The sequence below is a fragment of the Pholcus phalangioides genome, unplaced genomic scaffold (assembly GCF_987345545.1).
Source record: "Pholcus phalangioides strain wild (caught in Gottingen) unplaced genomic scaffold, Ppha-v1.0 ptg000011l_1, whole genome shotgun sequence".
NCBI lineage: Eukaryota > Metazoa > Arthropoda > Arachnida > Araneae > Pholcidae > Pholcus > Pholcus phalangioides.
This window is the reverse complement of record NW_028301604.1, coordinates 55924746-55996834: the sequence shown is the minus strand read 5'-3', so window position 1 is coordinate 55996834 and position 72089 is coordinate 55924746. Positions and strand designations below refer to the sequence as shown.

General features: G+C 35.2%; 1 protein-coding gene across 2 annotated transcripts; it reads left to right on the top strand.

Annotated features, from left to right (window-relative positions):
• The first annotated feature begins 20725 nt into the window (after positions 1-20725).
• LOC149080599 (cubilin-like) lies at positions 20726-70787 on the top strand. Of its 2 annotated transcripts, none has more exons than XM_089239744.1 (19): positions 20726-21274; positions 26077-26266; positions 40869-41120; positions 44220-44345; positions 46699-46944; positions 48761-48904; positions 50352-50612; positions 50881-51252; positions 56029-56385; positions 60065-60268; positions 60556-60798; positions 61598-61762; positions 62408-62662; positions 63601-63966; positions 64759-64908; positions 65424-65693; positions 66724-66870; positions 67019-67303; positions 69554-70787. In XM_089239744.1, exons 1-19 carry the CDS (start codon positions 21155-21157, stop codon positions 69835-69837), a joined length of 4437 nt encoding a protein of 1478 aa, XP_089095870.1. In that variant the 5' UTR covers positions 20726-21154; the 3' UTR covers positions 69838-70787. The 2 variants fall into 2 exon arrangements, with proteins under 2 accessions (XP_089095870.1, XP_089095869.1); XM_089239743.1 differs by having other exon boundaries at positions 65412-65693.
• Positions 70788-72089: the final 1302 nt, after the last annotated feature.

The following is a 72089-nucleotide window of genomic DNA, read 5'->3' as shown; positions in this document are numbered from 1 at the left end:
AAAAACACCCTTCCTGACTCTACAATGAAAGCAAACGTAATTAAAATTTCTCAATTGTCTGATGGGGTGATAAGTTAGTTAGACTGGGTTGATAACAAAAATATGATTAATGGATAGAAGACAAGAATGAAAAGAATTTTTTTTTATTACCGGAAGTGCAACGTAGATACCGAGAGTTGTGACAAAGGTTATAGAACGAATAGCACACGTATTTTAAAAATAAATTCACTTATGTATAATAAAATGATCCATTTAATGTCATAAAAAAAGAAAACATTTAAAATTTTCATCGGGTTTTTCTTAGTTATTTTATTCCTTTGGAAGTTTTTATCATCATAAGTGGTGAAAGATCAAGTACGTGAAAGGTAAAAATTAAAAATAGTTTCATTCTTTCATTTTTTTAAATAAATTAATTTTTTTAAATAAATTAAATTTTTTAAATTAATTAAAGTGAAAATTAATGGAGCATAGTTTCCCTGACGATTATTTATGCATATGATGGAAAATAAAATTAAGATACGTTTTCCTTAATTCCAAATCAGAAAATAAAAGAAGCATGCGATAAAAAAAAAAGTTTATAAGAAATGAATAAATGCAAATGCATTTGTTTTTTTTTTCCGGTTGCTTAAGAGAGAACTTATTCATTTTAAAACCTACCATATACATTAAAAAATAAAAATAATTTTCTTGCAATTTTCGCTGAAGTACATCACTTATGTTAATGAAACGAGACGTACTGGGGATGAAGAAGGGTCCTGCAAGTAACGCTTTTCTTCAAAACCAATGAATGCCTAAAATTATGGAAATTTCTCTATTCGATGAATATGAAACGATGCTTAAAAACGAAAAACTGAAAATTACACATGCGAATTCGATCGAATTTTGATGCGGCTCGCCGAATGACATTTTACTAGTAGTCAAGTTTTACAGCTGAAAATAAGAGTGGGCGCCAGTGGGCGCTTTGTAACGATCTTGTAGGGTCCGGTCTTGCTGTTGTCCTCCACGGCGTCTCGTGGCTTCCTCTGCAGAGGCCCACGTAGCCCGCGCAGCGGCAGCTCAATCTGTCCTCTGTTAACTTCATCGATTCTCCTATCCGAATAAATTCCTTTATGGACAGCGAACAATTCACTCATGTTGCCCGCACCACATCATTTAGGTCTGACAAGTATTTCTCACTCTGACATAATTTTGCTCCTGGAATAGTTGGTATGGAGAAGATAGAAAATAACTTCGTTATATACGAGCTGAAGACGAAATCGACAATAATTATCTTTCTATCAGAAATTTATTGGTGTTTGGCTACGCATACTAAATTAATTTTAACTACAGTTTATTTGATGATTTTTTTGTATATTAGTTTATATAATTTATAAAGAAAAATATCGTTTGCATTTCAACTCAGATCAATGAATTCTGGTAAATTTGTTTGCAGCTCTTATCGTTGTCTCTCTGAATATTATTTCCCTCATTAACACGAGAAAATGTGAAGATTTTACAGTAAAGTGAATGAAATATGAGAGCAATAAAAATTGCATGAGTGTAAAATGAATCTCTTCACAAAATTTCCTTGTTGCATTATTTGAACAGTTGAACATTTTATATCAAGTTGTCTTATCACGTGACCGAAGTTTCTTCAACATGAAATGTCACCAAGTTGAGAGACAGAGCGTAAGTAAGGGGTGGTGAAAATGGACTTAATTTCAAACAAAATACGTGCAGACTCAACAATATATTGCGTTCAGAAATCATTCACAATTTATTTGCTTTTGTTCACATTTGGATTCATTTTCTTTTTTTATACACACTTCTTGGTTTACTGCAATTCTTTCCTCCCAATGTGTAAAAAAATGACCTACCCGTTTCTTTCTCTCAGAATAACATTCGTTATTCTTCAGGAAAATTCAAATCACTGCCGTAGACCTGTCAATATTCTTCCCAATTTCAAGCGAAGTTCATTTAGAATTCTTTTAAAGCCTCGTATCATAACTTGTTCGAATTCACATAGCCTTTTACTTCGTCCTATCTTGAAAAACTGAAGATCACGGAAAAATACTGCATTGATTCGTGAAGCCATGGCCCCCACAAGGGGTTGGCTGACAAGGCTCCAGCCCTGGGGCCCGGGAGGATTTTAATCATTTTTTTGTTTTTTCACGCTGTAAATTCATCTTAAAGGGGGCCTCATAAAAGTCTGGTCCGGGGGCCCGTAAAAGATCCCAGCCTAGGGGCCCTGCTTCAGGATGTGGGGGCCATGCGTGAAGCTTCTAAATACGATGGCTGATGCACATCAATATGTAAATGAAATGAGGGTAGTGAGAAAAGAGGCTTTAATGTTTTTCCAACACCATATGAAAAATGTTTTTCCAGCACCATATGAAAAATGTTTTTCCAGCACCATATGAAAAATGTTTTTCCAGCACCATATGAAAAAATAGTAATAGAAAAATAATAACACTTCTCGCACAACGTTATTAAAGGCAAGTAAATACAAATTTATTTAATTTGTAAGTTTTATTTTAGATTTTTAGATTTATTTTACAAATAAAATAAATTTGTATTTATATTTGATAACGTTGTACATAAATTCTTCAAAACAAATATTCACTGAAATAGTACTGTGAATTTTCGAAAATGATTTTTTCAGATAATATTTTTCACCTTTGAAAAAAAAAAGCAAAATTTATGAGCTTTATTTTTTTAAATGGTCCTTTTTTTCCCTGGTCTTAAAATTATTTTCACCGCTGAATTTGCTTTTCATATCAAGTATTTGAACAATAGTTTTATGTTTTTCCATGCACTTATTACAAAATCTTAAATAAAATTAAAAAAATTGCGAAAGATATCGAGCACTCTTAAAAAAAATATTGATAAAAAAATGACCAGTTTATAAAATACTAGAAGAGACTTTATAGTTTTCTACACATCAACTTTTTATCAGATCTATTCATCATTTTTTAAAGATAATAACTTTTTTTTGTAATACATAACTACTTGCCGGAAAACAGATCGCATTCTATTTCTCTCGACCAACTGGAGTCAAACATAACGCATTATTCTGAAGAAACTTTCCTGAGACAATGCAAAATAATAAAAAAAAGAGAGAAAACATGAAGAAAAGATTCTAAGACGGAAAGGAAAATCGACTATTTATACTCATAAATAATTCCCATCACAGTCAGGAAAAGCCGCTAATAGTTGAGGCGGAAAAATAAATAGCCATTTGAGAAATACCATGTATGTTATGGGAAAAAGAGTTGGATTTTTTTTAACCGTGTAAAACAAAAAGAAAAGAGTTAAAATGAAGAATCGAGAAGCGAAATAAGCATTGTAGGATAGAGAATAACTAGCGTAATGCCAGATGAAAGCACACCCAAACAAATGGAAGCTTTAACAGGGTCAAACGTTATTATAATTCGCCGTGATTATAGGATGTAATCCCTTAAGGGAGTCGAGGCTATAGGCGTTCACTAAAAAAAACAAAAAAAAAAACACTTCAGACTGTCGGAAAAACAGATTTCAGGTCATTACTCAATTCGAGCTTCAGTATAAATCGACAATCTCTACACACTATTGATTTAACACTCGACGTACGGTAATGAATGTTTTATCTGAGATTATGACTTTCTTGTTCCGTTTTGATCATTACTTTCAATGACTCAATTTCGCTCAGAAAGCACAGAAAAAAAAGTTCAAAACAATTTTTTATCATCTTATCGCTGCAGTATTTCAAGAAATGCGGCTATTAAAAATACAGTAGACTCTCGACTCTCCGGCCTTCGTACTATCTGGCTTAGTTTAAAAATAATAATGCATTAATGAATTACAGTATTCCTTTTTCACATTTGTGTAGTCATTTATCAGTGAACAGTAAAATAAGTATTATTTTAATAGCATAATTTAAGTAGTATAATTTTTGTAAGAACATAGCCATACACCATGTGTACTGCACAGCACAGTGAAGGTCAAGGCATCTCGGACTCCCTGTAGCGAAGGTAAATTCCAACGCTGCCTCCGCATGAAGTCCAAAATGTGTTGTTTTTATAACTTGCATATCATAAAAAATTGAAGTAACAAATTATAATTTCGCAACACTAAATGTGTTTTCATGCAATAATAGTAAATGCAAATGATCTCACGGGCGTCCGTTGAAAAAAATTGCTATAGTGTATGATTTTATGTTTCCTGCAATTAAGTTAGACATTATAAAATTTATCTTGAAAAGTATGTGCAATATTTTTATTCTTGGATTTCTCCTTATTCTGTAGTAAATTTTTAAAACAGTACATTTCAAAAGTACACAACAAACATTTATTAAGTACTCACCTGTACTTAGAGGTGAAAAAATATGAATAAGAGGGGGTTATATACAGGGTGATTATAAAAAAACTATCCCGACATATGGGCCCCTAACTATCATACCATTCACAGAAACTGAATGAAATTTTGGAATAAGGTATTTTGATGTATGCGCTCAAGAATGATATGGAAAACAACAGTGTCACTCTAACAGTTACGGTTACAGTGAGAAAATTTCGAAAATATCAAATGGCAACACCAAGTTTTTTGTATTGGAATGTGATCTCCATTGTGAAAAACCCTAAATAGCGTTCGAACGGCAACTGTAGCATGAAAATCACCGGCGGTAGATAGGCTAAAAGTGAGGACAACCAATAAGGACAGAGAAGCAGCATAAAATAAAGCATTTTATTGTGTTTCACAAATTTTCCACATGACCTTGTGGAGGACTAATCAGGCTGGGATCTCAGCCGAAGAAACGGTGTGACGAATGAAACGAACATTAATGCTCTGGTGCACGGCAAAGTCCTTTTTACTTTTTCCTTGCCTAGCTCCGGGGATTTTCGTGCTACAGGTGCCATTCCAACGCTATTTAGTGTTTTTCAGTATGGAGATCGCATTACAATACAAACAACTTGGTGTTGCCATTTGATATTTTCGAAATTTTCTCACTGTAACCGTAATTGTTAGAGTGACACTGTTGTTTTCCATATCATTCTTGAGCGCATACCTCAAAATACCTTATGCCAAAATTTCATTCAGTTTCTGTGAATGGTATGATAGTTAGGGGCCCATATGTCGGGATAGTTTTTTTATAATCACCCCGTATATATATATGGTATATAAAAAGGATGGTTTTTTTTTTATTGGCGTGGGTGGAGGGGGGGGGGTAGGAAGTGTGTATTTTTGTAGAACTCCGACCTATTCGGCCCGCCCTTCCACCACGTTAGGCCGGATAGTCCAGAGTCTACTGTACCTGTTTATTTTGCAGGTTTTAGTTAGTGTTTATTATCATTGCATCAAAGTTTTCGCAGAAAAAGTCGTTACTAATTACTGTATTTTCGTTGTGGTATCGGAATGCCACTGTGGGGTAAAGAACGTTCTCGATAAGATTGTAAAATATCTTTTGCGGCCATAAGTGGGACTGAGGATTAATCAGTTTTTAAAAAATCCTGTGTTGAACGAGGGATATTAAAAAAAGTATATGAAATTAATTATTGTGAATCGAATCTGTTTGTACTCCTCAGAGAAATATTGGATTACTCGAATACTATTCAAAAATTAGCCGAATAAATTACTATCAAAAATATAATTATGGAGCCAATAAGGACTTACATACCACGAATTTCTGTGCAAACTTACTATACAGTCGAATTTGGTTAATTCGAAAAATTTACATATTAGCATTTTGAATTCTTGCTATGCGCACCATCGTTTCTGAAATTGCTCGCTATTTATCCAAACAATTTTGGCGGATTAATTCAGCACGGATAATCTTTTGACGTGAATTTAGATCATGTGTCATGGGGTTTTGGCGGTTTCCGATCATTCCGTCAAAAAATTACCGGTTTTGATAACCGGTAATTTTTTCGAACTGAATTGCTAAACAATAAATCCAATGCGAAAAGCAAATTAAATTCTGAAATACATTTCGACATACAAAGGGTGTCGTTTTCAAAAAAAGAAGTGCTCGTTTTATATCACAAGTTGTCATAAAACTTGGGATTATCTTCAGGACTGGCCCGATAATCCTTTACATATTTCTCAACGGACTGCAACATGGACTGATTCATGGATTAATGTTGACATGGCTATTCGAGACAGAAGTTAAGGCTGGAAAAAAACGGCACCCATTCTGCGCCTAAAATTCAAAAATGTCAAAATTAAAAACTCCTATTTTTAAAGACTTGCTCTCGATCAACAAATTGGTCATCAGTTAATGTCAATGGATAATGAAGATCGAATAGATTGGTCGAGAGAAGTAACGCCTGACTGCTTGTGGATTTCCCCCAACTGTCTACATTTGCTCACACTAAAATCATGATTATTTTCCCCCCACTTCGAATTATCCAAAATATTAAAAAAAATCAAAATAAACAAGAAATTCTAATATTTAATTAGATATAAAACTCAAAGTATTAGTTTTAAAATAATCAAATTGAAATTAACCACGTAAAATTTTGTGAAGAAATGGAATACCTTACCTCCGGGGCTCGTGAATCCTAACACAATTGCTGCGTTTAAAAAGAAATACGATGAACATATTGAGATAAATCGAGAAGCTATCCATATTTAAATGAGACAACCATAATTTTTTATGGGCAGTATATTTATATTTTATCGTAATGGGGCGGCTTTTATATAAAAGGAACCAGGCGCCATTAATTCACAACTGAGGAAAAGCTTAATTATTTAAAGATAATTATTTGAAGACAACTTTAAAAAATATTAATTATTAAAAGTTATCTTCAATTTTAAAAATAATAATAACTCTTTTTGTGAAAAAAGCATTACGATGACTCTTTAGGTACATATTAAGCTGTTTTACTGTTACACAACCATTAATATTCCCCTCCCCTCATAGCTTCATCATAGAAAAAGGTTGTTGGTTTCCTTTAAATAATTTCAAATTAATATTTACTAGTCATATTAGTATTTATTAGTCATATCTACTAATTTATATGGGAAAAAATACAACTATTTAAATAAAAAGTCCCACCTCTTTCAATAGTTTAAATGTCGGCATATCTCAAAAATGTTAAAAATGGCGCTTGGTTCTTTTTATATAAAAGCCGTCCAATTATTGGTTTTTATTGCTCGTATGGGTTGCTGTATTTTTGATATAAGTAATTTAGATATGTTATTCGACATCCATATTTTTTATGGGCATCTTTTTTTCAGCCGCCTCGTTGGACATTTTGTCTGTTGTGGCCTTTGTATTTGTATTTGAATTTGAATTAATCACACATTTCCACTGTATTAACATAATAGGATCATTTACATCAAGTAAGGAACGAGATTATACAAACACAAATACAAGGCCACAACAGGCAAAATGCCCAACGAGGTGGCTGAGGAAAACATGCTCATAACTAATATGGATGTCATATGTTTCTAAAATATAGCAACCCCGAATTAAAAATGAAATTTTAATAACAAAAGACTATGTATATAACATTATAAAATATAATACAATGCTCATAAAAAATATTTATGACTAAGTATGGATAGCTTCTCGATTTACCCTAACATGTTTATCGTATTTCTTTTTAAACGTGTCAATTGTATTAGAATTTACAAACCCACCCCCCCCCCGGGGGGTAAGCTATTCCATTTATTAACAACCCTATTAGAGAAAAATTCCCTGCGACACCATAACCTCGCATTGTCCCTTACCAATCGATACTGGTGTCCCCTTGTAAAAGCAATCGATTGACGGTGTACTAATAATTCATGGTCCAGCCTACCCATCCCGTTGAAAATTTTGAACACTTCAATCATATCTCCCCGACACCTGCGTTCATCCAATGTAAACATATTCAAAAAACGAAGTCTCTCTTTGTGCCAACAAGGACATGCGTACCTCTTCTCTGCACCCCTTCAACCAAGTCTATATCCCTCTGTTTTAGGTATGGTCTCTAAAACCTTACTTCATACTCCAGTCCAGGACGAACTAAGCCTCGGAAAAACGGAAAAAATACTTTATTATTAATAGAGAAAGCGCTGCTTTTCAAAAAAAAAGTTCGCATCCCTCTTCTCAGAAATATAATCGGACATTTTTTCTTTTCCTTTTTTTTAACCTTACATTCACGCTCAGTTATTTTAAATCACGTTCTTCCTAATTGCGATGCGAAAAAAATGTATTTGCACCTGAGTTAAATTAAAATTTTAATAAATGATCTTTTTTTGTTCTTTGTACCCGCAGATGAAATTAACAGAAATGTGCTTATTACTCGAATGTCGGCAGAAATCGTTGAAAATCCATTAATTTCCAATTTACATCTTAGTCAAGTGATTAATAGTAAATCTATATTAGTATACAGAATATAATGAATAAGTTCAATGGATAAATGAATAAATTTAAGATGGATATGAAATTTATTTGAACTCCGACATTTCGCAATATAATCCAGTCGCAAATCCAAAAAAAATATGAAATTGCGTGATTATGTGATGCTAAAACATTTTGTATTTCTTTTCTCTGCTTGTGCTGAATTTCATGCCAAGTACTATAAGATATTTTCTCAGTTGGTTAACAAACAACAAAAATTTTCTAGTGTTCACCAAAAACAAAAAAAAAGACCAACTTGCTTTTGGCTAAAATTGCTTAAGCTTTCTAATCTATATGTTACGACAAATGCGATAAATCCGGTAATTATACACACTAACTGGTTATTGTGTATAATCATCGAACATTGATGAATTTCCCTAGTTTTGTCATTTTACCGGCGATTATGCATAGTACCCAAGCGTCATTGGTAAATTTGATAAATTTCCCTAAATTAATCACTTTCATCGGTGATTATGCATAATACCCAAGCGTCCTGTCGTTGGTAAAAATGATAAATCGTACCATATGATATACTATACGTGCTAATTCATAGACGTATTGTATCATTATATCGGGTACGATCGTGAAATTTGTTATTATTATATCGTGGTCCGATTATATTCATCACCAAGGCCGGATGCTGTTGCCCTAAAAAAATCTTGAAAAATGATTTTACAAAATGCTCTAAAAATTGGAAAAAAATTCCATCAAAAAAATAACAAAAAGTTCTGTTGAAAAACCGGTTATGTTCGAATGTCGAAAGAAAAAGTTTTGACACCATCAAAACCATATGTAAATGTCTTTCTCAAGTTTTTTTTCTCTCTCTCTCGTTTAGATTTCATCAAAAATAACATTTTTTCTAATAAACGAGTTATAATTCATGAATCGGTTAGGAAACAGTGGCGTTATAGCCCCCACAAAGGTTGGACTGACAGGGCTTCGGCTTGGGAACCTGAGAGGATTCTTATCTTCTTTTGTTTTTTCTCAAAAAAATTCACTATTGAGAGGCCCGTAAAGAATCTGACCGGAGGGCCCTGTTGCTAGACGGGGGAGGGGGGAGGGCATGACTGGTGTGTTGGAGGAAGGACAGTTTATTGGGGAACACTTGGGTTTTTTGCAGCAAAAAACGAAGAATGAACGCCCCCCACGCCCCCGAGAAAATACTGCGAATGCCTATGGTTAAGAAGCCAAAATGTATCTTTTATTTTATTATCCAAGAAATGATTTTTTCTTAAGTGCTCGATTCAATAAGTATTCATATAATTTTTCCAATCTTTTTCATTGTCCAAAAATTTAAAAAGTGAAAAAATATCGTGAAAATGCAAAAGAATTAAAAAAAATGCCCTAACAGTGAAAAAATTCAGAAAAATGCAAATGTCATCACCATCCACGCCCTGTTCATCACACATACTAGACTCATTTGGAATTTTTTGCATATTTATCAAATTCACCAATTACACTACGACATGATCATAATCACAGATAAAGGCGATAAATTTCAAGTATTTATCAAATTTACCAACGATACTTGGTTGCCGGTAAAAGTGATAGTTTTTTTAATGTTTATCAAATGGTTAATTTGATCAAAAAAATGCTAAATTTGCTCAAGTTATCAAACTTACCAAGACGATTGGCAAGTATGCATAATATAACCGGTTATTATGTACAATATCTGATTTATCACATTTACTGTAACATATATAACACAACTTGATTTTCGACCATCCGAAACGGGAATTTTTCGTAACTTAATGTCGTTAAACTAATATTTACTCCATATTATGCAATTGCCCTATCCTTTATGTCGCAGAATTTTAAATTTAAGTGTTTTATGCAATGTATTGTAAAGAAAGAGGTATTCGCCATGGCCCTGTATTTGGGACCCAAACATGATTGCTATCTTTCATGTTCAAATATAAAGTCAGGGTAAGTAATGAAATCACTATTATATTATAAATGATGTATACTGAAATTATATCCGTACACGTACTTCTATGATATATCAGTGATATATTATTGAAGTACACGTAAAAAATTCATAAGCACACATGTGAATACAAACATGCCTCCCTTTTCATCGGGGCTCTTATCATTCCTTAAAATAAAATTGACCAATAATCAATAAGTTGTCACTATACCTTGTTCTATTAAAGATTCAACAGTTTAGGACCTAGATATCTGAACTAAAAATTTCAAAAAAAATTTCTTATGAAAGCATATTGATTTAGAGAACACACACAAAAAAAATTCACCTGTAACATAACCGGGGCTTTGCCAATTTGGCTGTCACTTGTACACTATTGTTACCACGGTTTCACAGATTTCGTTCTATCAAAACATCCGGTCAAGCTAATTTATATTTTTCCTGTTGGTCAGAGCTGGTTCAAAGAAGCAGAATGTGTCAGAGTTTCAGCAAATCATGAAGAAAAACTTACTAGCATTCTTTCAAACATATGTAGCAGAACTAAATTCAAGTTACGTTAAAAATTTCAATTATAAAACTATGGAAACATTGACATTTTCTTCCGAACGTTTCCCAACACTGGCGATGGCATCATCAGGAGTTGTCTAAGTATTCGTTACTAAATTTGTGAAGCAAATAAACTACAGTTGAACCCTGATTGAACGAATCAAATAAATCTAGCTTTTTCATTCGTTAAATCGAGGACAATCGTTATATCGGGGATGAGATTAACATACATATATATACGGGGTGATTATAAAAAAACTATCCCGACATATGGGCCCCTAACTATCATACCATTCACAGAAACTGAATGAAATTTTGGCATAAGGTATTTTGATGTATGCGCTCAAGAATGATATGGAAAACAACAGTGTCACTCTAACAGTTACGGTTACAGTGAGAAAATTTCGAAAATATCAAATGGCAACACCAAGATGTTTGTATTGGAATGCGATCTCCATACTGAAAAACACTAAATAGCGTTGAATGGCACCTGTAGCACGAAAATCCCCGGAGCTAGGCAAGGAAAAAGTAGAAAGGACTTTGCGTGCACCAGAGCATTAATGTTCGTTTCATTCGTCACACCGTTTCTTCGGCTGAGATCCCAGTCTGATTAGTCCTCCACAAGGTCATGTGGAAAATTTGTGAAACACAATAAAATGCTTTATTTTATGCTGCTTCTCTGTCCTTATTGGTTGTCCTCACTTTTAGCCTATCTACCGCCGGTAACTTTCATGCTACAGTTGCGTTCGAACGCTATTTAGGGTTTTTGACAATGGAGATCACATTCCAATACAAAAAACTTGGTGTTGCCATTTGATATTTTCGAAATTTTCTCACTGTAACCGTAACTGTTAGAGTGACACTGTTGTTTTCCATATCATTCTTGAGCGCATACATCAAAATACCTTATGCCAAAATTTCATTCAGTTTCTGTGAATGGTATGATAGTTAGGGGCCCATATGTCGGGATAGTTTTTTTATAATCACCCTGTATATAAAAGCAGAAACTTCTATATCGAGGTTCGACTTTAGTATCGACGACGGCCTTTTGCCCCGAGAAACACTCTTCGATTAGCAACGGCAGCGGAAACCTGATCAGTTATTTATGCTTTCTCCAAATTACGCAGAAAATTTATCATTTTACTTTAGCAATCACTAATTCTTCATTTCATTACACTGTATATGTTACGGGCAATCTTAAATACGAGTGAGATTTCGTACCGCGTTCCATTATATTATCGTGCAATTTATTGCATCTGCTAGCTACTAACGGAATGCTGCCGCCGTCCAGTGCACGGAGTCATTCAACTTATATGTACGCTCCAAGGAGGGAATGTTCTATCTGCTTTCATAGCTTAGAGGTAGAGCACTCGCCCGGCATACGCGATATCGGAGCTCGAGTCCCCGTGAGGGCAGAAATGAGTTTTCCCTTCTTAATCAAAATCATCAATATCTCTTTATACAGCCAATTTTCCGTATTCAGAGTATTAAGGAAAGTCCCTAGGCCGCATTTTACTGACAAACCGTTGGTTCTAGAAGCATACTTCCAATTAGAAAAGTAGCTAAATATTGTGTATACCTCAGATACGTCATTCATATTGCAATGTGTTGTATATTTATTAAAAGTGTTTTCGGGTTTGAAAGAAGTGTCGGGATTAGTGAACTAAGAAAAAATGATGGAGACTATTCCGAAAGTGTTTTGTGTACTCTTTCCATAGCAATTCCTTTTCTTTTCCTCACTCCACAATTTATTGTTGAGATACACTTTTATTTTGCTTGTATAGGAATTATATATATCGTAATATTGGAAGCTGTTATGAATAGGACTGAAGTTTATCATTGTGTTGCATAAGAACAAATTAATAGTTATGTATGTAATCTGTATAACCAATGTATATAGAGTGATTGTATATTGTTTTTTTTTGCAAGAATAGGTTGACATGTATGTTTTTGGTGAATTTGGGTTTTACAGGGAATTTATATAACTAGAGAGATAGAATTATGAAGATCGGGGCCTCACCAGCATTAGGATATTGATTTTTATGTTTAATATGTGAGCTATATGACGATGAATACCGACGTATTTATAAATCTACGGTGTAGATTTCTATGAAGGGGAAAGGTATGTAACACCGCGAGACGCAGACGGTGTTACAGTTTCTGGCGCCTCGACGGTCTCTCGTAATAATAGAGCCGCCGACATGAAGGGAACCGGCGAGTTCCGAGAAGCAATTCTTCTGACGAACCGCTGGTACCATCGGGCCTATATAAGGTGACACGCTGCTGAAAGGAGAACGAAAGAGGGAATCTCTGGTGATGAATATGGACGATCAGGATTAAGATGGGTCCGAAAGATTTGGTGGTGGGTGCCGTATAAATATTGTCTCGGAATTATCTCTCTCAGTAAATAATCTAAGTTTCATTTCTATGCTGATAATTAATCACTTAAAATTCGGCCTGTCAAGTTCATGTATTTGCGATGGTGTTATATCATGTTGGATAAGGATCTCCTCTTTGAATAGCTCTTATTTTAATTGTTAATTGAATAAATTAATTTGTTATTACTAACCCCTTTGTGTGAAGTCTATTAATTTTCAATGATCAATTTCTTTGTTGACGGACGTCACAAAACACAACGCAAAAATTGTCCTTAATCGTAAATTTAATGTTTTTTCCGTTTTGTGCCCCTTCCCCAGTCGACTCTGTCACACTGTGCCCGAAAATCCAATCAAAAAGTTGTTGCCCTGTCTTTCCTGAGACGAACAAAAAAACTTGCACGTTTCTAAGCGCAATATTCACTGAGATATTTGATTTCAAGAATCGGGGGAAAGTTGGGAAAAAGCAGCATAAAAATAAGAGCAAGAAGCGTTGTCGTTAGTTTTTCTGTTCTTTCCCAACTTTTCTCCAATTTTTTAATCAAATATCTCAGTGAAAGTTTCACGTAGAAACGTTGATTTGTTTTGCCTCAGGAGAGACAGGGTAACAACTTTCTTATTGGGTTTTTGAGGACAATGTGTCCATATAAAAAGTTAGTTTTCGTATTTCAATAACTTTACAACCCCTTGCAATATGAATGACTTATGTAAGGTCTACATGTTCTTTGGATATTTTTTCTAACTGGAAGTATGCCTCTAGGATCAACGGTTCAACAGTAAAATGTGGTCTAGGGACTTTCCTTACTAATTTGTATATTGTATTATGAGTTTTGGTTCGTGCATGAAGCACCATTTCATCACACTTAATTAGTAGCCGAAACAAGGTCTTTTCTTGACATATTTATGCACATAAAAGGGCTCAGAAATTTCACATTATACAAAGATATACGATGTCAACTCATTCAAGATGGATGGGGCTAAATTAAACACCCTAATCGAGAAGTAAACTTGTGTGATTGAAAACGCAGATTATTTTGGAGACTGGATGAACAAATATGTAAGATGTTGCCTAGATATTTCTGTGTTTGCGTGTATATTGCAGTGAAATTTCAGGAAAAATATGAGACGCTTCAAGTGAACCATCTCAGAGAAAAATGCTGACCCCGATCCTACCTACACATTAGACATTTGAACCAAAGAAACAAAAGAAAGAACACCAAGACAACTGTTTGGATTTTTCCCTATCAACAATTGTTTATTCCATGGAAAAAAAAATAATAACTCCGGTTTTTGAGATGTTAAAGAGTTTAATCTCTCTCTCTCTCTCTAACCTCTAATTACTTAGTATGACGGTAGCGGCTACTGTAGGCACGCGAGTGTTGGCCTGTTCATCGTGGCGAAATCCTGCCCGACTCTTGCGCGTGTGAGATGTTGATGGTGATAGAGATGGATACAATCGCTATAGAAAAAAAAAACTAAAGAAAGGGTCTTCCGCCTACAAAACCTCAAGGCCAATATGCAAGGACTCAAGCTATTGCTGCTTATTAAGAGAAAGAGCATGGCTGTCGGGGTTAACCATGCATCTTGTGTGGGCAGTTTCACTTAAAAAGAGAGAGGACAAATTTTTCTTTCTCATTTTTTGGCGTAACCATTTCATTTGTTTCTGAAGCTGTAAATCTTTTCTCAATACTTGTTGCAATTAAAAAGAAGAGAGAGGTTTGATGTATTTACACCCTTTTACGTTTTACACAGACCTTCCAAACCAGTAATATTGCCAACAACTCTTCAAGATTATGGTTTTAAAAAATTACAAGTTTCGATTATATTTTTCTGGATTTTCTGTGTGATCCAAATAATGGTTAATTCGTCGTTGTTTAAAGACAGTATCAGTATTTTATGATTGAAGTGCTAATCTCATGGATATTTTATCATCTTGTATATTCGTTACTAAAATGATGCGATGTTTAAATCTTACCTCAACTTAATTTTTTTTCCTATATTTATAATATCGCTGAGGACCTAAAAATATTTACGTACATATTTAGAAAATTAAGGATGTTCAGTTTGAATATGGACATTATAAAAAAAAACCCGAATTCTTAAAACGAGCACGTCTTCTATATGTTCGTAAGATGCTTCGTATTTTGTACATCATCTCTCTCTCTTTTCAGTCATTGTGTTTCCACTAAAAAATTTATGGACCCCCCCCCCCCGTCCATCGTGAACTACACTGCTCAAAACAATTAGGGGAAGCACATGATTTTAACAAAATTACGCAAAGATGTATACCGATAAGTAACATAAAATGAATCATCCATAATTTAAAGCCTAGCAGGAAACGGAAGAAGAAAACTTCATATGCAAATCAAAGTTCATGACGTCAAAAACCAGAAAAAGGAGATAAGGGCAGAAATCGGGATGTTGCAGAAACGTCTGTTTTACTGCCGTAACTGTGAAATTCGATTGCGCAGTATTTTTTTTTTTTTTTGAGACAAGGTGACTTGAGAATGTCTCAACAACGTGATTTACCGGAATAATCCATGGCATGGCGTGTTATAGGCAGACTGGAATCCGGGCAAACACAACGTAGTGTCGCGGACGCTGTTGGAGTCGCCAGAAGTGTTGTTGCAAGGCTGTGGAATCGATTCCAAGAAACAGGAAATGTTACACGTCGACCAGGGCAAGGTCGGCCACGCGCCACTACAACAACTAATGACCGGTATATACGGTTAACAGCCCGTCGAAACAGAACAGAGAATGCTACGCAGCTGCAAAGACGGTTGCTCTTGGCAACAGGACGAAGGGTGTCCAGCCAAACAGTACGTAATCGGCTTCATGAGGGAGGGCTCTATGCACGTAGGCCAATGGTCTGCATTCCGTTGACCCCACGCCACCGTGCGGCCCGAAGAAGATGGGCTGCTGAACATCGAGATTGGGAGCAACATGATTGGAGCCAAGTGCTGTTTACAGACGAGTCCCGATTCAGTCTGGAGTGTGACACCCGACGTGTTCTGGTATGGAGGGACAGGGGCACTCGAAATAACCCCGCATTCGTTCGTGAAAGGTCACAATACAGACGAGCTGGTTGGATGGTATGGGGTGGAATCAGCATAGGCGGACGTACGGACCTGCATATCATTCGGAATGGCACTTTGACGGCCCGAAGGTATGCAGACGAGATACTGCGACCTCATGTCATGCTGGAGCCATTGGAGATTCCTTTGTTTTGCAGGATGATAATGCCCGACCGCATAGAGCTCGTCTGGTGGAGAACATGCTTGAAGCTGAAACAATACAGCGTATGGAATGGCCAGCGTGCTCTCCTGATCTGAATCCAGGACGACGCATTGCTGCGCGACTAAGGCCGCCTGTTACTGTCCGAGACTTGCAGATTGCACTTCTTGAGGAGTGGAACAGTATGACCCAAAGTCTGATCGATAACCTCATCGCATCCATGGCAAACAGGTGTGCAGCAGTCTTAGCTGTTCGAGGAGACCACAAGCCCTATTAAAACTCATGCATCATGTCTAAACAGTACTTTTTTTTATCGTTTACATGTAACCAAATTGTTGCCCTAAATCATCTTTTCATGTTTTTTCTATATTTTCAAAGAATTAAAGCTTAATTCCAAATTTTTTTACGTCTTTTTTCTGTATTGCGCATTGATACGCGTGTACTATCCATTGTATGCCAATACGTGGCTGTCTCGCACGGTTTTCTTCACTTTTTTGCTTGCTCCCCTAATTGTTTTGAGCAGTGTACTTCAAAAATAACAACGGTCATTATGGAACGATTCGGTATTTTGTTTTTGTATTTGGTAAAAAAAATACAATGATTATGTTCTTTCTAGTCGAATACTACAACTGAATTTTAATTTTTTTTCAATCGCACATTTTTTTTAAAATAAATGTAACAAATGATGCAATGCAAAAGTTTAGTAATAAGTTTATTGGAACGTAAAATAATAAAAATTGAAAAAACTTTCAATCGAATAACTTAAACACTTGTTAACAATAGCTTGAACACTTAAATTTTGCAAATAAATCGAAATTCAACTTTTTTTTTAGCATATGTATTTAGGATTTTTTTTTAACGTTACTAGTACCAGAAGTTTCAAATTATTTTACTAAAGAAACTTTTTAAATTTTTTCTTATGTTTTTTCGTGCGTACTTAAACAAACCAATATTAGATGCAACTGGGCAACCAGTTTGATACTCATTCAACCTTAAGCTGCACTCAGATTGGTTTCTACTTTCATCGATAAGATTTAGTCTTTTTTGAATGCTATACTTTGCTATATTTGCAACTTTCTCCTACATTCGACTGTAAATAGGACAAATAATTTAAGAACCTCTCTCCTCGGCGGAAATGAGAGTAATAATTTTCGAATCGGCAAAAGATAGAAAAGTATGGAAAAATAATTTTCAGACTGGCTGACGGAAAAATTAAAAGTAAAGAGAGAGAGATAGTGTTTTATTTTTTTTAAATTTCAAATTATAGAGCGACTGCATCGATTACGCGAGTTTTTTTGCGGACCAGTGATTGGAGAACACTGATCTTCTCAACGTAAAAACAAATCATAACCGCTAAATTATGCCAGACTTTGCTTAGACTATAACTAGTGTATTTTATCTCGGTTAATAACTATTTCCATTATAACCTCCACAGTAAATTAGGGTGTAGTGACACATCCATTGCTTTTCGATAAAAAATCTACGTTGAAAGCTAAACTGGCATTTTTTACTTAAAAATAAATTTTTCTAGTAATTAACTTAACCCTGTTGACTGATAGTAAATTAATGAGTTCTCCAATAAATTAATTATTTCAGAAATAAAAAAAAACTTTCGTAACTTGCGTAAGTAAATGCTTTTGAAGTTTAATGTCAAACTTTAAAGTTTATAATTAAAACAGCATCCATCATTTCATGGACAACAATCTTGAAATTTTGAAAATTCGTAGACATAAAATATGATTTATTGCGAATACTCTACCTTCAATCGCTAATTCGATGGTCATTTATGTTTTCTACATATATAAAGCGTCAATCACATTGGCATTATTTTTTTCATGTTATATACGAAAGCTCATACTTGGAAGAGGGTGAATGTGCTAATGATTTATGAAAATGCTTCGTATGTACCGGCATAGTTGAATTATATTGTGACTAATGGTGTTGAGACGTGAAGATAGAAAGTGGTGAATTAAGACTATTAATCTAATTCACCATGCTCTTTATTTCGGAACGAAAATAAATTGAATAGAATCAGAGTGGTGTTTTTTACAGATGGATTGGATTTTCGGTAGTTAATGGCAATTGTTAAATGATCTGTAATAGACGGTGAGATCACGATACATCTGGAGAATCATTATTAAAAGCATATGTGATTACACAAATGCGCAGTTACGTTAGAGTTGATCGAAGTATTGCATTTGGAAAATATATTCCGAAACAGCAAATCTTAAATCATACAGAATTCAAGTATTTTATTCCGCGCAAAATTGGCGTACATTGGGCGTTTTTGAAACAAGTATTGAAAACCGATTTTTAAAGTCAGAAATGTGTTTTTAGATAAAAATCGATGGGAAAAAAAGAAGATATATAAGGTTTTAACCGTAATCTGGTTACGAGATGTAAAAACCCTCTTTTACGACGTTGCTAATATTGAGCTGAAAAGATTGTACAGAAGAGCCAAATTCATGTCCAACAATGACGAAAACCGAAATTAATTTTTAATTTGTCAATAATACTACGTACCGTCATAGTGACTATGGAAAGTTTTTTTTAATATTTATAGGGAAAAATATAACTAATTTTTTCGTTTGAAAATATTCAAAATTAAATTTAATACAGTTTTTATATATGCATTTAATTTAATGATGAAATAAAATCTCATATCACAGATTTTGTTGAAAAAAATTTGATTCTTCATACACAAGATGAGCAAATGTACAGGGTGATTCTAAATTCTTGGGACAAACTTTAAGAAGTGATATAATACTCCTAAACAAGCAATTTTGGTCACAGAATGTGTGGTCGAATCGCAATGGTAGAAGCGCTAGAGAGTGTTTTTAGAGAGAGCACAACATCACCAAAAGCAAATATCATAACTTTCTGACGGATTTGCTGCAACAAATGCAATCAACCATTCGAGGATGGAGTGTATTGTAATATGGTAAGCCTTCTCATGGTACAACCTGGGTGACACAAATTCTACTACAAGTCATTATACCGCTTGGTCATTGGTGCAGCATAACCTTGATGGTCCTTGTGCCAACAAGAACCAAATTATAATCCATTCCGAAGTAAAGGTGAACATGCACCCCCGAATGGTTAATAGCATATATCGCGGCAAATCCTTCTGAAAAATAGGACTTTTTTTTTTTGGTGAAGTGCTCTAAAAACACGCTCTACCGCCCTTGCTATTGCGATTTGACCGCATATTCTGTGATCAAAAATGCTTGTTTAGGTTTCTCATACCACCTCTAAAAGTTTGTCTCATAAATTTAGAATCATCCTGTAGTACCCATCTTTTCCTTTATTAAGAAATCCAAAAATAAATTTTATTTGTGGTAATTACCTTTTTTGTAACGAAAAAAAAATGCAATAGATATATATTAAAATTTCGGCATATCGAATCAGAAAGTTCTCATTCTGAATTTTAGTGAAGAAAATGGATTTTCCTTTCAGCAGTTCTTCTCATGGATTTTTGATGACTATTTATCTATCGGTTACACACATACATAAAAATGAAAATTACTGGCTCAAATTCAAAAAAAAAATTGAAAGAAATAAAGAGCAATTCCGGAAAGCTTTCTTGATGAACAAATCAAAGATTACATTGATTTCAATTCCGTTTTCAAAAAAAGAAAAGTTAATAATAACCCGGAACAAAGAATTCACAGTTCGCACGAAAAATCTCATTATGAGTTTCACAATTGTCTGAAATCAACACATTTTACAAATCCAGTTCGAGGATACTTTTCCTAGATATCGATCACAAATTTTTAAATGAAAACAATGTCACACACAATACATATTTCCACGACACATTCAGTTATAAAAACAATATGCCACAAAATGTCAATTTTTGAAAACGGAAGTGCAATAATTTTTTGTGATCTGTATTTATCGATAATATGAATATAAATCTGGGCACATACATATTATATAATAATAATTATTATTATATTAGTTATGAATTGCATCTGAAGGCTAATGGGTCCATCGCACACTGGCACAAAATAGAAAATGGGATACAAAAGTGAAAATATAAATAAGAATGGGAAGAATTGAGAGAGTGCAAAATCAATCGGCATCTTTAGTATTTGGTTGGTTGCGGTTTTAAAAGGAAAGAAATTGACCTCTCTCTCCCTCTTTTTTTCAAGGACCCGTTCATCTTTTGTATTATTTATTTTATTTTTCCATGAGTTGTGGCGTGACGTTCTGTTTCTGTCACAGTCGAGTGAATGCGTGTATAAAAGAATCGCACCTTTCGACGCATCTTCCATTCAATACACATTCATTTTACCTTTTTCATATAACAAATATAATAACCAGTCAAACTATTTTAACCTCAAGTTGCGCATCTTCTTGAGCATAATATTCTTTCTCATCTTTTTTTCTAAAACAGAGAGTTAGTTGCGTCGGTCAGCTCGTTACTCAGTTTAACCTGCAGTGTTGAGACATAAAAAAACCGTCTATTTTATCGGGCACGTGCGTCGAGGAGAATACCAGGAAGCGTGTCTAAATAGAGAGCGATCTAGAAAGAATCATCGCATCACTTGAGATAGTTTCGGTTTTCGTTTATCGAAGTGGACGGACTGGATCGGGCCCAATAATGCTCTTCTCGCTTCTCTCGGATTAATTGTTTGTGTTTGTGTGTGTGTGTGTATTTGAGAATTTTTTTTGTCTCGAATTGATACAGTTATTTATCAAGAATACGAATCTCGAACTAAAACACTAATGAAGGCCGTCTGTATCATTCAAGTGGGTTTGATCCTTTTCGTATTGACAAAAGCCGAAGAAAATCATAAAAATAGCGATGGAAATGCCACTACTCAAATTCCGGTTCATTCTTCAACGGTATGAGTTTTTCTTCAATATCTTTAATGGCTAATCCCTTATCTTATTCCAATGGAATGTAATAGCTGAAAAATAATTATTACATTTGAAAAATTATTTTTTCGGTTACTATATGTGTTTTAGGTACATTTTGTTTTCAATCGCGTAAAGATTAAGTATACCATAACGTCTTATAACAGATAAAAACTTAAATCCAGAAATTGAGCATAAATTTGTCCACCTCGTGATCTAAACATGAATTTCATATACGTACTATAATTTGCTTGTTTTCGTTTAATTGAATAAGTATAATTTTTCTCTGAGAAAGATAATATCAATGTAAAGAAATCTGTCCCTCTTTCTTTCTCGCCAGCATAACATCTCCATAAATAATTGTTCACATTGCTTTTTAAGCATCTTGAAGATAGAATGACTTCTACTTCTACTGTGTTTAAGGAATTTTTCAATTATCAGCCGTCTCGTAGGGCTTTATATCTGTATATAGCTCCTCCAATTACTAAAAATATTTTTCATTCAATAAAATGTACCCGATAGAATATACACTCGATATTTCAATTTTCCCCTCATCGAGAAATTTGGAATATCAGAATCACACTATTTTTTAACTTTAATTACAATTTAATTTTCTTCACGTTCAAATGTGTACTTATGCACCAATACCGATCTAATACAATTGTTCCTCCCAATGCGTTCACTTATTCGTATGAAATGTAAATAAATGATTCATATCAATCAAATTAGACATGAGAGTATTATTTGTGTATGACCCAATTAAATTAAGCTACATGCATTTGCAAAAAGGATCAAATTGATAGAATGTTAAAATTTTTTTAGGTGCTAGATCATCAATTTTCAATCTCTCCGTTTACTTTTTATCATTAGCACTAAATAACTTAAAAAAAATAAATTTTGAGATTCAAAGATCGGATTGACTTTTTATTCCTCTAGAATAAAAAATAGAGTTCAGAAAACTGTCGCAGAGAGTATTTTACGAGATACTGAAACAAAATGTTGCCATTTTCATGCGTTTTATACGAGGTTTTATCATTTTATTATCCTATCAAAAACACGCCGTAGTGAAAATGAAGAAATGCGCATATGAAAATTTTATTTTATGTACATTATTTCTCATGTCAATCACGTTTTCTGATTCATTGCTTTTAGAAGGTCTTTTCCAGTAACTCAAATCAGAAAAAGGTGAAAGTTTCTAAACACAAATCACGAATACCGCTTTCTTGGAACAAGGCACTGCAGTTGAAAAAGGTTTACATTAACGTAAATGCTCTCTCTACTCCTTTTTATAATAAAATTCAACTTTCACATAATTACTGTTTTCTTGTGCATTCCAGCAATATTTTTTGAAAATGCATGCAAACAATCAGAACAAAATTTTTATTGGTTGAAATGCAGTTTAATCAGTTGATATTTGAATGTTATGCTGTAACGCTCGTAGTCGAGAGAGAGAGATTTCTTGCCGATTTTATTTTCAAAAAAGTAATGCTTCATGTAAAGTTCATGTTGCCCTCAAAAGCAACACACGAGTTTCTTATATTTTTCAAATAAAGGCATTATATATTTTGAGTGTATTTCGGCATTGATGCTTCTAAGAAACTCCCAAACATTCAATTTTTACTTGTGAGTTGTTCATGGAGCTTCTATAATTGCCAGCAGAATGACTCAAAGATACACATGTCATCTATTTCTTGACAAGCGAAGCAAGAACGATTTTTGACCCTTGCATTTTGGAGGGAAATACCATGTGTAGAGGAGACATATTGCTGTACATTCCTCAGCAATGATAAGCTGGCAAACAATAAGTGACATTAACATACTATTCAAATCTACGTAAATTATATAAATACAGTATGTTCCCCTGAAGTGCAACATCCCGTATTTTTTTAAATATTGTATAAATAATTTTTTTTTGTCATGTAATAGCATTCAGGGTACCTCATTTGCTTAATATATAACCCCTCAAAAATTTTCTCCTCTTTATATTTGAGTGCTTACCAATTAAAGGGTTAAGAAATTGATAGATGTTTTGCGTTGACCATATGTATGCACAGAATAAAACAAAATCCAAAGAAACACGAAAAAATTTCTGGTTTAAATATAGAAACTTTTATCAGAGTCAAGGGAAAGATATTAAGATTTCTCTTCTTTTCTTTTAAAGGTTAAATAGAAATTTGAATTAACTTTTAAGGAAACACAAGAATAGAAAATCGTGGCAAGATCAAGGACAAAAAAAACCCCATGTCACATTGTTAAGCAGACTAAAAACCTTCAAGTCTGATGGAAAAAACTTTTTTGGCGACAAAAACTGTTTCCTTAATTTAACAGTAGATGTATTTATCAGCTATGGTCGTTGTCATTCTTAGGTCGTCGTCCGTGGTTTAAGGGGAAAACCAGTCACGGATGTTGGCCTTCGCATGTCCGTGACAGTGGGCACAAATTAAAAAAGACGTTGTTACGTATGTCTCATAAATCTGCTTATAGATGCTAGAAGCGTTCAAACGCAGGATACAACTTTCTGTGAGGAAAAAAAATGAATTACGCGTGAATGAATGGATATTTCTCATTGATTAAATTAAACAGATTACTCATTGAACATTATAATCAAGCGTTACATAAATTTTTGCTTCAAGAGAAACAAGAGTCTTCATCAAGAACGATAATTGAAAATATTCTTCGTCTATAAACACGTCTGATTTACCACGGTTGATTTATATTCCACAGCCAGATAAAATTCTTTCTGATGCTTTGAGAATCTCTTTCATTACGGGTAGTTAATGAACTATATCGACGAAAATACAATACCCATAATAATTTATAATGAAAATTAAAATTATTTCTAAACTTACTTAAAAAAACAGACAGATTCAGAAATAAATTTCAAAAAAAATCTTTATTCGTAATATGTACTGGCTACTTTTCCTACAAAGGGTGTCCTGTGAGTCCTACCTCGTCCTTTATCTCATCAGCCGTTCGTCGTAGAGGTATGATTCCAATTTAAAAAAGTGCTCAAAATGTGTTCCAAAAACAGTATGTACCAGTTTTGAGAGTAAAAAGGCAGTGTGCCATAAAATGAAAAATATACATTTTTATACGGTTCCCTTGTTCTCTAACTTCCGATTAGAAAGTTCTTGTCCAGTCTCTCCTGATTCCAACAAAAAACATTCCACGTTTCCAAGTACAATATATTCGCTGAGATATAATTAAAAAGTCGGAGAAAAGGTGGGAAAGAACAACATAAACTAAACATAAATAAGCTCATTATGCTGTTCTTTCCCAGAAAGAACAACTTCAACGGGGGAAAGAAACGTTGCCCATTAATTTATGCTGTTCTTTCCCAACATTTCTCCTCTATTTAATTAAAATATCTCACACTTAGAAACATGGAACTTTTTTGTTGGTCTCAGGAGAGACAGAGAAACAACTTTCTTATTAGGTTTTCTAAGACAGTGTGCGTGAAAAAAATAGATTTTTTTTTATTTTATGACACACTATTTTTACTCTCAAAACTGGTACAGGATGATTTTTTAACACATTTTGGGCATTTTTTTAAATTGGAATTCATACCTCTACGACGAACGGTTGATGAGAACAAGGTCGAATTAGAACTTACAGGACACCCTGTATATGATTTTTAGGAAATATTTTAATTTGTATTTACCAAGTTTGATATTCACAACGGAAGAAAAAAAAAATTATTTTCTCGTATTCGCTCACATTCATTCTGTTCTGTCTTCTCTGATCGCAATCGTAATTACTTTTTGGAAGCTTATGCATGTGGAATCACAAAAATATGATATATTTTAATTGATTCCGAAACTGTTTCTTAAAATCAGTTGCAAAAGTAGCATTAAAAAACTGTTGGATTATCTCTCGAAAAGATACTTTATCCTGAACATGTATTCAAGGGTCAAGAATTACCTCTTCCAGAAACAACTTCCATGTATTTGAGCATAAAATTTTATAATCTTCGCATTCTATATGTACTGATATGATAGCCTCGCTACGAAAGTAAACTTCTAAGCAAAGACTTTTTTTTAATTTTTGTGTAGAGGTCGAGATTAGTTTTAGAAATTTGTTTTGTTTATATCCCGGTCTTCGAAAAGACTGGTACGCTTGTTAATTCGATCATTAAATAAGTTAATGTAATGAAATCAAATAGTTTTGATTTTTTTTTTACGTCAAACATGTCTAAAAAGTGCAAAATGTTTCTCATGGTAAGAAAATATAATACATGATTTAAAAAATGTCATAATGAAAAGTCATATTATCTGCTTGTAAGTCGGTTTTCGTATCGTATCAACCGTGATTTCGTTGATATTAAATAATTATGTTATAATATAAGACATTTTGAAGAATATTTTATGCATATTATATGAAATACTTTCTATTAGATTTTGATATTTTTTTTAATGCAAATAACGAACTTCAAACAAATTACTGTATCTGATAAAGCTTCAATTTAATTACACAAAGCACAAAAGCGTTACCTCAACATGGAAAATTAAACGAAATGTTGCACGCAATACATACTTACATTCAGATGTGTTTTAAAATAAAATTTGACGTTACTCCTGTTTTTTGTAGTTTTTTATACTCCGATACAGTAAGTGACGTTTTAAACTTGTCATTGTATCGTGCTTATATTATCTAATACTAAAACATTGATGATTTAGAGGTGGATTAGTTTGTGTTGTGAAAATTACTCATGCAAGGGAAACTAACTTGTTAACCAAGTAGTGCAGCTATGTTTGAAAGGGCCACCTAAATTATTTTGTTCCTCCCAACAGGTTCCGATGGTGAGTGTCACACTTGCCGACGACACTATTGACATACCTGGAAATATCTATGACCAAATGAAAGGAACATATGAACCAATTAATGAGATCGTGCAAGACGATGGTCATTTATCCAAGGGCAACAGCAATATGTCAACTGGACGATTCAATGGTTCAATACGAAGTCTTCCGCTAATGGAAGGTAGGCATCTCATTTATCCTCATTATGACTATTATACTGAAAATTAAATTTTTTCCAATATAAGTAAATAAGTTTTTTTTCAGATAATGAAAATACTTATTGAAAATTGTTGTTGGTCTGGTTTTCATCAATTTAATATAGCGCCATATTTACTCACACAGTGGCCTAATGATATTGTTACAATGATATTGTTACAATGATATTGTTACAATGATATTGTTACAATGATATTGTTACAATGATATTGTTACAATGATATTGTTACACACAGTGGTCTATGATAATTGTTCGTTTTATTCTAGCTACTGAAAAAAAAACAGATTTTTCGCTCATTAAGAAAATTTAAAACTAAAAAAATTCGTCATGATTTGTGCGCTTCTTTTCAAAATACAGAATATTTTTTGTTGGTATATAATGAAAAAATACGAGTTCACGGGTATTTATGACATTTCACATACACCTTCACAAAAGAAGTAATTTGGCACGTGCGGTGAAATTAAGCACAATACTCGAATTCCAAAATCAAATTCTCAGTTATATATTTCTTTCATAAAAAAGTTCAAAAGTACAGTTTCTTTTGGCTCAATCGAACTACTGAACTGTGCTTAAGTTTCTAAAACCCTGTTCTCGGATCAAAATAAATGTATGACTCATCAGTCTTGAATACAGCTTTTTCCTCTTTAATTTTTTCTTGTCTCGTTTTATTTCAATGTCATAAGACTGTTGTTGATATTAAGAGTTACTGTAACTCATTCGACCACAAATTTATCACAATGGCTGCCACATTCCGTTGCAGAGCTTTAACACTCATTGAGAATCGATTTCTTGACTATATTGTTCATTTAGTAATGCGGCGATGCTTCATACTTTTAACAATTGGCAGTTTGCCACAAGCTAACTCAAACTTTGCTTGTGTTTTTGCTTAGCGTTCTAGAACCGGTAGTAGAATCATCGTTGAAGAGCGTACCAAAGACAAAATCCCAAGAGAGAAAAATGATACCGCACATCAAGGGAAAAAAATGAGAAAAGAAAGCAATTTTCAAAATGAAATAAAACTGTTGAAACTTCCTCGCAGAAACGAAATGCAGAAGCCAAAATAATAACTAAAAAAACTATTATTAAAGGAAAATAAAAATATCGGAATGTCTTTTGCTAGGGTTGCTAAGAAAATCATAGGTAGTTTCTTAATTTAATTAACAATCAAGCCTTATTGTAAATATTGGCTTTTAAAATCATTTTGATTGATTTAATTGGTAATACTCGTATTTCAGAATTTAATGATAATATGGTCGGTGTTTGAGAAATATATATATATAAATAGAGAGAGAGAGAAAAAAATGTACAATATTTTACAATATATGTATATATATATAAATGTTAAACGATTTTTTATTTGAAGTAGAAAAATTAAGTGCTCTTGCCATTGAGCTTTGTATAAACATGTATAAAAAACCGACGAAAATTACTTTCATAATGCATACATAAAACTTATCATTTATCCAGTTTAATCAGCAATATGAAACAATCAAACAAGAATTAGATTGTCTTCTCTATTGTCTTTGGGATTTTCTTCTACAGTGCAACAAAGAACAACAGATGCAGAATGATCTTCCTAAAGCAAATTGTTGCCTCAAAGCCGATTTTCAAGCGGCATCCATGGCCGGGGGGAAGAAATTCCAGCTCTCTGATATGGGAAATGAAATCTAATCAATATTGGACAATAAACCGGGACACAAATCTGATTTTCTGCTCAGTTAAGGGCACAAAAAATATATTTTCCGATGAAACCGGACTATCGCGTTCATTTAGTTCCGATCTTTTATCAGTCAAAAAGTCGTCTTATTCATCGATCACTTATAATTTAATGAAATGTTTTTCAGTGAAAACCAATCGTACATTTACACCCTACAAAAATAAAAATACTCAGTTTTTTTCCTAGAATAAAAATTGATAATAGTTTTTACTGTGCATTTTCTAATAGTTAAGCTTTTTAGGTTCAAAAAATAACATTCGTTTTCATTGGAACTGAGTCTGGAGGTATAAGTAATAACTGTTTTCGTAATGCTTTTAATACGTTGACCATGGTGACCAACGATGAACTGGTGTAACTGTATTCGCATAACGCTGAATCGGGACGAGTAAAATAACCGTTGTACGGAAGAAAGTATTTTTGTTCTTTCTCTCACCTAACTATTAATCGCTTTACCCTTCTGTTGGAGTACAAATTCCAACCGTAAATTTGAAATATTCTATTTTTGACAACTTTCCACAAAAGTGCTGGCTTAAAATACATTCCAGGCACAAAAATATTGAACATAACAACACAAGAAATCTTAGCATGTATAGTATACGACGAAAAATCATTTCTATTATTATTATAAATAGCAGATTATGCGAAAAGTAAAGCCATAACTCTTGAAGAGAAACTCTAACCTTGGTTATAAAAGTCCTTGGTATTTCTCTTATACCATATCGAAACAAAGTTCGAAGTTCTCAGAAGGCCATTCGAATAGTTAGATCATGTTTTTCCATGAAAGTTAAGTTTACATAGGATTTTTTCTATCTTTTGCTCAAATGAATAGATTAACAAGGGTTATCAATAGTTTGGTTCTTTTCTGTTTCTCACATCCTATTATATCCTATTCAGTTGAATGAAATAAATTCCAGCAGCCATTATTATTTGTGTTGTTTGTTTGTTTTCTTTTTCAGTCATGATTGAGGGAGCCACCCACGTAGGACCCTGAGAACTCAATCTAAAACATGGATGGTTCGCTGCATTTCATGATTTCTCGGCTTTGTTTCCATCGGGATATTCAATAACTATTAGACTAATTCTCTTTTACATTCAAACGGTAGAGTTTCTAGTGACACACACGTTAGTTGTTCCATATAATCTCAAAAGAACGGAAACCGCATGGATGTGTATGTATGCCATATAGTTATTCTGAATAAAGTGAATAGATGCAAAAAGCACAAACAAAGCAAAACACTTTCTCTGATTTTTTCAGTGACGAGATCGCCAAGGTTATTCTTGTTGGGTGTTGTGATGGATGTCTTTCTTTTTATTTTGTTTTATTCAACGAATCTTTTAATGAGTCGTGATTCTTCCTCTTCTTTGAAGTTGTGTGTGATGGTCGTTAAAAAAAAATGTCGTTCCTTCTCGCCGTTTAGGATTTTGATCATGCTGTCGTTACGGTTTTTCTGATTTCATGGTTCGATTCTGCGAACATTTTATTTCCGATGATGAAAGACATCAAAGAATGATGTATACGGTTCTAAAGTAATGATATTATAAGTTTTAGAACAAGTAATTGTGAAATAATTCTTATATTGTATTCTTTTAACCTTTGAAATCCACAGCAGAAATCACTAAACCCTCCTTCCAAATGCCATATCTTTTTTAATAGAGTAGGCTTTCTTCCCGTTTCAAGCAGGTGCAAACTAAGGGGTATAAGGAAAAGTGTTCCATTAAGACATTAACTTTACAAAATATCTGAGCTATGCTATGTCAATGCTAAAATAACAGGAGCCGAGATATTTTGTCAACGCCACTTAAAGGGTTAACAACCCAACTTCGATACTGCAGAGAACACTCAAACATCTCTTATATTTAATATGTTTTTTTCATTAATAAAATACTGTGTTATGATAATTTAATTAAATCTCAAGAATTTCACTAAATTGAATTAGAAAATTTTTTATATGTTTCTTTTGAAAATTTTAATTACTTTGTCTATGGTCTTTCCTGTGCTTCTATGATCACGTGACTAATGCTTTGGGAAATGGAAAAAAAATTTCGATTATATTTATCTCGATTTCCAGAAGGCATTCGATCGGGCCCAACATGGTAAACTCTTGAAACGTTTACATGAGATTGGGATTGAAGCAACTTGTTGAATTGGATAGAATCGTGGTTGAGAGATAGGTCACAACGGGTTATAGTGAACGGGGAATTTTCTGATTGGACAATTGCCAGAAGTAGAGTCCCTCAAGGAAGCGTCCTTGGGCCATACTAGTTTCACTTTTTATCGATAAACTCGATCAGGGTATCATTGGGAATGCTAGCAAATTCGCAGATGACGTGAAGCTAATGGGAATAGTCTGGAATTCAAGCAATAGGGAGATGCTCCAGACTAACTTGAATATGATTTCAGCAGGGGCTAATGAATGGAACGTGACCTTTGGTGTTGATAAGGGCATGGTCGCTTATTTTGGTGCGAACAACCCACGTTTCACTTACCAGTTGAATGGTATTACTATCCCGGATGCAATTAGGGTCACCGATTTGGGAAGTCTCACTGACGAGCGGCTTAGGTCTTCTGAGAATTATTAAGCGGTGGTCAAAGAAAACGAATAAAATGCTCGCGGTTTCATTCTTAAAAAGGTCTCTTCGCGTTCTCTTAACGTCATTCCTCCGCTTTTCCGCGGCTTAGCTCGTCCTGCAGTGGAGTATGCCGTTAGGTTTTCGAGACCATACCTACAGAGGGACATAGACTTAGTTGGGGGGGGGGGGTTGTAGGGAAGCGTGCTTTAGATGACACACAAGGCTTGAGCTATAAAGAAAGATTTGATTTCTTGAATATGTTTACATTGGAGGAACTCAGGTGTCGGAGGAATATGATCGAAGTGTTCAAAATTTTCAGCGGGATGGATAAGGTGAACCATGAATTATTAATGTACCGTGAATCAACTGCTTCGATAAGGGGACACCAGTATCGTTTAGTAAGGTACAATTCCGGGTTGTGGTGTCGCAGGGAGTTTTTCACTAATGGGGTTGTTAATAAATGGAATAGCTTACCTCCGGGGCCGTGAATTATAACACAATTGATACGTTTAGAAAGAAGTACGATAAACATAATGGGATAAATCGAGAAGCTATCCATACTTATATAAGACAACCATAATTTTTTATGGGCAGTGCATTATTAATTATAGCTTTTTTTTTGGTGATATATGCTTTTATATTGGGTATTTTGGTGATATTTGACATGCGTATTTTTTATGGGCAAAATTTTTCAGCCACCTCGTTGGGCAATTGTTTTGGCCAATGTATTTGTATTCCATTTCCCGGCTATTTTATCAACTTATTGATAATATAAATTTAAAGAATAATGCATATACACACGTAGGATAGACCAGTGGCTTTTTATGAACATAAAAGGGTGATGTAAAATAGGACTTTTCTCATTCACAAAACGAAAGAACAGATGCGATTTCAAGCTTCTTGAAATATGAAATTACTCCGATTGATAACTTCCTTTTAGAGGAAAAAAATCTTTCGTTTTCGAGGAAAAAAAATAAGTTTGTGAAGTCGAAGGTTTTATGCGAAAATGCTAACCGTTTCACCACTGACGGTACTATAAAGTACCGCCAATTTTTTAACCTCTGTAACATCCCTTGCATTATGTTGCTGGGTGTTGGTATTTTGAAGTATAAAGGTTTTATAACTACTTTACGATTTCCAGATAACAGCACAAGTTCGGGATAACTAATTTTTCAAATATTTCAATTAACAAAATTCAGCTAGATGTTTTGCCCCTCTAAAAGTGTAAAGTGTTTACTGAATTATATTTGATCATTTCTGTCGCACCACGATCATTTTATGCTCACGAGGGCTAATTAGACCGGGGCCTACAATTTATCACCGATTCCGAACGGAAGCCTTATTTGTACTAGCAGAGAGGTTGGTGCGCTAATCCCTCGGTGTGGGACTCCCTGCGATAACAATATTTTTTTGTGGTCATGTTGCCGTTTCTGTTGTACTCCTGTGTCAGGAAAGTTTCTGTACTGCACACTATACATTGTCGTGTAATGCTGTAAAACAGTACTTTACAAAATGTTCCCTAGCAAATGTATAAAACAAATTATGGATTTCTTTGTGATAAAATAAATATTCATCATTGTGAATAATGCAATATATTTCAACAGGCATTTTTTATTAATTTATTTTATTAAATTTATTTTTTTAATTTCGAAATTTCAAAATTAAAATTTAATTTTGGATAAGATTGAGTCAATGAAATCTCAATTTAAAGAAAACTGAATAAACCGAAGTTTCCCTTATTTTGAATCAATTTTTAATTGGTTTCAATTACAAATTGGTCCATTATTTGGTTTCATTCCTGGAACCAAAGAGATTTTAATGATCCATGAATGAGTTTTTTAGTGTAACTGGTACATACCAAAAAAGTAGTCTTAAAATAGTAATAATAACTGCCGGAATATAGATTCAAGTATCTCTAAAATGGAATGCTGGAAATTTTTGAAAAGGTGAATGTTTCAAAATACAACGACGAGTGAAAATTTGGAGACGCAGTGTTGTTGTAAACGATAATAAACTTTTCTCTTAGAGTTAAATTGTTGGACGTCTAACATAATAAGACTTTGTATCAATTAATCACATCAAGAATTAGCGACAATAAATCGTAACGAGATTAAGCCTATGTGACTCGTACATAATTATCAAGATTTATAAACACGTAATTATAGAACGATTTAATTCAATTCCCGAATTATATATACTTTAAGGTAATTCAACTAAATTGTTCTACCTCAAATATTTATTCACTGTCTAGAAATTGGCGCTGGTTTTTTATTTATAAAACACGTCAAGTAAAATTAAGTTAGCAGTTTTCTCTTGAAGATGAGAAAATATTTACGACCAGAGAATGAGGCTGTTTTCCTTTGAGAGAACCTTTTTCTTCGGTATTGTTGTACCGAATCACCAAATGGGTTTCTAGGTTTACTGCCACCCACAAGAGTTGATAAATAATCAACTCCGTATCTAGTAGGATTTTATCTACAGGAGCATCAATATCCTCTACGAAAATTCACGTGATAATTTCTGAGTCGAAATTTTCGTTGTTTTTTTTTATTTAAAGATAATAAATTTTTTCCCCCGTCGTTATTCGGTTTGTGCTCATTCGCAACTCAGCTATGAAATATTTTTCAAAAGGAAATGGGGATGCATATTCAATCATAAATTATTCTGTATGAAAAACTATTCGCGATATTAAAAAATCAAATAAAAAGTGGGAGGGGGCATTTTGGGTGGATTTTCAAGACGCAAAAAATGATGCGATTTTGTTCTGTTCTGTTTCGGTCGAATTCGTTTGCAAAACACACGAACCTTACAACTTTAAAATTACAATTATTGCATTTGATTATATTGAAAAACATTTTGCGAATAAACGTGATTTAAATCGTAAATAGTTTCATGTGGTCAGGATTACAAAGGAGTTATAAGAACATCTTCGGTTGAAAAAAATAGATTTCGGTGGAAAAAAAGTGGAATTATATACAGTATAATACCCGAGTTTTTTTGCCTAAACAAAAACAAATCGAGTCGTGGATGGAAATAGATCTTAATATCTATGTGTTAATGATTATTTTTCATAGAACTGACTAGAAATAGCTTGAATTGTGACAGTATTACCATCACGGTAATCAACGCTTTTATGAGTTTACGGGAAATTAATATAGGATTCATTATTTTCCTAATAGTATAATCAGAATGAATACTAATATTTGAGAGCACACCGATACTAATACTTCAATAGAGACGTGTAAAAGTTTGTATGACTGTTAAAGCCGGCAATTGAAGGATATAAGCAGTAACGGCTCATGTGATTCCAGTTAGGTTCCGAAGAAAAAGAACCTTGCTTTTCGTTAACCCTTTATCTACCAATGGTACTAGTCACACCAGCATTTTAACCCCGTAACATCCCTTACATACGTTGTTAAATGTTGGTATTTTAAAGTATAAAGGCTTTATAACTACTTTATGATTACCAGATAACAGCACAAGAGCGCGGTAGCTCAAGTCGATAAGATACTTGCCTAAAGTCCTAAAGGATGTTTAGAGGTGTCGCGAGTTCGATACCCTGTTCGCCTTTGTCGGAAAACTTTCCTAACACAGGGGTGCAGCAGATACGGTGATATGGCCGCAGAAAATGATTGCTACCGCAAGGAGTCTTGCATCGAGAGGTTAGCGCACCAACCTCTCGGTGAGTATAAAAAAAAGGCTGCCGTTCGGAATCGGCAATAAATTGTAGGTCCCGATCTAATTATCCCTCGTGTGCAGAAAATGGCCGTGGAGTGACAAAAATGATCATATCAGATAACAGCACAAGTGTGGGACAACTATTTTTACAAATATGTTAATTAATATACTTCAGCTAGATGTTTCGCCCCTGTAAAAGAGTGAAGTGTATTATGCTTTCGTGTAATGCAGCAAAACACTACTCTTACAAAATGTTCCCTAACAAATGTATAAAACAAATTATGGCTTTCTTTGTGGTAAAATAAATATTCATTATTATGTATTATTCAACATGTTAAAATTGGTATTTTTTATTTTTATTGTAAGCGTATAGTACTGACGGAACTTTCAAGTACCAGGTTGATTAAATCGTTGTGTACTACACAATTTTTCGAAAAAAAATATATTATTTTTGTTTTTAGGCTTGAATTAGAATTGAAATGACTTACTAAAAAATTTACATAATTTTTTTTTATAATGTAGTAGATAAAATGGTTTAGAAAACATTTTCTCCCGACTGTTATAAACGGAACGTCTAACAGGCAAGTTTCCCTACTAGACTATCTAGTGCTTGCTCGGAATCCCACTCTAATATTTCTGACAATGCAATGAAATAGTATATTCCTTGCTGCTGTTATCTTTTTCACATGTTAATTAAGATTTTTCTTTTCTTTGGATGTGTTCTGATAAGGACTATTTTTTTGTATCTTTTCTATTTATTGATATCTTTTTCCAATTTTTATGCAAGGTCTCTGTTCGTATTTGCAATAAAATAAGGTTCCAATTGAAACTTTTTTTTCTTTTTTTTGCCAGAATAAAAAATTATTACTGAATAGAAGGTAATTAAAGAAAAAGTTCTATACCGAAGAATCAAAGACACGGAATTGCATAAGATCATGTCCTTCGCGCATTTGATTGTTTTCTCTCAATTCTTTCCAAATAATAAGTATAATCAAAAATAGTGTAATTCCAGTATAATCAAAATTAAACCTCAAAGAGGTTTTTTCAGTTCGAAATAAAAGATAAAATTTGAAAGCCCAACTTTGATATAATATAAAATCCTTGCTGTAACGATATTCGATACAACATTAAATATTTCGGGAGCGATATATTTTTTTTTTTCAAATTTTCTTTGAAATTTCCTTTTATACAATGCTCAACGGTTCTCGATGCAACGATAGACTTTCCCATGATTAATTCCTCTATTTTTAACGATATTTTTTTAGGAAATTGTGGAACCGCTACAACGATATTTTTCTATATTTTCCTTTGAATCACCTTAAACATACTATTAAACTCTTCACTAGTGTTTGTTTTTCCGAAAGCATTTTTACAGTATCTTCTTTGTGTGGAAGAGGTAGAAGGGAGGGATGGGGTCCAGTGATTTAAAGCGATGTTTTCTGGAAAGAACAACAAGATGTCTGTTAGTCGCTTCTTCTAAATTCCAGTTCATTTGTTGGAGTATATAGTAACAAGGCCTCCTTTACTAATTTTTTTACATGTGGAAAACGTACCGCAGATGGATATATTTCATGGCAACAATCCATTGCCGATTTAAACTCACGAAGTCTTTGCTATGTTGCTCATAATGATCTTGTTTTCTAATTCTTAATCTTGATAATCTTAATAAGGTATCGTTTCAATTTCAGAAGCAGTCAGCTCGATTAATCCCTCCTCTGCCGATTTCTGAATTGCTATTAATCAATTCTCTAATTTCTTTTATCTCTACATCAGTAAACCCTTCTCCATTAACATTCCAGAAAAAGTGGTTTCGGGGTCCAAGCTTTTTCACTGTTCACGCAAAGTACTGGGATATGTGACTTATTCTTTTCATCAAAACCTCATAGATTTACAGATTAAATATTAATGGCTATAGTGCCATACCTTTCTTATCGCACACACAGAAAAACAGCACTTTCTACATGTGGACCCAGGACTATCTAGGAGCAGGTGTAGCTACAGCAACGACTGATCGAACTTTAGGTTCTTATTTCTTGATATATTTGACGGTACACTCATTGATGCCGTAATAACGGAAAACGCAGCAATGAAGCTAATTTTTTTAAATATTTCGAATTTTCCTTGGACGTTTTTACTTTTAGAAACATTTAAACAACAGTCTTGTAAACTGAAGAGTCAAAAAAACTGGTACAGGCATGCGTATGCAAATAAAGAGATATGGAACCAATCAGAGTACGGCGCTGCGGTCGGCAACGCCTATATAACACAACAAGTGTCTGGCATAGTTGTTAGATCGGTTACTGCTGCTACAATGGCAGGTTATCAAGATTTAAGTGAGTTTGAACGTGGCGTTATAGTCGGCGCACGAGAGATGGGACATAGCATCTCCGGGGTAGCGATGAAATTTGGATTTTCACGTACGACCATTTCACGAGTGTACCGTGAATATCGGGAATCCGGTAAAAAATTAAATCTACGACGTCGCTGCGGCCGGAAAAAGATCATGTAAGAATGGGACCAATGACGACTGACAAGAATCATTAAACGTGACAGACGTGCAACCCTTCCGCAAATTGCTGCAGATTTCAATGCTGGGCCATCAACAAGTGTCAGCGTGCGAACCATTCAACGAAGCATCATCGATATGGGCTTTCGGAGCCGAAAACCCACTCGTGTACCCTTGATGACTGCACGACACAAAGCTTTACGCCTCGCCTGGGCCCGATAACACCGACATTGGACTGTTGAGGACTGGAAACACGTTGCCTGGTCTGACGAGTCTCGGATCCAATTGCTTCGAGCTGATGGACGTGTACGGGTATGGAGACAACCTCATGAATCCATGGACCCTACATGTCAACAGGGGACTGTTCAAGCTGGTGGAGGCTCTGTGATGGTATGGGGCGTGTGCAGTTGGCGTGATATGGGACCCCTGATACGTCTAGATACGACTCTGACAGGTGACAGGTACGTAAGCATCCTGTCTGATCACCTGCACCCATTCATGTCCATTGTGCATTCCGACGGACTTGGACAATTTCAGCAGGACAATGCGACACCCCACACTTCCAGAATTGCTACAAAGTGGCTCCAGGAACACTCTTCTGACTTTAAACACTTCCGCTGGCCACCAAAATCCCCAGACATGAACATATCTGGGATGCCTTGCAACGTGCTGTTCAGAAGAGATCTCCACCCCCTCTTACTCCTACGGATTTATGGACAGCCCTGCAGGATTCATGGTGTCAATTACCTCCAGCACTACTTTAGACATTAGTCGAGTCCATGCCACGTCGTGTTGCGGCACTTCTGCGTGCTCGCGGGGGCCCTACACGGTATTAGGCAGGTGAACCAGATTTTTTTGGCTCTTCAGTGTATAAATACTTTCAGAAGTAGCAGAAAAACATTTAAGAGGGATTTTTCAAACGTTTATTTAACACGTGCAACTTATTATTTGTTCTCTGATACGAGAATTATTATCTAAACAGTGCTTTTTCCAAAAAAAAAAAAAAACTGGGAAAGAAACCGCAAAAGTACTAAAACTGCGAATATGAAATCCACGAATACCGAGGGCCGACTGTAGTTACATCGACATTTTTTTTTCAGCACCAGCTACCCCACGAAAGCGTAAATGAAGTTTCCGTTATTGCTATTTTCTGTGTAAGTTTTCTCTCCGGGATGAAACATCTAACTGAATTTTACAGCATTAATTAAATAATTAAATCTGATTTTTTAAGACGTGAGCCAATTCTCATGGGTGCATAATCTGGTAGTGCTAACAACACCGATTTAGGAAAGATGTCAACAATAGCATAAATTTGGTGGCGCGTGATGATGATGATTCTTTATATAACGATAATGTCTCGCCAACAATGTTTTCCTTGGTCCGCGGAATACTGTTTTCTTGAGATTAAACTCTAATAGCTACGTACGTACTTGCACTAGTTCATTTTTGTTCTTTTTCTCGGAATTTCATCATTTGTCTGACAAGCATTTTATATAGCTTTTTTAAAAGGTTTTTAGAATGAAAACTGAACATGTGGGGCACAAGAAAGATAAAACTTAAATTTCACATTTCATTGAATATCTTGTGAATCTAAAAACAAAATATGCTACTGATCACATCATCAACCTAACCACCCAAATTTTGGAATTTTGCCATCGTATTTGAACATTTACTACTTTCAAATGCCGTGCGCAGAAGCTAAGCCTATTATTTCTACGTAGCTATTGTGAGTCAGACAGATTTCTTGAGTGGTATTCCACTCCATCAAATCCGGAATGCTCTAGCCACAAGCTTTTGTTAAACTGCTTTATGAAGTCTCGAGGCTTTGCAAAGAAAAACGCATCTCTGGATTGGCACGTGCGAAACTTCTTCATTACTCATATTTTACATAGGAAAGTGAGATGAATTTTAATGAGGACGAAGAATTGAAATCCAAATGAGCAGAGTTATCATAACGTTTTGTTGACGTTCTCGTTGCTTTCATTCATAAATTCGGCGGCGAACAGTTTAAATTATTTGTCATTTTATTCAAAAGGAATGTTAAGCGAACACACAAACAGTAGATTCTTTTTAGAAGTGAGTGATGATATACAGTGAATTATATTGCGAATGGATATATATATATTTTATACAAGATTTTGAAGAATAGACTTACATTTTGTCTTTTCGCAAGGATCCCCAAGGTCACGATGCGCCAAACAAGAAACTGAATAAATTTACGTCATATCATAAAAACAAAATTACTAGAAGGACAAAATATTTGGATGAAAGAAAAGATGAGAAGGATGCATGTATATTTAAAAAATAATAAAATAACAAACAAGTATATAATATAATGCATTGCATTCATAATATAATAATTAAATTTCGAACTTATTATTTCGATACAGTACAATATACGTCGCATTGAATCGCATTCTTTTGTACAGGTCCCTTCGACCAACAATATTGTATAAATAAAAAATAAAATAAAAATACTCATATAATTCTGCAACAGCTGTTTACATACCATAGCATAATTAGCGTCAAAGCCTTTTCACGTCCCAGGTATTGCTGACATATAAATTCAGAGAGGTACGACTCAAGATGATGGTGAACTGTGTTTTCTTCAATCATTGTCCAGATCCTCTCAATCATTCTATTTTAATAACACTAATAACGATGATAATGCTAACACATTTGAACGTGGTACGACTATTACCATGAACGTGACAACTACTACCACGAACCCCGTCTTATCAGGTAAATTTGAGCAAGTGTTGTTGAACAACCGCTAAATTGAACAATGAGTACGTAACTTCAGACATTCGTATCGGGGGAATACATGAAACAAAACAGTACATTATTATACTGTAATTATACTCGTGTACAGAAATCAATGTTATAACTTTTTTTCCATTTGCTTAGGAATAACAGGAATGGTTTTCCACAAAATTTAACTAATTTGAGGAAAACTATTGTTTTGCAAAAAAAAGTGCATTTATTACGATATTAAGCATTCAACGAAGGCTTAAAATAGCCCGAAATTTAAAGCTCTAGCAAATACTGTATAATAATATTATTTTTATTACTTTGTGATAAAACTTATTTTTGAAGCAATTAAAACAAACATGCAGACACATTATAGAACAGCTTCAAATAAGAAAAACAAAAATGTACAGGGTGATTATAATTAAAGTTCCCATATACTCTGCGTAGTTTTTCTCAAAGCTACTCATCCGAATACAGCAAAATTTTCAGAATATCTTAATGAGGCCATGAGAAGAGAGATTTATGCAATAAAAAATAGTCCGATTCTTGACCATCACGTGAATTACTGGCACTTTTTTTATTGGATTTTCATTTTTTCCATGGTCCATATAGCGTATATACCAATTTTCAATGAAATACGTCTACCAGAACGGGCGATACATAGGTCTTAGTAGTTTTAGTATACTACTTCACCAAACACACTCTGGCCATATCGCTATATACTGCCATTAGCGGGATGGGCTGGAAGCGAAGGCGATGTCTATCGGTGGTCGCCTCGAGTTCGTTAGGGAAAATATCTTGTCTATACCCTACCTTGGGTTCGAACCCGGGACCCTGACAAAAACATTCACGATGGTAGACGAGCATCTTACCACCATGCCACTCGGGCACGAGTTTCGGCATACTGACACTGCTCAGACCTACGCAACGCAGCGCTCGTCGGTATACTGAAACTACTCAGACCCAAGGTTTCTAGAATATATAGACTCAGACCTATATGTAGCACCCGCTCTGGTGGACGTATTCCATTGAAACTTGGTATATACGCTATATGGACCATGGAAAAAAAGGAAATTTCAATAAAAAAGTGTCAGTTATTCACCTGGTGGTAAAAAATCTCACTATTTTTCATTGCATACATCTCTCTCCCATAGCCTCATTAAGATATCCGGAATATTTATCTGTATTCGAGTACACACGGGAACTTATATTATAATCATCCTGCACTTCTGGTTATCATCAGTAAGTACATGAATAACATGAAAACTACATACAGTATGAGTATAATGTGCATTCTATATTTTTTAATTTTGTTCTTTGAACCACTTTAAATTTATTTCCAGATCCTTACAAATCCGAAAACTGTGATCGTGTTTTTGAAGACTTGGAATTTACAATACAACATCCAAGTTATCCTGATGAATATGTCAATGGAGAGTTTTGTCGATACCTTATTTCACGATATTCAGAAGAAATTTGTGGCTTGGAAATAACATTTATGCGCTTCGATCTCGAAATGAGTGAAGCTTGTAAGAATGATTATCTATCTATCGGTGATGAAAGACTATGCGGAGAAATTGGAGATGATTCTGTCGGTAATATTTGCCATATTTTCTTTTTCTAACATAATTTTTCTAACATTTCCGATTGTTAAACATTCATAATAACTTCAAAATAGTGTTGGTGATATAAGAAGTGTTTCCGAATAGTGTCCGGAAGAAATAAAAATTCTACGGTTGATTTTAAAATTAAAGCAAAATATTAACAAAAAAAAGATGAGGAAAAATATAGTAATTCACCTGTGACAGGGGCACTTACATAAAATAATAATTTGTTAGTTATAAAAATTTACATTTTTGTACGGTCCCTTGATCATAAAAAAAAAGGTGAATTATTGAAATTTACGTCTTTGTTATGCAGGAAGAAATGTATTCCGTAACGTTTGAAAAAAAATGAAAATAAATCATGATATCAGTAGTGCAATTTTTTTTACTTTGTCCCTTTTTATGACTATTTCCATTTTTCTTTCGAGACATGGTCATTTTTCAGCACGTAAAAAGTGACAAAAATTCAGAATTTGTGTACCCCGTGCCTCAGAGAAATTTCATTCAAATGTTATGACGCGATCGACGTTTTTTCTATAGTATTATATATGGGAAATTACACAAATTTTACTAAGTGCCATTGCCAATTTACCTCTTTTGCGAAATTTTCTTTTCATATTTTGGTTTAATTTTAGAATCAACCGAACATTTTTTTTCCTTTCCGGACACTTTGAATAGAAAAGTGCAAAACACACCACACCTATACAAACATACAAAAGTTTGAAATGTTACACTAAAAGCAATCTAAAAATCATTAATAAATAATTTATATTCATATGATATAGTATATGATAATTGTATGGAATACGTTTATATGTGTGTGGTGACGAAGTAGATAAAGAAACACTAAGCTTCATATTAAAATGAAAAAAAGTTCTGGTTACGTACGAATATTATCGGTATGTTACGAGTATTAGTTTATAATCAATCATCTCTCTCTCTAAGAATCTCCAGAAAGCTTAAGAAAAGCAGATATACCTTCAATTGAATAAAAACATCACTCCCATACATTGCATAGACTAATGTTTTTATTCTGTATCAGTGCCAGTAACTTGAAACCAAGTTTCGAACAACGTACGGGCATCGATAACAGTCCAGATGCTCCAAATAGAAGGAAATAATGAAGCAATAATAGAGTGAGAGATGAAGCACTTTGCAAATGATCGGTTGTTCTAGGAATGTGCCGATTCTATTGTATAATATTTCTTTTTCTTTACCTGTCGATATGTTTTATGTTCTTTCTTCCACAATACTGTACAGTAACCAATCAGCTCTATAATCGTGATTGCTCACTGACGGTCGATAGATTTTATCGATACTGACAGTCTTCACCTCTAACAACTCATATGTCATTTCATAATTGGCGCAATTTTTCTTGTGCGTGTCTGTGTTAGAGTACTCATCGTGTGGTTATTCCGAGACTTTTATGGTTAGTTTTAACACATCACGCGCGGGCGTGTATTCTCTCATTTCATTTTTATCGCTCACAAGAGATAATTAGACCGGTACCTATGTTTTCAAGCAGATTCCGAATGGTTTCGATTCCATCCGATTTATCATAATCTCAACCACTTTCAGGATTTGGTTTGGGGTTGGCTTCGCACTGTCCATATTGTACTACACAATACAACAGAGAAGTCAACTAACGAAGTTAATCTGTATGCCTCCAACGGCTGGGGTTGATCGATTTGGAATTTGAACTCCGTTCTATCGAAACAGAGGCCGGTTCACTAACCGCTTGGCTGCTAAGGCGGCTGTACGCTCTACTATATTCGGGTGCATTTCTACTTATTTAGTCGATGACATTAAACGAAAACTCAATACAATAGGAAATTCATTTCAAACAAATAAATGTTATTTAAGAAATAAACTACTTATTTACTAAATGAGTACAGTCATTTTATTAAAAAATGATGAATAAATAATTTGTTAAATACTATTGTCAGATTTAAAATGAATGTACAAAGTTAAAATTTAAGCTATAAATCACCAACCGGATAAATTAAATTTATAAATTTAACCCTCTCCGCCGGGTGCAATAGATCTGACAAATACATCTCATACAAGTTTTAAAATATGTATCAAAGCAAAAACTAGAAAGTGAACACTTAACGTTTTTTGTATCTTATCCCTTTATCGTAAGTACGTTAGCTATAATTTGTGACACGAGTGCTTTTCAACTCAAAACTTCATAGTATTGAAACTGTTGCAAAGTAATCTGATTAGTTTTTATTGGAAAATGTTATTTTTAGATTTTACTTATTTTTTATGCACACACACACATATATATATTATCAGAATATATGTATAATATACTTTATTCATCAGAATATATGTATGTATGTGTGTAATTTTTATATCACTCATATATATATATACACACACACATACACACATATATTCTGATGAATAAAGATTTGTTTTGGAAAAACATTCAGCCTGGTTTTTTTTTTGGTTTTTTACGCAGTTTTCATTAATTTTCCTACAGAAATGGTAATTTTTGATGTACCAACATGTTTCAGCGCACCAACACTTAGTTGGTGCGCTGTACCCGACAGACTGAGGATTTTAAAACGAAGATTCGAAAAATGGTTCCATCTCACCTAAATTTTAGGATATTTTGCTGAAAAATAATTTGTTATGCAAAAAAAGATGTAAAAAATAGTCGAATTTTATTTTAATTAGTGCAATTGGGGAGAAAATGAATTGCATAAAAATTTACCACTCGTTTGATTTCAGCACTTATTAGAAATATTTCTACAGCATGAAACGCATAATATAGTTACGCAAATACTCGTAATTGTAATGAAAATAGTGTCACGCCAATAAACATTTATTTAGTTAATAATTGTTTTTAACAAATTTAAATTGCTGGTTTTTTTAAACATAATGCATTACATTATGTTTTAAGAACTCGTTTTATTTTTTTTAGATGATTCTCTACCTCTTAGGTTAGTTTCTAGAATAAAGATGATTTCATATATAAGTGATGTATAATTCCCTCGCATTCGGACTTTCTTCGTGTTGTGTCAAAAACACGATTCATTTTTTTTTTAATAGCTGTTTCTTTTTTTATATTTCTTTCAACAGTGGAATATCCATTTGAAGTTGACACGGAGGAAATCATTATGGTTTTCAAAACGAATGAGAATGTCACCGAAAGCGGCTTCCAGATTCACATGAGACAGCTCTCTCAATGCGACAGTGACCTGAACGGTAAAATTGCTTTAAGTTTTCAGGGACATCGAGTGTATCCACCGATCACTATAATTCTTGTCCTTGGATCATAGACAGAGAATTAAATTTTGAAGAAAATGACTGTTTTGAGCCGGATGCTAGATACTATCGCTTCTAATCGCGTATTAAATGACTAATCTTTCAATCGAGTCATGACAAAAAAAACGACATGAAATCTCTAGTTTGTGACAGGAGATAAACTATATTTCTACATCATAAATCTTATTCATCTTGAGAAATTAACGGTTTTCTCATGAGCGTTCATGATACTGTATATAATTGCTTCCAAGGATTGATCGGTTGATAAAATTCTAGTACTAGCAGTTCTATTCGAATGTTTCTTGTCTTCAATAGATTTACTAGAAAAATTTCCTTATTGATGAGCTATGGTAATTAAATCCATAGATGTGTCATAGATACAAATTTTATTATGATCCAAATACAAAGGCCACAACAGACAAAATGCTCAACGATGTGGCAGAAAAAAGATGTCCATAAAAATTTTGGATGTCGAATACATAATCTAAACTATATCAAAAATACAGAAATGTATGCTTTTTTGATTCCATATTAACCCATACTCCCTACAAAAAAAGTTCCCAAAAGATATTAAAAATAAACCTATGATGTTTCATATCCTCCCCCTCATGCCAGAAGTATGAATGTGCAAATTTTTTTTCACTTTTTTTGGGTTTATCAGCTGCTTGGATTCCTTATTTTGCTCTCTAAGTTTGCCAGAAACGCATGTTACAAAGCATTTTATGGAAATGACACTCATAGAGTAACATGGGTAGAGTAAACATTCAAACGTCATTTTCCACGTTTTGGAAATTTGCACATTCATACTCCTGGCATGAGGGGGACGACAGATAATCTGTGTTCTAGCATATAGCCTGTATAATAAGTTAGTTGATAATCTTCAGAAATCATATTTATAAGTATTCGAGATAATTCCAGTCTCTGACATGGTTTTTGACATGAATACGTCATCTGGTGATACTGAGAGCATTCACAAAAAGTTGCGCGACGAAATAATTCCAACGCTCATATCTCAGGAAGTATTCAGAATATATCAGCGTTTTTGATGTCTGCTGGTAGATCTCGTTAAGGCAAAAATCCAATGATCTAATTTTAATATCTCTTCTGGTCTGGGCACCAGGCTCGTGGCTCATTTTCCTAACGAAATTGTATATATTGTAGATATACACTATATCTCGAAAGGATTCGCAACGCAAATAAAAGTCAATGGTGTCATGTGACGGGAATTTTTGAGACAAATCTAATGATGTCACTCCGGTTTTAATACGTACCTCTTTCGGGTCTTGGTATCAGGCTCACTTTCGTAACGAAATTGTTTTACGATATATTTCGAAAGATTCACAACGCAAATAAAAGGGAATGACATCCTATCTTCTGTTAGATATTCCAAAGACGAATTTGATGATATCCTACGGATTTTAATACGTCTTCTGGTCTGAGCCTCGGGCACGCGACCCGAATTTATAACCAAATTGTTTTACTCTATGTCTCGAGAAGTTCGTAACGCAAGTAGACAACATTGGTATCATCTGTTAGCTGTTCCAAAGACAAATCTAATGATATCAATTTCATTATGTCAATACCAGGCCCGTCATTTAGAGGCTTTGAAAATACACTCCCCTCTGGCTTTTGAAAATACACTAAAAATGGTACCCGGAAAAAGTTGAAATGACGGCCCTGGGGTCAATACCTACCACGCAAATGTAGGCACAAAGAACGTATTCACGTCAAAACCTGCGGTCGTGTCTACGACACAGGCTACCCTAAATTTTTTTTTTTATTGGTTTCCAGATAATTTGTGAAACTCGTGGTGAGTTCTGCAAAAAAAGATGGACCGCACTGACTCGCATGAACATAAAATGGACGTTTGAATGACGTTAACATGAAGCAATCCATGTTTTTGTTATTCAAATAACATCATATGCCTAAATGAGATATGTGATTCAAATACAACGTCATGGCTCATTTAAATTTCATGAGGGAAAATTAAACCATACATTTAAAAAGTATATCGCTTAAAAATATGTCCTATACTTTCACAAAAGATTAAGTACGTAAACATCGTTTGAGATGCAGTGCCGTCTTAACGCATGGGCCCACCCGGGCACGGCCCGGGGCCTCAGGAGAAGAGGAGCCTCACAAAAATGAGATCCGGTTGAAATTTTCTATAATTTCCACGGCAGGGCCCATGATGCTCTTAAGACGGCCCTGTTGAGATTTTTTTAAAATAATAACGTGATCATCACGTATTGGCAGTATTTCGGTTTCAATATTTTTTTTAATTCTGTTTTAGCAATACCAGCTGTACACGCATGTGACGTACTGATTACAGATATTTCTGGTGAATTGGTTACGCACCGCAGTCCGGAATCAAAAGAACCAGCTTGCCGATACACCATAGGACGACGTCATTCTGGCTTTTGCCAAGTCGAGCTGGACTTCATTGACTTCAATGTAGATTACAAGCCTGGATGTATCAACAATTATGTTCAACTTGATGGCCATCGTTTTTGCGGTACAGCGCTTAGAAACCAGCGTAGTAAGTTTAAGACTTATTTAGTGTTATTCGATTTCTTTCGCGCGTATTACAATTATTTAGTTGGCGATTGCATGTTGATAGTATGAGCTGATTGTGTATTCGATTATTCATTGAAAGTATGAAATCCATCATTGATATAAGATCGTCTTGGCGCAATTTTTCTTCAACAAGTGAAAGTAAGATTATACTGTACTTCCATACAGATGCCCCTAATTGTTTGCACAGCAGATATCTCTGCAATTCCAAGAACATACCTTAAATTACAAAAAGTTTTCAAATTGCGTGCAGTTACTTAAAATCGCAAAATTTGTTTGAGGGGTCGTATACATAAAAAAATAAAGAAATTAACTTTTTGTACAGTCCCCGTAAGCTAAAACTTCAATTAATGAAAAGTAGATCCCGTTCTGAAAAGCGATTTGCAAAAAGTTTCATATTTTTAAGTGTAATATTTATCGAGATATTTAATGTATAAAATCACAATGTTTGACATATCCCAATGCAAAAGTTATTGGCTCAAAAGTTGCCATTTTAGGAACTGTGCACAAATTATAATGAACTCAACCATTTTATTTTTTGTGTTCAAAACAAATAAAAATTACGTTTTTGGAAATTATTTATACGATTACAGAATTTGTAATTTACGTTTCGCAATTTGTGTACCACACCCTCAATCATCGACGATAAATGCTGAAAACTTCAAAGTGAAATACAGCGAAACCTCGATATAACAATACTTTGCGGACTAGAAAAAAATATCGCTGTAGAGGGATTATCATTATATCGTGAGGCAGTAGTTTAACATTAGAGTATAGACTTTCCAAATAAGACTTAGAAAAATATCGTTGCAGAGGGATGCAGCACTGTATAGTATTAGCGAGGTTTCCACTGTATTTTCGTTAACATTGCATTTAAAATTATGCAGTTTTTTTATAAATGACTTCTTGGAGCCGCATTTACATATTTCACTAGTCTAGCACACAGGGTCTGCATAAACAGTTAATTTTTTCCTATTTTTTGTGTATATAACCCCTTGGGAAATTTACGACATTTTGAGTAACCACACATTTAAAAAATTTTTGCAAGTAAATTTTTAGACTCAACGGTTGCAGAGGTATCTGCTGTGCAAACAATTTGGGATAGCCTGTATACGGAAAGATTCTAACCAGGGGATTGGGGAAATTCACAAACTCATCAAACTTTTGAACATCTTTTGCTACAGTAGGAGGATTTCTAATTTACCTGGTGGGGCTAAGGTGCCCTTTAAATGCTCCATTCGATTATGGTATACAAAGAGTTGACGGTCCATAAAATTTTCCCTTTTTTAATTCTATGACAACATCGATTAAGTTTAATGGTATGTACGTATTAAATGAAATTTATGCACAAAATAATAATGTTATTACTAATTACGGGAAATTTGTTTCTCTCCCTAAAAAATATGCATCTAAAATCTAAACCCTGAACCTGAAGGGGTTTTTTTTTATGAATGAGACCTTCCTTTTCATTCTCATACTTCAGAGAGTGACTTTGTTTACAGTAGCGCCATCTATTGATCGATATGCATGTCTAAACTTCCGGGAAAAGGAAGCACAAATCGAAATTACAAAAGTTCTGGGAAAAAAACTTGTTTTATTTTTTCTGGAAGATAATTTCTAGAATTAGAATGATGTGTTGGAGGCACATTTTTTTTGGAATCATACAATTGAGTTTCGAAAATTTTCACCTCGACATAGACTTTCGCCTCAGACTAAGTTACATTTTATTAAATGAATAATAAATTTTATTCATGTTTTTTTTGGGTGTTATTTGTCCACAGAAAATGTAACATTCGATCCATTGGGAAACGTTCAATTGATTTATCGAACAGACACGCTAAGGTCGGATCGAGGATTCCATGTCTTATTCCGTCAAATTCCGTGTCCACCACCTGGGCATCCAATCCGATCACCAGGAGGAGCAGGTAAAATATTATCTACCATGTTTAATAAGTGTGATGTAAATAGTGTGATTAAACTGAAGACGTGTCTTCAATTTTTTTCTTATACGTCTTCAATTCATAAGAAAATGATTTAAACCAGAGGTCCTTGGAGCGGTTTTAGGGAGTCCGTGAGCTTGGATGAAAAAACAATTTATTATTTTTACTTAATTTTATGCTAAATATTTTTCTGTAAAGGGAATCTTTGGCCTTCATTTTACAAGCAAAATGGGTCCGCAGGCCATGAAGCTTATGTCCACAGAATAAGCAGTATTTGCTTCATTTGTTCCACCACATTTTTTTTTCAAATTACCAATAAGTAGACCAGGTTAGTTTTTGAATGCCTTTCCGGAAAGTTTTGAGATGTGAGAGAGAAATTTTTCATTTTGGACATATATAGAGAGAACATATATCATATCATTGATAAGCTGTATGGGTTTTCATAACATTTTATGCAGGGGGAAAGGGGGTTGGTAAAAGAAAGTAATATAAAATACTTGGATTCATACTTGAAAATGTCTCTGAAAAGTGTAGTTCTGAAAGCGCAGCACCTCTACTACGCAGAGAAAATCAGAATATTTGTCGAAATGCGAAGCTCGAACTATTGAGAATGATCGAAATCTCCGAGTAGCCTATAGTAGTTTCATTGAAAGATCTAGGGTACTCATCGTACCGAATCTACATATCCAGGGTATAGATCCAGTACGATGAGCTTTTTTAGCGAATAAACAAGATAGATTGTAATTTATTTACTCGCCGTCACTCCAGTGTTTTGAAAATGAGTCTTCGATTGGCTTGGGTCTTCGGGATGTATCAGAGCTGAATAAAAGCTTTCTTTTTCCCTGTAGGATTGGGAACAACTTACCTTGTACATTCTATCGCAACAGACATGAGGCTATGAAAGAAAGAGCTTCAATTAATATTTATATGCCAAGCAAACCGAAAATTGTCCATGGTTTTAAAGCGAAAATCTATTTATTACAGCAGCTTATTTTTATATGGAAAGTTACATTAAGTTACTTATATTGAATTTTTTTAAATTACTATTGTTAGCTACATTTTTAGAATCAATGATTCTTCAACCTATAAGTAAAAAACATATTTGTTAAATCTTTTACTTACAATTTCTAATTATTTTTATTTTATTAAAATAAAAATATTATTTGTAATATTGTTTGAGGCTTTATTAATTATAATAAATTATAATTTTACGATAATATCTTTCTTACTAAACTTTTCAATCTAAGCTATCTCGTTAGTCTACTTGCCTGCTCTGGTCTGCATAGCGTAAAAGCTGGACTTGAAAGTCCTGTTTTGTCATTCTGGCGTGCACGCACTATTTGTTTTTTAATGTAATTAATTAGGGGAGATACCTGAAATACGAAGCCTGACTATTTATTTATTTGAATTTAATTTACATGCATTTTTTCAGATCTGGTAGGCAACCGGGATCCACACAACTGCAATAAAGTTTTTTACGAAAAAGAATTCTATCTTGAAAGCCCCGGATTCCCAAGCACGTATTTTAATAACTTGGATTGCAATATCGTTATACGCAAATACCAAGGATCGATATGTCGTATTGATGTTCGATTTCTTGACTTTGATGTGGAATCGAGTCCTGGTTGCCAGTACGATTATTTACAGTTAGACTCGGAGAGATTGTGTGGTCGAATTCCCGAAGACAACGTTCGTAAGTAATCAATGGAAATATTTCTTTATTAAAAATCATTTTTTCTTGTTAATTAAAACTAGAAACAAAATCTCAAAAAATTAATAAAATATATAGGTTTATCAATAAATGCAGGAGAACTCATTTGTACTGTATATACTTGAACATGCATAAAATTTAATGCGTGGTCAGGTCAACTTTCTGACTAGATATTTTTAAAACTCACTCAAATTTTATACACACAGTATATGTTTTATTAAAAAAATACCATTTGTTTCTTGAAATTTAGGAACTTTGAGCTTCGAAGGCTATGAAAAAATACTTCGTTTCAAATCAGATTACGTAAACACAAGACCCGGATTCTTTTTGTACATTCGGCAATTGGATTGTTTCGGTGGCGTACCTGAACCTACTTTACCAGGTGGCTGCGATTCTATCATACGAAGCCCTGAAGGAAGGATTTACAGTCCAAACTACCCAGCTGAATATGGCAATAACGCTTACTGTCGATATACCATCCATAGATATGGCGAACACATATGCCAATTGAAAGTCAATTTCCTCGATTTCCAACTAGAAGATGGTAGTGCCGGTTGTTTTAGGGATTATCTAAAGCTGGATGACTGGAGATTATGTGGCGATAGCATAGCAGGAACTAGTAGTAAGCTATAATTTTTTTCAAGTTTCCGATCAATATTTTACAAGTTATTCTTGTACATATCTTATGGGCAACAATTAAATCATTCCATTCAATTTGATTGATAGACTATATCTGTGCATTGTTGTGTGTTTTTTTTTTCTTAGCAAGGATCTCGGAGAGCCAATCACCTTTCAACAAAAATAACAGGAATTAACTTAATAAAAAGCAACAATATTTCCATCATTGTGTCTGTGAAGTTAAATAACAATCCACCATCCCGTATGGGACACCTTTGGCAGAGAGATAAAGCCAGCAAGCTCTCAACTATTTAAGATAAATCCTACACATTCAGTCAGTAAGAATTTTTTGCCGCCTAAAATGTCTTGAAAATTAGCTACCTGACAAAACCGGCTGCATCTCCGAAAAGCTGGCTTAACAGAAATAATTTAAACGCTCATACCTCAAGGAGTATAAAAACATATAAGCAAAAGGACGGATTAAGCATTTTACAGCCCCCTTACAGATTTGTGGCCCTCTAAAACGGAGTTTTCCAATCCCCCAGTAACCATGGTGCACTCCAGGTTTACATTGACAGTCGAGAATGAACATCAAACTACTATTTTATGGTCATAAAAAACCCATTCGACAATAAATTTGGACAATACTGCCCGCTGTCCAGCAAAAAAATTGCAAGTGAGCCCCCAGATCACTTAAATGTTTGGGGGCTAGAGAACCGATTATCTGCCCAGGGCTGAAACTAGACGCTCTTTCATCCGGGTAAAGCATGCTTTATGCCTACCTCGTGTAATTTTGAATAATTAAAAAAGTATTCATCGGCCTCCTCTGGCCCAGCGCCCGGGGCACTAGATCCACCTGCATCCTTCTCTTGGCTTGGGGGAAGGGTTTGTGAAAACTCTAGGCAGAAGGATTCGATGTCTGAATTTTAGAGGTCTTGAACAGAATTTAAGGTATTTTCTTTGTTAAAACGTTTTAGTCAAAATGTAATCAAAGTACTTTTGTCCCGTTTTGTGGCCCCTAAAATTTAGCGATCCGGTGCGGCTGCGTCCTTTGCACCTGCCTAAGTCTGGCCCTGCATATAAGCGTTTTTGATTCTACGGAGAGATATCGTAGAGTCAATTCAAATAATAGTATCTCACTGCTGTTAATAACTCTTTAAGTTTGGTACCAGGCCTAGCGGTACACTCTTTTGTTTATGGGCGCGATAGCCCAGATCGATAAGATACTCGCCTGATGTACCAAAGGATGTTTAGTGGTGTTGCGAATTCGATACCCGGTTCGTCCTTGTCATAAACTTTCCTGACACAGGGGCAAAACGGCGATATGACCACAGAAAAAGATTGCTTTACCGCAGGGAGTACCCCATCAAGGGGTTAGCGCTCCAACCTCTCGATGAGTATAAAAAAACAAGCCTGCCGTTCGGATTCAGCAATAAATTGTAGGTCCCGGTTTAATTAGCCCTAGCAGAAAATGACAGTGGTGCAACAAAAATGATCAAATGATCTTTCGTTTATCTTCTCGTTTTGTTCATCGATCAAATGATCATAATTTTATGTAGAGAAAGACGTCCTCTCCTACCTTGTTAATACAATATATACGGAAAACTGGCTGTATAAAGAGATTGATGTTTAGAAAAAAGGAAATTCATCTCTGCCCTCACAAGGACTCAAGCCCCGGTTTCTCATATGCCCGGTAAGTGTTCTACCATCGCACGGAGCCATTCAGCATATATATATATACACTCCGAGGAGAGAATATGCTATCTACTTTCATAGCTTAGAGGTAGAGCATATGAGAGACCGGGGTTCGAATCCCCCCGTGAGGGCAGAGATGGATTTTCCTTTCCTAAACATCAATATCTCGTCATATTTATCGGATTTTCGTATATATTGTATGACCATAATTTTCTCAGTACAGTTACTGCGAAACATGGAAGAACGCAACATACCTCGCGTGAGCATCCATAATATAATAAGAAAAAACGGGAAAACATAATAAATAGTCATAAAAAAAGCTGGATATTCCTTGTTCATGGGAGTGTAGATAAACTTTGCCCAAGAATAATAAGAATTTACCAACAAATAAGGCAAATATACGAAAGAATACAACTCCTAATGCATTTCTACACACAGTGGGTGTCGTCTTCAGAGAAAAAATATTTAACCACTAATCACGCTGACCGAGGATCCCCCTTGGGTTGCATACCAAATGCAACTCTTAATAAATTCTATGTTGCTCAGCAGAAAAAAGTACGTCTGTTCACTTCAAATGTCATGGTTAGAATGAAGCTGGGAGCCTGCGTGTGAGACTAATGCAACGTCCTAATTAGACACTTGCGAAATGGAGCTACTCAATTGGTCTATTCCAGCGGTTCTCAACCGGTGCTCCGCGGAGCCCTTAGGGCTCCTTGTGCACTTCCCAGGAGTTTCGCGGCGACTCAAGGAAAAGAAAATAAATAAGTAAATTTGACAGATGAATGAAAAAAAGAGGCCTACGGGATTCCGCGATAAAAATTATATACAAAAAGGGCTCCTCGAGTCAAACAGGGCTCCAATATAAAAATTATGTACTGAAAAGGGCTCCGCGAGTCAAAAAAGGTTGAGAACTGCTGGTCTATTCGAATTTCCCTAGAATTCCCTCTCGTAATGAATCTAAGCCATGGCGTTGTGATCGGTGGTGTTGATTTATTGTCGTTTACTAATATATTTTTGAAGGCCCGAATACCTTGTATGTGTTCCTTCGTAGAGATCTAAATCAGCTGTTGACTTTACGTTGTGAAAAACTCTCGCTTCCTGAAACTTAAATTTATGGCTCTCTTGCCAGCAGGGAGTGACGAGAGAGAGAGATGTGGTTTATTTTTTACATTCCTGATTCTTAACACAGCGAGTTTGATCAGTGACCATTTAATCTTGTTTTTATGGGTCTCCTTGTCTATCCTATGTAACCAAGAGGACAATCACTACATGGAATGTAAGAGAAATTCCCCCTTGTTTATTCCGTGGTATAGCATGTTAAGGGGGCTTGAAACACAAGTTTTTAGTAGGCACATCTATGGTTGTTAGGTTGAACTTTTTGAGAATCGGTTTGATCTTTAGTGAGATTATTTGATCGTAGGTTATCATTACACTTTCTTTGAGTGTGGCCTCTCTGTAATGTTTACTAAAGTGGTTTATCGTGCTGGTTTCAAGAATTATCTACTTATTTCGTCAATGATCTTAGTATTGAACCCCCTGTTTTTCGCAATTGCTCTGATGGTTTCAAGTTCACGGTTTAATGTGTTCCGATCTGAACAGATGTTAAATGTTGCTCGCTACATAAGTACGAAACGCCGCGAGTTTCTGTTGCATGGGATGGCAAGATATAAAATGAGGTGGCAGTGAGACCAAGAAAGGCTTCGATAGAGAGAGGTTTGGAAACGTGATTTCTGTTTAGTTACTAATGCGTCCAAGAAAGAAAGTTCATCGTTTGTTTAAAATTCCACTGTGAACTGAACGTGAGGGTCTATGTCATTCATAACGAGTAATAATTGTTCCAAGTCATCTTTGGAACAGTCGCAAAGCACAAAAGTATCATCTACATATCACCGGGCATGACATTCAATAGCTTATTCTCAAATTCATTTATATATACAGGGTGATTCAAAACTCAACGTACAAACTTTTAGGGGAAGGTAGAAAACACAAACAAAACAGAATCACATAGGAATGTATGGCTGAAAACCCCAACCTGATCAGCTGGAGTACAAACGAAGATGAAGAAATGGCAAGCCAATAATGGGTGGAAAAACTCTTTATTTAGCGATATTTTAGCCTGGATTTCTTCTTGTCGGGGGACCCTGAAAGCCATAGTCTACGAGACGCCCATTCACTCTGACCCCGACCTCGTCGCAAGAATCTCCATCGCAGCAGCGAAATTCCGAGTATTTTTGAAAGGGTTCGACAATCAATGCGTCGCCGTTGTGAAGCGTGAATAACTGTGGATGGTAAGAACTTTGAGCACTTGTTGTGAAACTTAACGTGTACACGTACTCTTTCCTCGTGTAAAAGTGTCGCTAAATGAACAGTTTTTCCAGCCGTTATTGGCTTGTCATTTCTGCATTTTCCTTTATCCTCCAGCTGATCAGGTTGGGGTTTCTGTTCATACATTCGTATATGATTCTGTTTTTTTGTGTTTTCTAAATCTAAAATAGTTAATTTAACTGGCAACCAACTGATAGGAATGCCTTAGTTTGTCCAAGGCTGAATTCAATGCCAACAAGCCTAAATGCAATCCAATTAATTTATTGCTCCCATAGAGAAGTCAGTTTCACGAAGTAAGATTCATCCTGAACAGAAAGACACCCTGAGACATCTTATATCGAACATTTTGGTGGATAATGAGAGGAAGAACAATCACCGGACGAACGTTGAAGCATCAAACAGCTACAAAATGACAAAAATATCGTGCTTTCTAGAGCAGATAAAGGGGGACGAATTGTGATAATGCCCAAGGAGCAATACTCGGAATTAATGACATCGCATATTTCGAGTGGTTCTTATAAAGAATTAAAGAAAGGTCCATCTAATTCCCACTTGAGAAAATTAAAAGAAGTGGTAAAAACAAGTGTCTCCCTTCACGAGTATGCAAAAAAGAGCGTAATTTCATCAAACATCATTTCGTCACGTATCTATGGCCTACTCAAAGTGCACAAATTCACATTAACTTTCCGTCCGTAGTCTCATGTTCATGTATGCTCATGTTTTTTGTGTTTTTTTCCATAAACGACAATAAATTTTTCAGGAACTGTGCCGTTTCTTACACCTCAAAAGGTCTTGTTGTTTGCCAGTGACTCCTTCTCCTCAAGAAGAGGGTTCTCGTTATCAGTCAAACAGATACCTTGTGGTCAACCTGAAGGTGGCTACACATGTGATAGAGAGTACGAAGCTCCTTCTTTCGAGATAAGAAGTGAAAACTATCCATCAATTTATCCTCCTGGGCTTCACTGCCGTTATGTCATTAGACGAACATCTACTGCAATCTGTCATCTTCGCATACGTTTCATAGTTTTTGAACTGGAACCGAGCCTTTCTTGCAACCATGATTACTTATCGGTGGATGGAGAAGCCTTATGTGGAAGTCTATCAATCAATACCACAAGTAAGTAAAATGCTCGTATATCGCAATTTACATTTGAATGGTTCGGCCGAATATAACTGTACGTTGCATTTCTTGCGAAGTCGGGTTTTTGACTGAGTACGTTCTTTGTAGCTACCATTACACCAGGGGCGGCTTAAGCGAGGGTGCAAGGGGTGCGGTGTACCGGGTGGCAGATTGTAAGGGGCGGCAGCGTAGACTTCAGTTAAGACTCCAAAATTGTTGAAAATTTCCCACAGTGGAAATTCACATGACATCACGCTCTTGAGTTATACCACGACAACGGAGATGTTGAGAAAACTTGAGGGAATAAATAGGCAGGGCAAATGACCGTAATATATCAGAAAAAGAATGTAAACTATCAGGGCCGGCTCGAGATAAAATCTCTATTTGGGATCTTGGGTTTGTGCGCCTCCCGTCTATTCCCCCCATAGCCCCTACATCTTGTGTCAGGGCCCCCTAGGCTGGAATCTTCCGTTTACCCCAAGTCAGATTGTAAATGGGGGAACCCTTCTACAGTTAATTTATACCGTGAAAAAAAATTAAAATGATAAGTACAGAGTCCCAGGCCCCCGGGCTGGAGCCTTGTCAGCCCTACCCTTGTGGGTCATGCCCCTCCCTCATAACTTATCCCAACATTTTCTAACAATTTTTTTTTTCAAAAAAAATTTTTTTTGCCCTTTCATGTCGGACAGAAATCATTTTCTTTGGCCAATAAAACTTTTTTCAACCATTTACCACGGACTTAGCACCTCTCTTGAGTGGCGCCCCGTGCGGCCGCAATGGGGACCGCATAGAGTGCATGCCCGTGTACTCTATGAAAAGGGGCAAATATGCATTTTGGTTTCCCTCACCCAGTATTTTTTCCAGAATGGTCCGGAAACAAAGAAAAAATTCGGCTTCTCACTTGCCCGGTCCCTGGAGTACCAGAAACACCTTTGAAATAAATTTCTTAATAAAAATAACCTCGTTATACATAATCTTCACAGGATAAGTGATGATGGCTCCCCAAATTAAGTGCTGTTATAAGGATTAAATTAACTGTTATCTGGCATTATTAAGAACGGTAAAATAATTCTGGATCAAAAAGTAGAAAAAAATCTGCTTCAAAAGCGGGACGTATGGTCAAGATCATTTTGCACTGTAAACAATTGTGTGTGGCTTTCCTCTGAAAAAAATTTCAGGTTTATCTAGAGGTCCCCGTCCCCTTGATTGAAGCCCTACCAGCCTCCCACGAGGGTCACCTTTAGGGACGGCATATGAGGCTTCTCACCTGGGCGGCAGGTAAGCTCGAGCTGCCCCTGCATTACACGTTCCGTAAGTAAATTCCTGCAGAAACCAACACATGAAGGGTTCGGCCGCATAACGGTCTATGAGTGTTTTTTTTAACTTCAGAGGAGACGCAAAAAAAGTCATCGCTGAATTAGGGAAAAACCTTTTTTGCCTAAAGATGTAACATAGACCGTTATTCCGCCAAACTCTCATGGCCTACGTAGGAAATTACCTGAAGAGAACAATGAATGCAATGGTGACATACGCCGTTGTTCCAATCATAGAACTCACGACTGCACATAACAATGAAATTTGTTGGTTTTTGCAGGAACTTTTTAAAAACTGACGCGTAAAAGTCATTGAAAGCACTACACATGTTTACATGGCTCTCTACCCTAGATCCTTCTATCGAGGGGGCCAACTGTCAAAGCCTCCTAGAGAGACTAGAGTCTAGAGATAGTAGCATCTAGGAGGCTTTGCAACTGTCCCCTTACATCCATTATTGACGTACCTGACAAATGATTTTGGGTCAGAGCCAATGTTATCTGCCAACCTTGATTCAACTTCCTTTCTACTATCCCTTATTGATTTCTTCAAAGCCCTTCTTTTTCAGTAAAGAATGACAGGTCATTTTTTCCACTTTTGCATTTTCTGAATGCCCTTCTCTTTTCAAGATAAAGACTGATCACGTTATCCGTGAACCAGAGAGTCTGACTAATCAAAATGCAAGCAAAGGTGGATACTCAAAATGTACACTATGCAAGAAACCTGAGGAATTTAATTCGAAACAAGGACTGAAAAATTGTGTTTTTATCACTTTTAAAACATCGGCTGCACATTATGGGCTTGTTTGGTTGTCTTCCAAGCGAAAAAAAAATCGGTATTACTTAATTACAGAAGGGCGGGGAAGAGGGAAAATTATGCCAATCTGACTATTGACAAGAGTAACAATCCAAGGTAAAAATGAGTAATATACTGTATAATAGACATATGAGGTAATACAGCTTCTTATAGGTAGTTATAAGGTAATTATTAAAGTATTATGTGTTCTTACTGTTAAACACGAAGGTCAAAGTTGGGATGTTTCTCTGCTAAAAGGTGTCGGTCCTTCTTTACTGTCCGAAGGAAACACAAGGGACAGGTTTCGATATAAAAATTCATTTCATAACCACATGTCATCCTTTACGACGTGACACATGTCGCTGTGACCGATATTCCAGCAAGACAATAAATATTGCTGAAAAATTGTTAAACATCACTTGAAAGGCAACAAAATGAGAGTTTTATGGGTGATGAAGTCAGAGACCTGATTTGAATACCATCAAGTTTTTATGGATTGGGTTCGACAGACAAGTCGCAGAAAGAAATTATGTAAGTTCAATGTTTTTTCCAATTGCGGGAAAAAAAGGAAAAAAAAATTCCCGTTCACACCATGGAACAAGCTCATTGAGTCCATACAAAAATATGGCAAGTAGTACCATCTAAACTGTTTCCGACAAAGTGTTGACTTATTCTACTTTGCTCAGGTACTCATCAATACAAGACTGATTTGATTATTTAGTAGTCATTTTGCTTTTTTGTTTGTGTCAAAAGACTAATTAACCAACAGAAAAGTAAATTAATTTTTTTCTGAATTTAAAATGTTTTAGATACGACATTTTTTGTTCAAAATAGTTTGTAATGAAACTCAGTGTTCATGTTGGACAAGATAGATTTCATTAAAAATTCAAATACAAATTTGGCAGACACTTTTATGGCTGTCAAAAGACTTTTGAGCGCTACTGTATTTTACATTCCAGTTGCACACATTTCAGCTTGTAATGGGATTTTGCTTTATATCTTTGTCTTTCATTAAACAATATTGTTCCCTGGGAGAGGGGGCGATGGAACATACGGGAGGGGGTGATAATAGTCACTTACACAATATAGAATCCCGTGTGGGATCGCTTAATTAATTTCTTGGGAGGAGAGCGATAAACGAAAAATTTTGGAAACTATGCTTTAAATCTTTATAACTTTGTGTCATTTGAATTTGATCAACGGTATGATAGTTAAGTGATCAACCGTGATATTTTGCCTTCGTTACTCTCTTTCGGTTCAACTGATGTTGAAGTATAATTAGTTCACCATGCATCTACATCCTTGGGATACTGCACAACCGAAAATATAGGGATTTAGGTCTGGAAAAATGTGAGAAACTGCGACTAATTAATTGATCATTGGTCAGTCGATTATTGAAATAGCATGTGAACGAATTTTGTTATCGATCCGACTACTTGGCTGAAGCCGCAAAATGCTCTGAATGGGTCAACTTATTTTATGCTCACCCTGTACATGTAAACGGTTTCAATTTTTGAAATCTAAGAAAATAGCTTTCAAAACAATCTCTATTTATGCTGTTTATTTTTAGGAACGTTGAATTTTGACACTTTCGAAAAAGTCCTAATATTCCATAGTGATGGTCAAGCTGAAGCTCCTGGATTTTTGGCAAGAATAGAACAACTTGAGTGCAATGCTGATAGGCCATCACGTATTCCTGGTATTGGTCAAAGCACGTCTAGTCCATTCCCTCCCAGTCTTACTCCATCACAACAACCCCCACCAACTCCCATTGGTAAATATACGATTTTAAAAGAAAAGCATTAGAGCATTATACTGTGCCTTAGTGGTTCTGCAAAAAAACTATCAAACAAAAACAACAAATTTTTACATTTTTAAGTAGTATACGTAGACGTCGACTTAGTAGAAGAAGACAGAAATCTCTCAAAATATGATGCTCTGATAAATCAACTGCATTAATTTTTGAAAAATAATTAATTTTAACTCAAAACTACCATTCTCAATATCATTTTCTCGATTCATTTATTACGTTTTTTTGTGAGATTATTTTTCTCTTACAAGGTGGCTGTGACTATCACTTTATTGAACTTCAAGGAACATTAAGCAGTCCAAATTATCCATTGATGTATCCAAATGATCTCACATGTACTTATGCTATCCATCTATCCCCTGGCTATTGTCAAGTTGAGTTGACATTTACTCATTTCTCCTTGGAGCAACCATATACGGGAGCTCGCTGCATTTCTGATTATATTGAGATCAGTGGATCTCGTTACTGCGGACAGCAACTTCATGGAGTCACGAGTAAGTTTGAATTCCCAGTGATTTGTGTGCCGATATCTTGACCATTTATTATTTAATACAAAAATCATAACATATCTATCTAATAAAAAAATTCTCCTTTAATGAATTCTTATATATATATATATATATATATATAAACGTCAATTTCAATCGTTTAAAAGTCGTCCACGTGAGCGTTATTCGCTCCTGACTACAGGCAAGAAAAAAATATCACTTTCGATCCGCTGTATTTGAACTTAGCCCTTTCGCTGCCAGATTTTAGAACCTGTATGGGACATATATGTTCCATTGGGAGCGAAAGGGTTATGTATATATATATATATATAAACTATCCCTAAAAATTAATACCTTCAGACTCATATGAAAAATTTTCGAATAAGCCAAATTGGCCCACAGTACAGAATTAGTGCATCCATGCTTTGTATATACACCTAGCTTTAACCCATGAAAGTTATTTTTAACTATCTGCGAAAAAACTGGAACAAATTACCCGCCAATCGGGTACATACTGGAACGCCAATGATACGGGAAAAACATAAAAATTGCTTTTATTTTTGGATTGCTGAATTTTTAAATATATTTGACATCCATTTTTTTTTCAGCCACCTCGTTGGGCAGTTTGCCTGTTGTGGCCTTTGTTTTGTATTTATTTGTATTACTACCTCCTATATGTATGTTCAAAATATACAGTGTATACAAAGAAAGCTACAAAACTACACATTATTTAAGCACTCTATATCGAAACGAGCTCTTTAACTTATTTAACTTATCTTGTCTGTTTGCTTTTTTTATTTTTCAGGGAAAGAGCCAATATTTGGAATGGCTAGAGAGGTAGTGATTCTTTTCTCCACTAACTCACGGATATCGAATAAAGGTTTTTTGATATCATACAGGCAATTTCCTTGTAGAGGTAATCAATTTCCTCCAAGCATCCCTCCAACAGACAGCCAAGTACCAACTCCAGGTTCTTCAACGTTTTAACTTATTTTTCATCAATCAAAATCAAAATGTTTAATTTTTTTCATCTACGAAATTCACTAACACATAAAAAAAGAATTAATTTTTAGACAAAGCAGGGCCGTAACTAGGACTTCTGTGAGGAGGAGACATGGGTTGTGCCACTCTCATACCCATAGGTTTAAGCAGGATTTTCTCAAGGGGGAAGTTTCAATTTGTCTTCTTCTGAAGGGGGGGGGGGTTACGTTTTCCCCCGCAAAATAACACTATAATCTCGGCTTAGGGGGGGCTTCCTAGAACCCCAAAACCCTACCTTGCGTATATTAATGCTCCCACCAATATGGTATTTTTGTTGCCTCCAAAAATTCTCCCCCCCCCCTGAAAGTATGAAAGTATGCCGCCCGGGGCAGTTGCCTCCTTTGCTCACCCCCCCCTCCCCCTCCCAGTTCCGGACCTGAGACAAAATAATCGCCTTGTTGGATACTAAGTTAATTCTTTTGAAGATGCACAAAAAAAACGCATTGAATTTTTGCCTAAAAAGATTTAAGATAATTTCAGAAGTTTATTGTTTGCAGTTACAACTGTTTTGTCTTATGTTAAATGAATATCAACTAATATGGAGATCCTTAATGATGTTTTTGTATTTTTGCAGCAACCGGAGGAGATCCTTTATGCAGCCAAAATCATGATACGCAAGTTTTTGACATATTCGCTCCAGCTTTAGGAGGTGGAGATTACGGTCAAACTTTACAATGCGTTCATAGGGTGTATAGGTCTGGTGCTGATACGTGTGGTTTACGTGTCACGTTTATTGAGTTCGATTTAGGAGATGGAATTGACTGCCCAAGACAATATTTACAAATAGGAGATTATACAATATGTGGAAGTTTAACACCGTATACAATCAGTAAGAGATACTCCAGAACACTCAAATACGATACTGTTTGTAGCTCAGATATATATAAAAAGTGACTTAGTTCTATATAGTCAACTAATTATAGCATAATTCTCTATTTAAATATCGTATAATTGAACTAATCAAACAACATTTGCATTGAAATTATTCCTTTCCAAAAAGTAAATTAAGTGGTTAGAGCCTTAGGGAATTTTTTACGGTATATTTATTGACGGATGTGTATATTGCCATCGGTGAAAAAGTGTAATTTGGTGGCATTTGCTCACAATATTGCCTCTTCTTGCATTATTTTTTACTTTTTCTTCATTGTGCGTGTACCTCCCCGCTTCCTTCTCTTCTTTTTTTAGATTAAAATTGAGGGGCATACCTGCACGAAATTGTTTAATTTTATTATGTAGTATAAAAAAATAATAAGAGAATAAAATGTTTTAAAAGTTTTCCACAATAGTAGCATTGGTTTTTGAACCCGCCCTAAACCTCCATATTCACTTATGTACAGAAGAAAAAATAGTGAATTATAATTTAAAATATCTGTGTGCATTTGTTGGCTCTTTGAACCAAAAAAAAAACTTAACTTACATATTGTCCAAACCTTTTCAGGAGCTAAAAACCCTAAACAAGAATAAAGTGATGAGAAATTTCTATTCACGAACGATAATTTATTTACAGTTTCTGTTAAATTAAACCAGAATACAGTACTAAAAAACATCTTTCTGATAGATCATTATTAAACTGGAAGCATATTATATAACCTTTATAGCCCATACCTATTACCTATTCTTATTCATTATAACCTGTTACCTATTCTTCTACTCGCATGTTTGAATATCTTCAAAAGAAAAATCATGGTATCAATTTTATGTGTAATCTTTGATATTCCTAAAGGAGAAAAATTTATTGAAGCAGACTTTTTTTAAATTCTTTCACAGGAGATTATCCTTTTCAAGGATTCTCTATGCTGTTTAGACTGACAAGTGCTAAACGGCCACGACCTCGTATGCATCTTCGAGTTGAACAAACACCTTGTGATCCCTTGCGACCACCACCACCTCTTGCACCGACTTGTGATGAGCAATTACTTGATAATGTATTCGAAATTCGTAGTCCATATTACTTACAGGGATACGATGCTCGAGTGGATTGTCGCTATATTGTCAGACGTACCTCATCCTCCATCTGCCGCATTGAGCTCACATTCGAAAGATTTTCACTACCTACTAGTCATCACTGCCTCACATCCCATTTTAGAATAGACGCTGATACGCTTTGTGGAAGTTTAGTGCCTTTTACAGTCAGTAAGTCTTATCATCCTTTCTATGTTTCTTTTTTTCCCTTTATAGTCCGATCCAAATATTCAATTACACAATTATAGTTCACAAAAGTTAAAAAGAAAATATACCTACCTATAACATATGAATACTACTTAGGCCTACAATAATTGTCCGAACAACAGAGTCGTACGCAGAGGGGGAGGCATAAGGGACTCATGTTTCCCCCCCAAAATCGACCAAATATTTGAAAAAGTTGAAATATTTTCGTTCAAAAAATATCAAAAGAAAAATACCTTTTATATGTCAATTTAATCAATTTTCGTTAATTTAAATGATTATTGAAAGTCAGTAACTCGAAATTTCACTGGAAGAAATTCCTTTTGTTCCCTCGAAACCTTTTGTACTCCACGCCCCAAAGGCTGATCTTGACGCTCTGATCTCTGTACGCCTTGTCCAACACTTATGTAGGCTTATATCAGCAGAGAGTGGGTAGTTTTGTGGTCTGGGACGTTTTCTGCTTAGATCGTAATATGGATCCGAAGTTTGGGGGATTCTTGCCAATCCGCCAAACGTGCCAACGCACATTTACTGATAGTTTGAAAATAGAATACCGCTACAAACATTGCCATGCGTTTGTATTTGAGCAAGTGTGTGTGATCAATCTCTCATTTTTTTTACCTATTTATCTTTGATTCTCGTTTTTGTGTCGAATCCGAATCTTGGCCCAGGTAAGGAGTACTTTGCTGTTTTTAGTGCATTTTAATATATTTTTCATTACAATATAAAGGATCAAAATAACATAATTTGCGTATGTAGGAGTATATGATTTCATTGCTGCCGAAAAGTTGATCCACTTCCAAGCTGAACATATCGTTCCTGGAACAGGATTTGTTGTTAGAGGAAGACAAGTTCCCTGCAGTTCTGCTGTGATGGAGGCATCTCCTGATACTCCCAATAGTGGAACCAGTAAGTGAACTAATTTTTTCTCTAAATCGACTGTGGCTTCTATCATGAATTTTTTACCCTTTTTTGTTGCACGCACATAAACATTGCAGTACAGGCATTGCTTTAAAAATTTACCATCTATTATTCTAGCGATCGTAAATACGGGGTTAGAAGGCTCTTTAACGGTGTGTCAGGCCTAACCACAAGATAAAAGAAAGAAAAAGGAAACTAGAGATAGGACGGAACAATAATTACGAAATCCGTTTAATGTAGAAATTTCCAACAGGTTTCCATGAAAAGTCATAGGACTGAAATGTCTGTATTCATATATTTTTTTTAAGAAACGTCATTTGAATTTTTATTAATTGAAGTTGAATTCAGCCTCGCGAAAAAATCTTGGTGGCAGTAAAACCATTTGGTTCAATTTCAAAACATCCAGTGTTTTTAATTTTGAATCGTTAAATAAAGTTTATTTAAAAGTTATATACATGGAGCCAAACAGTTATACGAGTTCTTGATTGCAGTTTCTTCAACAGCTGATTCATCTGTGGCCTCAGTACCATCTACAATTCGATGTGATCAGACGTTTGGGCTCAGAGAATTCACAATTTTCAGTCCTAATCATCCGGAATGGTATCCACCTTCAGTTTTATGTCGATATGTTATTTTAAGAGCTGGTGCTGATGTCTGTGGCCTAGAAGTTACTTTTTTGAACTTTGATCTGGAAGACTATTATAATTGCCAAAGAGACTATTTGGATATCGATGGCGAACGACTGTGCGGACTTCTGCCACCACAGTCCATCCGTAAGTTGTTTTGTTTTTTTCATCTCTATTTGGTAGACATTGTACATAATATCTGTTTATAAGCAATATAGAATGTGTCCGTTTTTGTATTTTACTTAGTTATTTTTACCTCAAAAAAGATACGTACTGGTATTTTATCAACTATACCGTATTTCCCAAAAGAGCAATGTGATCCATGGGGCGATAGAAGCAGACGCGGATCCAGGGCGATGTGTCAGGAGGGGTGACTTATTGTGCAGGTTTGTGGGATCGTCCCGTATTTCACGGAAAAGGCCAATTTTCCTCATATTATCAAGCTCTTGGATGGGGCGATCGCCTTCCTCCAGATCCGCGCTTGGATAGAAGCTTTGGATTTAGTATAGGATCTTATAGTTTAGCTTGAGTTAGGGGGAGAGTGATGAGAAGAACAATTTTCTGAAGAGGGGGCGATGGAAAAAAAAGTTTGGGACTATGAACCATACAATGCAGCCCAGAATAAAGAATTGTAGTTACTTGTTTTCAAAACAGGTATTTATGAAACCACAATTACCCAACCACTATTATGAAGCACTCTTACCCAATTTCCTCTCTTACAAATATGATACATCATTAACCGTGATTCCCAACCAGTGTGTCACGACTTGTTGGTGGAGTATTCGGCCACTATTCGGTATTCAGCGTATTCGGCCCTTTTGCTATGTATATACAGTTGTACTGTGACCTCTCGTTACATATTTTGCACTTTGAATTAGAACAAATTTTAAAAATTTAATTAACATTAACACCTAAATAGAGTTGTCGGTTACATCGCACTTTTTCTTCGTTTTCCGATGGGTGCGATATAATGAATGGTTACTAATAATAACTAATGTAACTAATGTGATGGTATATACGCGAGGAAATGCTCAAAAACAGCCTGACCTCATGCGTTGAACAAATATATAGGTGATATGGAAGATATATTCTTGAGCTAGTGGATTATTTGTGAACCTTTTCTTCCAAGGGAATGATTCAATTGACGATCTTATTTTCAATATTTTTTTTTTTGCAGGATTTTATAATTTCCATCCAGCGGACAGGACTAAAGTGCTAGTATTTCATTCTGATTATGCTGTATCTCGTCCAGGTTTTGCTCTTCGCATTAGACAGACAGATGACTGTAGACCTCACAGAGAATCGCTCCTAACTCCCACGACGGGTAAAAATTTCTTTTCCCCATTTACTATTGAAAAATTCACAGTATTTGTGAAAATGAAAAATAAAAATTCAGTCTCATTGATCATTCGGTACATTTTTTCCAATAAGCCCAACCTTTATCCATAATCCAATCTAATTTTTTTCCCAAGGATTGGGGGACATTCAACAAGACAGAGGTTTAAGAAATAATAACAATGGGTGTCAACAAGCATTCTTTTCAACAGCGATGGGTGAACTGCAAAGTCCCAGTTACGGTAGAAATATGTACCCTGGTTCTCAGCATTGCGTTTTCACATTTGTACAACGAACTGGTTCGTGTGGAGTCAAAATACGATTTCGAGACTTTGATTTGTATCCATCTTCAGAATGCTTGCAAGATTATCTGGCAGTGGAAGGCAGACGATACTGTCGTCAACAGTTGCAACAGATGACACGTAAGTAACAAATCTAAGAAACCATCACTCTTTCGCCAAGCATTACGCCCCCCCCCCCACGACAGGGTTTTAAAACCCCATTTCTTTTACACGGAAACTACAAAGTTTCTTTTGAGTACCCCAAGATGTGGGGACCATGTGTAGAATTAGTAGTCGTTGCATATTTTGCATAATAAATGCAGAACGAGACTTACTACAAATTTAGCAGAAATGAGAGACACCTACAGTGGAACCTCTTATAACGGACACTCTCCGTTATTATGACACTTTTTTTGTATTACGTCGACGGGACTCAATGTATTTTATTATCCATGGGGACGGATCTCGAGCTCGCTGTTGAGGAGGTGATTTTACAAATTGCTTTAAGAGTTATTCACTATGAATAGGGTGGCCGTACATCCCGATATTTTCCCTGACAGTCCCGGTTTTTTTATTTTTCTGACCGTCACAACTTTTTTGAAAAAACCATTTTCAGTTGTTTTTCCCATTTCAGGGAAGAAAAATGCAATTTTTCAAGTTTTTTTTCCCATCACAGCATAGAACGCGCTGCATTTCTAATTATTTGATTAAATTCAGTATTATCATATGGAAGTTCCGAAAACTTCATGAATTATTTATGCTGGCAATTTATTATGCCATTTGCTTCAACCCCCCCCCCCCATAGATCCGCACCTCTTACTATCCAGGTGCGCGGTAGCCCAGGTCGATAAGACACTCGACTAAAGCACCAAATAATGATTAGAGGTGTCGCGAGTTCGATACCCGGTTCGTCCTTGTCAGAAAACTTTCCTTACGCATGGGTACGACAGAAACGGCGACATGACCGCAGGAAAAATTGCTACCGCAGGGAGTCCTCCATAAAGGGGTTAGCGCACCAACCTCTCGATGAGTATAAAAAACAAGCCTGCCGTTCGGAATCGGCAATAAATTGTAGGTCCCGGTCTAATTAGCCCTCGTGTGCAGAAAATGACCGTGGTGCGACAAAAATGATCAAATGGTCTTACTATCCATTAAAGGACATTCCTCGTTAGAGCGGACAAAATTTTCGATCTCTCTCCCATGGGTGTCCGTTATTGAAAGATTTTACTGTATGTGAAAGCACCTCAAAAAAATCTTAATGCATTTACTAAGATATGCGAAACAATTACTTCTTATACAGTAGGCTCTCGATAATCCGGCCATCCGCTAGTCCGCGTTTTTTAGGGAAGTTTTCTTCGAGTATAGAAGAGAACATGTCACTAGGATGTCTTTACGCAGTTTATATTATTTAAATGGGCTTTTTCAATTGACTTCCAGTATTCCGGCACATCCTGGTCTAACATGTGCCGGATTAGCGAGAATCTACTGAAAATGCAAAAAAAAAAGGTTTTTTCAGACTGATCTTAAATTGTATATTTGAGAACGCAAGGGTGTTTATTTTTTTATAAACGTGTTGCACCGCAGAGCAATCACGCCTACCTCCTGGTATCTCGAACCTTCGTATGAGAGATAATAGTTAACACCATCTTAGAATAAGGCAGCGGTTCTCAACTTATGTTCAGCGGAGCACGTTTTTCTATTCATTTAATAAAAATATATGTATATAGAAGCATGGCACTTATTACCAATTCCTTTGAAATTTCTGAATTTAAAATACGTAGTTTTTTTTTCTCCGAAATGTATTTGATTTACCCAGATTAGAATTACTGTACACGCAAGCGCAAATTATGGCCGAAAAACCACGTTGCTGTGGGGGCCACGTGCATGTGAGAGAGGACTAAAGTACTCTCACTCAATTGTACAGATGTAACTTTTTCGGGCTTCAAAAATTACGTAGGACACACACAGAGCAAATAGCGCAATGTCGGAAAAGCACGGCACCACAATAAAAAATTCAAACTTTTTCCCTCTATGTACAAAAATCGCATTTCATGAGAATAAATTTACTGAAATTCCATTCAAATATGCAACGCGTTCAATTTAAATTTTGTCCTCAAAAAAAAAAGTTCTGAAAAATAACGTATATGTCGTGGGAAAAACATTAACTGAACAACACACTGCATCGATTCCTTCAGTTTTTACGCTTTTGGAATGAAGAATTTATGGCATACATCGTGCAGTCGTGAAAATTATATAAAACTTTTGGTTTATTTGAAAAATGAGTGTATACGCACACACACACACACACACAAGAAATGTACAAAAATTACTTTTTTTTAAAAACATTTCTGAGTTAAGATAGTGCTTTTTTCTCCTTTTTTTTGTTAAAAGGTGAAATATTTTATCCTTGGAATGAGTCTTCTACAATATCCATCATCTTTCACTCGGAAACGGATCGATTTTCCAATAGAGGCTTTGCGGCTGATTTTGAACAACTTCCTTGTCCAGGAAATCGACAGGGCCGACGTTGGGAAGATGATCAACCTGGATCCGCAAATACAACCACCACAACACTCAATTGGTCCGAAACAGATATTGGAATCGAAAACTGGGATGACAACCGTACCAACTCACTAAATGGAATGAATGTAACATCTATGTCTACTTCCCGCTAATCAACATTACAGTATTGTGTGTGTACCAATCACGTAGAAAAATTCCTTCTTCTCATGATAATTTTTGTTGACAATCGAGGTCAAAAAATATCGCGGAAAATTTCCATCCAGAAACTTTCTTGGATCCCGATGTGAATTTACCAAACAGAATATCATTCATGACGTTGGGTTTAACGCAAAGGTGTTAGGACACTGAAGCCAATTGAATTATTAATTGATGCCAGTTTTTTTCGAGAAACTTTTGAGAAAAGCAGAGAAATTAAATGTAACACCATTCAAAGCCCATCGATAATGGCTCAATAAGTTTGTTAATCAGAAAGATTATAATCAGAGATAAAATTTATACCTGGTTACAATCTTAGACTGACTAAGTTACTGATATTTTATCCCCGATAAAAAATAAGCAAAAATCACAACAAGAAGTTACATAGAGACTAGGCTGTGTATGATTTGAAAGGTTACTTGTACTCATTCATGACGGCCAAACAGCCTGAATCATTTCTTCTACTATAAAAGACATGATTTATCAACAGCAAACACAAAATTCAATCGCTCCAATTCATTGTATGAAAATATTGACACCTCCCTTACTAACAGGACCACAATGAGATAGTCACCCGGGGCAAGCATGTATTACCCCCCCCCCCCGAGATGTTGATTGGGCGGTTAAGAATTTATTCACCCTCAATGCAGCCCCTAATCACATGTAATTGTGCATATTTTTAGGTAAGAAATATAATTGTTTTTTGTTTCCTTTTATATATGTATGTATATATAAGATATATTAAAAAAATGTATATATAAAACAATTTTAAAAAACAAACATCCCCATATTACCAAACCAATAACATGAAGAAAAAAAAACACCGTAAAGCATCATTCCGATTTCCCCTCCTGGAAAAAGGTGTATAGAAAATTGTTTTTCTGACAATAAACATTTGTTTTCAGCATTGTGTTGTAAAATTTTATGTCTGTGAACAAAGTGGAGTTGTTTTTCTATTTTTCTATTGTTGATACAGTCCGGCCTCGGATTTTTGTATGCTGGGTAAACTAGAGCAATAAGTGCTTTGATGTGCTGCTCGCCAGAATGCGAATAAACGTAGCTCTACACGTTTGAATGCTGGAAGCATATAGCCATAGCATTAAAAAAAATTAAATAATTTTTTTCCTACTAAAAATTTCATTTCGTGAGAATAATTTTGTAGAAATCCCATTTAAATTTACAATGCGTTCAAATTTGGCACAGTGGGAAAAAGTAATTAAAACTAACCACAATATAAAACGAGCAAACCCAAACCTGTTCTCTTATTATGCTGACAGGAATTGACTTTGGCAGGCCCTTGACTTGTGTGATAATACTGACGCGTCACTTTTGCTCAAAGATGGCGAGTAAGTCAGCCTGGTATTTCCAGGAGCTTCAGAGAGAGCTATCACGATACCTCCCAGCCAGAAATTGATTACAATTTTTGTGGTTACCAGTGCTTAATTCCATCTAATATTTTGTTGTAAAGTAGAACCTCAATTATCCGGGCGCGGATTAACCGTGCCATGAAAATTTTTGCTTCATTGTTTGGCTCTTCCCTACCCATGTTTTTTTTTTTTCATTGGTTACATAAGATTTTATGAAGTTTATTTTTATTTTATTTAGGTAATGGAAAACAAAACAAACATTTCCATTTCATAGAACTGCTGGAAATTTCTCCATTCGTTTACAGAACTCCACCCCATTCTCAGAGGTGAAATCCATAGGAAACGAACTTTGCCCTGGGGCGATGGATATTTGAAGATTTAGGTCGGTCGTCCACTAGAAGCTACAACGAGCGATATATGTACAACGAGCGATATATGTACACACATATTTTGGAATTTTTTCAGGATTTTTAGTGCATATTGTGGCATTTTTAAGTGCATACCTGCATATTTCGCCACTTTTTATTGCTTATAATCCAGGCTCTAGTGATCATCTATCGCACCATTAGCCCGGATAATCGAGGTTCTCTACTGGATACTACCAGATTTGAAATCTAAAAAAAAAGGATGCCTGCACCAACACCCCCTATAGATAAGATCTTATCTATAGGGGGGTGTTGGTGCACTAAGGCGCCTTGATAAGGAGGCTACAGCCTACACGCGCACCCTTTTTGACGTCACTTTTCCCAATTTTCATAACAGATGGCGGTGTTGATCGCTTTTTGTTTCTGTTTGCATCATGATTTCTTAGTTTTGAATAGGAGAGGAAACCCCCCCCCCCA

Bases quoted from the DNA above. Each gene is read 5' to 3' on its own strand.
- LOC149080599 (XM_089239743.1), top strand. From the start codon at position 21,155: ATGAAGGCCGTCTGTATCATTCAAGTGGGTTTGATCCTTTTCGTATTG. The intron at 50,613-50,880 runs GTAAGTAATCAA...CTTGAAATTTAG, and splicing joins AATTCCCGAAGACAACGTTC to GAACTTTGAGCTTCGAAGGC. The intron at 66,871-67,018 runs GTAAAAATTTCT...TTTTTTCCCAAG, and splicing joins GCTCCTAACTCCCACGACGG to GATTGGGGGACATTCAACAA.